The 72089-nt window shown below is 30.0% G+C and overlaps 2 protein-coding genes across 3 annotated transcripts; both read left to right on the forward strand.

Annotated features, from left to right (window-relative positions):
• The first annotated feature begins 37696 nt into the window (after nucleotides 1-37696).
• Nucleotides 37697-40587, forward strand: LOC126851797 (uncharacterized). Its single transcript, XM_050596135.1, has 2 exons — nucleotides 37697-37819; nucleotides 39805-40587. The coding sequence occupies exons 1-2, from the start codon at nucleotides 37817-37819 to the stop codon at nucleotides 40321-40323; spliced, it is 522 nt and encodes a 173-aa protein (XP_050452092.1). The 5' UTR covers nucleotides 37697-37816; the 3' UTR covers nucleotides 40324-40587.
• Nucleotides 40588-42127: 1540 nt separating this feature from the next.
• LOC126851773 (ataxin-7-like protein 1) lies at nucleotides 42128-59446 on the forward strand. 2 transcript variants are annotated; one of them, XM_050596085.1, is made up of 6 exons: nucleotides 42129-44020; nucleotides 44981-45037; nucleotides 45171-45275; nucleotides 46236-47062; nucleotides 52083-52133; nucleotides 52229-59446. In XM_050596085.1, exons 1-6 carry the CDS (start codon nucleotides 43936-43938, stop codon nucleotides 53063-53065), a joined length of 1962 nt encoding a protein of 653 aa, XP_050452042.1. In that variant the 5' UTR covers nucleotides 42129-43935; the 3' UTR covers nucleotides 53066-59446. The 2 variants fall into 2 exon arrangements, with proteins under 2 accessions (XP_050452043.1, XP_050452042.1); XM_050596086.1 differs by lacking the exon at nucleotides 52083-52133 and having other exon boundaries at nucleotides 42128-44020.
• Nucleotides 59447-72089: the final 12643 nt, after the last annotated feature.

The raw sequence follows: 72089 nt of genomic DNA on the forward strand, positions 1-72089 counted from the left end.
GAAAGGAAACTGAGCTACATACATTTTCGCATCCGTCTTATATCCCGAACCTTTCATTAGACTGCTTATTTTTTCCTTAGCTTTCTTCTCTTAAGATTGTCGCGCAATTCTTCAAATCGATGTTTGACAGCCACCTTAAACGGCATATTTTCAACATCGTCGCTTATATTAACGCCGGCACGTAAAGCTTCTTTCCCCACAGCCCGTACGCATCTACTTAAATAGGGTAGTACATGTCTGAACAATCCTTCGAGAATACTGCTGATACCATGACCGCGTTGATGGGACGATCCAACGAAAACTCGCGGAATTCCACCACTTCGACTATCGCCATTTTGTAATTCATCGTGATACATCGAATAATAATCATTAACATTCGAAATTTTTTTCTTCCGTTACCGTGGATATAAAATTTTTTGTAATATCTAGTCGATACGTCTAAAGTGCAACGTCAACATTAACGTTCCGAATTCGAATGGTATACTCTGCCCCAGCTGATCTCTTATATCTATTTCGATTGTACGAAAGCATGTTTGACGCAGGGCTATGTATTGCGCGGGTAAGAAATGCTTTATCTGCGTGGATGCAAACGCGTAATCGTTTCGAGCATCGTGCGTGACTATTCGCAGAAGAGGAGATTGTACATCGCCCGTAATGTAAGGTTCACAAATATCGCAATAGACAAAGAGTTTGTCGGGAATACCGCGCAACAAATTAGTCGGTTCGTCGGCTATTATCATGCGACTGTGCGGGAGTACAAAAAATAGCAAATAATAAACTTCATCATAAACCCACGCAGGTAAAACGTCAGATATAACTTTCTAGTTTAATGAGTTTTTTTGTATTTTCGTGCATATCGATGCCGATTTCGTTGTAAAACCATGTTGGAAATGTTTGTGGAATAGGATCGCTATCAAGCTGAATCAGATGCTTAACATGCTCTATGCTTAACATGCGTGTCAAATCAGAGTATTCGTTGAAGTTTGTCGGAAAAATTTACATAATGAGTTATATCACATTTCTCTTCTCTTCATAGGAAAGTTTCATAACAATTTTACCACCAATAACAACCTCAAATTGCCAAACGATATGCGAGGCCACTGATTCGGCTGTATAATTCACAGCCTCTATAATATCGCGCACAGTCGAGTAAATACCCGAATACTTGCGCTTTCAAAGCGTTAATTGTCTTATCGCGCTCTGTAATATCGATGAATCTCATTAATCTTCTTCTCCGGGTCGTATATGTAAAGAACTACATAGAAATTGAATCTCCGTGAGCGCTACTTCCCAACATCCGTGCAAGTCTACACGCTGAGGTAATTTGGTGGTGAAACAGGTGGTTTTATTCTCCGGAAAGTAGCGCATGCTACTATTGCTCGGAAGAATCATAAAATTCATCCTCCCTCATTTTTATCCAAAATCTTTAAGCTCGCAGCGAGTATCCAAGAATCGAATTTTGAAGGATATCCTTGCCAGCTAACTGATAATTGTTTATTATTTCCACGGCCCCTGCTTTTTATCACACGATCGACGATAAATTCTTCTCTCTGTAAATCTTTAATAACCGATGTTAATTCTTGTTCGTAAAAAATCCCGTCTATAACTTCGCCCGCTAAATCGCTTAATTCGTAAACACGTGGTTTTCTCCACTCGAGAACACGACGAATTTGAAATATTTCTTCGCTCCATTTTGCCTCGTATCCTTTCTCAAAGATTACTTTTGTCCTACTGACTCGCACGAAATCGCCTACACTATATTTAGCTTTTTTTCTACGTCCACAATTTTTTTTCCGAACATTATCAGTGTCACCGTCGCCGTCCCAACGGCGATTCATATTTTTACGCGCGATATATGCATTTTCCAACGTAACGACTGCAGGCTGCATTTTGATGGTGGATTGCATGATATGATTGTAAGCGTGAATGATATCCTGCAAAATATCGATGTAGAGTCGAGTGTTCTTATGAGTAAAATAACGCCACATCCGTTCCTTGAGCGTTCTATTAAATCGCTCCACTATAGCTGCTTTAACATCGGGATTACAAGTTACGCAAAAACGAATGTCTTTTTCTTTTAAAAAATTCTGTACGTGACGAGCAATAAATTCTTCTTCGTTGTCAGTCTGCAGGTATACGGGAAGACAATTATTGTTTCTCGAGAATATATGTTGAATGGCTTTTACTACACAAAAGCTGGTTTTGTCGCGTAAATGTTCTACCCATACAAATTTACTGAGCACGTCAATAACTGTCAGTAGATACGAATATCCGTCGTTATAGATCTTAAGATTGCGAAGATCGATCAAATCAGCCTCCCACAAATCATCGATATTTGTCACGTTATAGTGTAATCGTGGAAATTTTTGTCGAATCGGCCGATGCAGCGTGTACGCGTCTTGCTATTTAAGCCAGTCGACGACTTCGTTACGCGTAAAATTTCGTTTAGCGGCTCGCGATAAATTTTCCGTTGCCGAATAGCCTGCATAGTGCGCGGGATTGTAATATAATTTTTCAAATTCCATCATTTAAGTTTGCTCCAGTCTAGTAAACCTTTTCTCTTTTTTGTCGGAGAATTTACATAGCTCGACAATGTTTCATCGTCCTCGTCGGCGGACACAAATGTCGCATCTCCTTCGGTCTCACTCGTTTCCGCTAGCCTATGTCTGTACGAAGATTTTGAACGGTCGAGTGACGTTTTCGGAGTGGAATTTCCGCGCGGTAACACGGTTTTAATACGTTGAGATCGCGCGAGCGCATGTTATAAATCGCAATTTTCTATGAAATTGAAAGGTGTGCCTACGTCGTGCAGTAGCCGTGCAAACAAAAGTCTTCCGGTTGCTTTTATCGTTTTTCTCTCGCGTATCGCGTCATTTATAAGATCCGCGATATTCGAATCCGCTATGACTGTCCGATGGTACCGTCTATAGTTACGATTCCTCGCCTATCCCAATTAATCTTAGACGGTGTAATATTTATCAAGTATTTCAATAGCGCGCGTGCTTTGTCGCGATAAGTTTTCGGCACCTTATCGAGTATGTCTTTGATCGTTTTAGCCGATTGAGCACGTTTTTTCTCGAAACTTCTACTACTATTGCGGTTACTATTACCGCTACTATATTATTACCGCTATCGCCATGCTCGCTGCTAATTAAAGTTAGCGATTCCATAAGTTCGTCATTATCATCATCGCCGTCGTTCAAATTCGTGTCTTCGTACTGCTCACTGCTTTTATCCTCGTCTTCGTTACCCTATATATTATTAAGCAAAAGTTTTTTCGTTTCCCGAATAAAGTGAAGATAACGTTGGAGTACTTCTTTGTATAATTTCCATTTTTTGTCCTCGTCGATAAGAGACGCGCTGTTGAGAATACGCCACATCTCCGCGTCGAGTCGCGATAAAGACGTTCCCGGTGTCCGTACGGTATTATTATTATTATTACCATTAATACCATTAATACATTTTCCTCATTTGATATTTCCAAATTTTTCCTCGCCAAATTATCGACCGGTGTGATGGGCGATATTACCGGCTGTTGTTGTTGTTGTTGTTGTTGCATACGTTGCATTCTCTCAAGATTTTCCGTAGAAATCAAAACCATTTTTTAGCTCTTTCCATTATTATATTAATGCGGTGCTGCTGCAGTTAATTTTTAATTTAAAACTTATCTATTATTATTATTGTGGTTGTTTTCCCATATATATGGAGAATGTACAAGTATGTGGAGATTGTTTTTATTTATTTCATTCTCCGATAATTCGCGATAACACAGCTCCTAGTGTAGGAGCAATAAGATAAGGCAAGAATCTGCCTCGTTGTATCAAAAGCTTTCTTTTAGCCTTCCAATTACCGTGTTTTGCAGCGACACGACGTAGGATCGTTTTATGTTTGGCTAAGCGCTTTTTATCATTACAGCGGAGCGGCACGTTGTCCTTGAGCGTATTGAAAATACACTCTTGAATACACTTTACAAATTTATCGTCGGCTGTTCGTAAGAACGATGTCCTTTGGTTTTTTTTCAAATAGCACAGAGTTTTTAAAAGGCACGCGTTTCTCTCACCGATAGACCGTCTAGCATTCTCTATCGCTCTATCCGCTGTTGACGACGGCATCGACTTTTTATTACTCTCTACTTCTTTTCTCACCATTACGCCGTAATTGCGCGACTGACGAGTTGCGAGCGTGATATTATCTTTTTATACAAGCCCGCTTCTATTGCTCTATTTGCGCGGTACGTAGGCGTAATGCCGCGTATCATCGGGGAAGATGTTCAAAATCGATATTCATCTGGAGTCGATTGCTTTAAATCGAGCAATAAATACCCGTGAGGTCTCGAGGTAATATCGTAGTACGCTTCTTTCATCAATTTCAGATCGTCGGGATATACTGGACGCGCTAAATGACGAATTTGAGCGCGATCGCGAGGATTTTTGAAAACTATTATATAATTCGCATTGAGAGATATGTCGCGCTGTCCGCATCCTTGATGAAAGAGATTTTGCGAGATGAGTATAACGCTGAAATTCTTATGATGACTTTCTTTAGTAAATAGATCTACGATAGCGTCGCACGACGACGATTCCCTCATAAGATCGTCGATTATCACCAATTTCGGGGAGAGTGGATCGTTGGAATAATCTTCCGAATGCGGTAAACCCTCGTGAAATTCGATTATATTCTTTTTCGATTTTACCATAGTATTATTAGCATATTCGTTCTTATTTTTTCTCTCCTACTTCTTTTTCTTCACTCACAACGCATTGTAAGCACTGATACGCATCTTACCACTGGGCGTAATAAAATAAAATTCTCTCGAATCGAACGTCCGACATGGTGGATAAGTGGCGAAGAAAAGTTTTCACGAAAATTGTTTTTCCGCATCCCGTAGGCCCGCAGACGATCGACGTCCAAGGATGTTTCCAGCGTACATCCATTTTGCGAAATGAACCGTTTGTCATTTGTCATGCGCTTTCATAAATAAAAAAAATTAAGTCTAAGGAATATTTAATAACATTGACGCGAGTAAGAATACGCGCGAGCGTCAATATTTTTAACATTACCAACCCCCGTCGGTATGGCAGGGCTGGTTAGGGCGGGGGATTAAGCTTATCCGCGTTTCGGGGGCCCTACCGCGGCGGCCGCATGCTCGCGCTAGCGTTTGTCTGCGCGCGCACGAGCGGAAAGAACCGCGGCCTATTAGCTGATAAGCAGCCGCGGGTGCGACGCGAGTAAGCGTATCCGCGGGGGTGAGCTCGCGCTAACGTTTTTCGAGCACCGCTGCTTACGAGCTTATAGGCGGTGCTCCGCTGAACCGCTTGAAATAAGATAATTGTTCGAACGCTCTGGCCATCGTTTTAATTTACGCTTCGCTACTATTAAATCATGCCGACGCATATCTTAGACGGGTTCTCGCTATAAAGAAATGAAGGAAATAAATTTAGGTAAAGTAAGGGAGAAAATAATCTGACGCTTTTTTTTTAAACGAAAAAAATTCCATGTTTATTGATAACAATTTTATTTTTTACACAATTAAGATTTATGTTTTTTAGGTTAATTATATATAAGCGGTTTCATCGAATCAACGGAAAATAATTTCACAATTACAATCTTAAAATATACAGCTGAAAATGTTATGATTAACTAAAGATCTAATCGATGACTAATGTCAAATTAAATGACTAATGTCGGTGAACGACTGAAAATTATATTTTACATAGTAATAAAAAGTAATAATAATAATAATAATAATAGAATATTAAATATTCGTCGTAGGATGGAGACTTATAGGCGACTCTCTACGCGGGCATTTATTCTGGAAATAAAATAGTTTCGTCGACAATTGAACATCGAATAATAATAATTTATTTCATAATACATTCTTTTTTTCAACACATTATAAGAACATAATGGGAAAAAGGATAAGGTAAAATAAAAAGTACAGCGTTGTTTTTCTTTTTTTTAGAAAGATAGAAAAAATATTTTGTTTTTATTGAAAAATAAATTTTTGTTTATTCACAGCAACTTTTGTTATTCGTAAAATTAAGAATTGCGTTTTGACAAAATCACCCGGACAATTTCGTTGAATCGAAGCGAAAGCAACTCTTCGAAAACAATATTAAAATATACATCCAAAAATGTTAAATTATTTATTTGCGTCTGTACGTTACGTTCAATTTCTCGGTAGCTACCCTTAATCGTAAGTTTTATAATTTGACAATTTATGTACGATGCGGGAAGTTTCAATTCAATTTCGACGATTAAATATTTGGCACACTCATTGACGCTATCGATGACACAAGTTAGCCGAGACAAATGCGCATTCACACATTTTACAATGTTTTCCAGTCCCTGGAAAGTAGTTTTTTGCATCGCGATGGAAACACCTTAGGTTTTTCGCTTCTTCGTCGGTGGCTGCGCCTGCTCCTCCGTCTCGCCGCTATCCGTGATCTGTTCGGCGTTCTCCTTGTACGTCACTATTATAGACCGCGTTCCATAAGCAGTGGTGAAGCCGACGGAAATGTTATTAATAATAATCGGACTCGGCTTGATTTTTGGATTCTCGTTCAAATACAAGCTCATATGTTCCATATAGGCTTGGAATTGCTCCCACGTGTCGATGTTGAGGCAAATTCCGTCGACGTAATTTCCCGTTAATTTTACAATCGGCGCGAAACAGCTCTCGTTTATCGCCTGCAATCCCACATGTAACTTCTTGGTGTAGGACGCATTCAATCCATACGTTGTCGACAGCAATAAATAACGCTGCTCGTTTCTTCTGTCGTTGCTGCCGCTCTCGACGTTTTGTCGGTATCACAAACGTGGGCAGAATTCACAAAACTGGATACTTCCTTAGGGGCAGCCATTGTTAACACTTGTTGAAAAATAATCATAACGTGATAGTAAACGACAACGAGAAACTTTTCCGACGTATACGAAAGTAAGCCTTCGAACGATTGAACTCGAATGAACACGGATTCCTTATTTTTCGTGGGAAATATCACTCGAAATCTAAAATGAGCAGGAGGGAGAAAAGAAATTTGTATGTATTTCTAAATAATCGTGTATTTTTAGATAAAGTGAAATTAAAAATTCTTATCCGCGCTGTCAGCGGTTAATAATTTCGATTATTTGCTACTTAGGTACTTAATTAATCATTAACAAGTAATATGTTTTCTAATTTCACGGCTTTTTACAATCGTCATCGAAGTAAATCATTAACGATGAATAATAAAATTAATTTTGTACACCTGTAATTAAATAAGCGGAGAAATTTAAAAGTTTTAAATTTGTCAATGGATATTAATTTTAATTATTTAGTTAATTTAATTACTCACCGTGCGACAGGCAATATTCATTCTAATTTTCTCGTTTCCATATAACGCTGACTAAGTAAACGATTAACCGATGAATAACTAAAATGATAAATAATTAAAAATTTATAGTATTTTCGAATTTATCATCTTCCACAGAAACGCTCTCCATACAGTAAAAGCATGTATATTTTGTATTTTATATCAAAAAACGAGAAAGAACTCGTAGCAATAATATCAAGATGTATAGGCTCGAAGATAGGTTCGAGAAAACGTTAAATATCGAGCACAATATTTGTCAGCGTTGTGGAATCATTTTAACAACTGTAACAAATTATTAAATATCATGGTGGAAATATAGTAGACATTTAGACATAACGAGGAGGAGGAAGAGGAGAAAGAGGAAGAGAAGGATGAAAGAGAACATTAGTAAGTAAGTTTTCTATTATGAAGTCATCGAAGAAAATCCGTTAACTAGTAAACTTATTAATTGAGGTGTAAAGTGGGGATACGGGTTTAAATAAATGCTTTGCAGCGAGATAGAAAAAAAGTATTTTCGAGTTTATCGTCGTCCGAGCTAACAACGCGTCCGTAGCGTGCAAGCACGTGTTATATTTTGTAGTAAAATCGTTATCGTAAAATGGCTGAACTTAAAGCAGTAGTGTCAATGTGTGTGTTGATAACTTCAAATTTGTCGTTGCATCGTTTCAGTCGATATTTGCCGGCGCTGTCGGACGAGTCGGAAGAAATTAATTATGAAGTTTTCCGAGCTTTTGCGTGCGCCAGTTCGGATACTTTACTCGCGGTGTTGTATAAATTAGGACATTTCGACGGCTATGATGAGTTACTTCATATCGCGGTTGAAATAATAGAAATGCGTCAAGCATTTGGACACGAGGAAGAGGACGCGGGAGGGCACATAGCCTTTATGCTCTCGAATTATCGAAATGGAAACCGATTAACTGGTAAGGAAATGTTTTATTTTTTATATCGAGCAATAGCGTTTATAAAATAATGCGTGAGAAGAGAATCTGAATTTTCGCATTAATAATAATAATTTGTAGATCCCAGCATCACTACCAGCACCACCACTGCCACCGCCACCGCCATCGGAAATCTCACGCAAGAGTCTCCCGTTCAGAGTCGAAAACGTCCCGCAGAAGAAGAAAAAGAAGAAGAACAGGGATGTGCACATAAGTTTGTAAAAAAGTAAAATATATTAATTTTTATAAAAATTTTATCGATATTAATAAAATATTTAATTTTTATAAAAATTTTATCGATATTAATAAAATATTAAATTTTTAGGAAAAATGCGAATTGAGAACGAAGAAGATATAAATAAAAAAACAACTGCGGATAGTGCGGAGTCGCCAGGTGAGATACAATTTTAAGAATTAGAAACTAATGCGAGCATGTAAATTTTAAACTTATAAATTTTATTTATAATTTATTTATTTTTTCTTTTCAACAATGCAAACAGGCGGGGAACGAATCGCTGACGAGGAAGCGTCGAATCCACGCGTACAAAAAGAAGAAATTAATGAAGAGGAAGCTGATGCTGATCTTCAAAATCCTACATCGGATACGGAAACGGGTGAAAAGGAGGAAGACGAGGTGGAGGAATAACAGCAACATCGTCGATAACAACAGGTCGGAAATATTAATTTTAATCATGTAGAATTATTAACCGAAAATACGCGACAATTTCGAAGATTCGGCGTAATCGGAAGAGAAGCGAGTTTTTGCTATACGTCCACTACAAGAAGACTGCTTAAATCTTTATCGCGCTTTGGAAAACGCATTCCGTGAAATTCACTCGTATGCAGTAAATTCATGCGAGTCGACTGATTATGTAGGCTTATCGTTTCATTCTCCGAATTTAACGCAAGGTCCCGCGGGCTTATCGTTTCGTCCGGCTCGCAACTTAACACACGAAGACATTTGGAGTCTCGTGAGCTCTGTAGCACAAAGTGCGGGTGAGCACGATATCGCGCAACAGTTCAACATACGCGTTTTTAATGTCACGGTTCCTACGGGTCACGGACGTCATAAATTAACGCACGAAGACATTGCGAAATGCTCGATAATAACGATCGATAATTCTGACAATTTATGTTTTCCCAGCTCTCTAGTACTAGCGCGAATTTACTGTGAACGCGGTAACTTGCGTACGGGAGAATTACACAAGAATGCTGTAAGATACCCGCAATCTGTGCTTCAACGAGAGCTCGCATTAGAGTTAACGAGAAATGTCGGTGTTACTATACCGGGGGAAGGACTTCGGGAAATCGAGCGCTTTCAACGATATCTCGCCGTTGATAATATAGCTATTATAGTTTATAATTTTAGTACTTTTGGTCGCGGTAAAAAGCCCCTGTACGATGGAATCGCATTACTCGCTTCTCTCGAACGTGAACCCGCGCTACGGTTGAATATTATGTATTACGAGCGTTCGCGGCATTATAATTCTATCATAAATTTAAACGCCGCTGCGAAATGTAGAAATTATTGCGTGCCGTGTAATATAGGCTATAGAAACGATAAAACCGGTCATCGCTGCCCGAATAAATGTCCGCGATGTTTCGCTTTGCCGTCCTGTAAACGGACCGACGTGAAAATCATAAAATGCACCGTCTGTAATCGAGCATTTTTTGGCACAGAGTGCTTCAAGCGTCATCGTAGTGAAAAATCGTATGACGGTAAATCAAAAAGTATTTGCAAGGTCGTGCGCTTTTGCGACAAGTGTGGGCGCGTCGTTAAATTAGACACGAGGCACGAATGCGGCGTTTCTTATTGTAAAATATACCGTTCGAAAATTCGAAAATCATTTATGCTATATGCAGTCTCTCCGTCGCGATAATGACTCCTCTGTCGAACTAGCGTCTTCATCATCATCATCATCGGCAACGGCGATGGCGACGCTAACACATAGCGCGGAGGATAATATAAAATTTGACGGTAAACGAGCATACGAGTATAAGAAAGAACGTGTAGCATTCGTTTTTTACGAATTTGAAACGCGACAAGACGAGACACTCGAAGGTACGACGACCGTAAAAAGACACATTCCTACGCTTTGCGTCGCGCAACAAATTTGCGAAGAGTGCGCGAAAGAGAACGACATGTCCGTGCGTTGTCGTTGGTGCGGGATATGAGAGTTCATATTCCAACACGATCCGGTAAAACAATTTGTCAATTTTTCAACACGAACGACAAAATGTTTCAAGCAAATCATATGCATAGCGCATAACGCCAAAGCGTTTGACGCTCAATTTATTCTCAAGCATATCGTTGAAAACCGCGATAACTTAAAGCCTAAAGTAATTTTAAACGGAAGAAAAATCATCGTATTAACGGTAGGATATACGAAATTTATCGACAGCGTTAATTACATACCAATGCGCTTATCCGAATTACCAAAGGCTTTCGGCTTACAGGATACGTCGGATAAAGGTATTTTTCCGCATCTATTTAACACTGTGGAAAATCAATCGTATATCGGTCCCGTACTCGATGCACATTATTACTCACCGGAAACTATGAAATTGGAAGAGCGCGAACGTTTTCTCACTTGGCACACCGACATGCAACAAAAAATGCCGTATTCGATTTTCAGCGCGAGATTGTACGTTATTGTCGTACCGACGTTGATATTCTTCGACGAGCATGCATAGCGTTTAGAAAAATTTTTATAGATTACGGTAATGTATGTCCGTTCGAGGAATGCACGACTATCGTTTGAACGTGTATGACCATTTTTCGAAAAAACTTTTTACAGCCGAATACGATCATTCCTGCTGGCGGATATAGAAAAGCGAGCAATTATTCGTGTAAAGCTTTGCAGCGGTTGGTATGGATGGAGCGTGTGTGTGTATGTGTGTGTGCATATGTGCATATATGTTTAAATTATAGTTAAAATTGTACATGCAATTAAATATTTCATGATGACTAATAAAAATAGTAGGATAATAGATAATAGAGTGAACAAATATACAATATGTAAATCACGGATGCCTTGACATTTAGACTTGATGTTTTTTTGCTTTGTTATCGATATTTCATATGTATCATGATAGCGGAATAGAAATAGTACGATTGTCAATCCTTATTTGACATTACATTTTGACCTACATTTTAACAATCCTAATCGCAGTTTCATATACTAATAATTATAAATTATTTTTCTTCAATTATACTGATATTGCATAAGCACATATACTACATGAGTACTGGTAGCATAGCTACCAGTTATATACGAAAGCATATATAAAGCGAAATGCAAGATGTTCAGTCACATAGTAGATTCAAGTTTAATCCTACATCAGACGTTTTAACAAATTTTTTTATATGTTTTATTATATAAACGTTATTATATTTTGTGTGAAAATTATATTTATATTTAAAATATATATATAAATATGTTAATATGTGCAATATATTTAAGATAATCATTAGATTTTCTCTCTAGCTATTATTGATTTATTACAAGATATTATTAATATATACATAAAATAAATTTTTTATACATATATGTACAACATATGTGTATAGTTACCAAATGGCTAACATATTTTCAAAAATTTTAACAATTGTTCTAAATATTCTCACATAAAATATAAAAATATTTGTATAATAAAATATATAAAAAAATTTTGTTGAGATGCTTGTAGAATTGAACTCGAGTCTACTGCGTGATAGATCGAACACTTTTGCACTGAGCCATGTTACATATTTCTTGTAAATGCTTTCATGTTATCAGTATTTATACAGCAAATGTTTTTACACGATAAAATCGATAATCAAAAAGAAATCAAGATAGCATATTTGTTGGTCTATAAATCAATAATTGTTAAAAAATAATGTCAGCCAAGAATTAATAATCATGCTCTCCATATCGCTTTATTATGCTGGCAATACATAAAATATAAATGAAAAAGCAACAAAAAAAAGAAACAATGAATTGACAAGTCTAATAAGTGCCCGTACTTTACATATTGTATATTGTATATTAGTTTACTCTGTGAACTATTATTCTACTGTTATTATTTATCATCATACAATTTTTAATCCTATATATAATTTTTAGATATTATTGGTACATAATACACACATATGTACGTAAGCAAGTATAAAATTCATATAAAATGGGCGCTTGTTAGTTTTGTTGCACTACTGCTTTCTGCCATGAAAGGCTAAAAAGCATTTTCAGGCCGTATCTCGGCCGTAAAACGATACGCTAGAGGAACAAGGATCGCATGATTGTTCTTTTCTATTCTTTCTCTGCGCTGCGTCCGCGCGAGCGATGCAATGGTGCTTGTATGTATATGAACATACACCTATACATCGAGATTAAGAATTTGTTTCTTAGCATTGGTAACTCTGAAAACGGAGTTTCACATTGTTACCGTGTGAGGTCTTCAATATCAATTCGGAGTTCGCCCGTCACTCCTGCCGACTCTTAATTTCTGTTACCAATATGCCATCAAAATGCGTACGCGCAGACTTGCTCGGTTTCTGCCGCCAATCTGCTATAATAATTCTATACAAAGTCTGCTTGGTTTCTGTTACTGATCTGTTGTCAAATTATGTCAGCAGGTTTTGTAATATTTCTGCTAATGTTCTGCTATCATTATTTGATACAATAGATTTTCTATACAGTCTGCAGTCTTTCTGCTGACAAAAATTTATAGCAGACGTTTGACAAAATCTGTTTGAACAGATTTGGCTATCTGGGTTGTTATCTCAAGAATTCATCACAAAATCATCATAAAAAGTGTATCGATTGACGTCATAATGATTTTTTCTAAATTGATTTCTATTTGATGTCATCATGATCTTATTATAATTTTGTGTTCTACTTGGGATTAAAATAATGCAAGTAATCATATAAAAATAAGTAAAAAAAAGAAATTAATAAGTAATAATATTAAATTTTAAATATTAATTATATAAATAATAATTATAAATTATAAATATTATATTATAATTACAATATAATGTATTATTTTAGTATATTTTAGTATTTGTAATTTTAGTATTTGTAATAAACATAATAATATTTATAATTTTTATTTTATTTATAAGCAGATTGGTGTATATTTTGATTATTTACAATTAAAGTTGTAACATTTAAATGATGTTTTTTTCTTTTACTATACCTCGGTTAGAGAGAAGAATAGCCATATATGTTATGTAATACTACTATACAGGGTGTCCTCTTTTTATTATATGATTATCATATAAATTTACAATAACACTGTCATGTCTGTTTTCCTCTTTCCCCTACTCATAGTATATTTTCTTTACAAATAATGCGAGAAAGGCATCTCAAAAATGATTCAAGTAAAAATTTATGACATGTTTCAACTTCAGCTGTCAAAATGGTCGATCAATATTATTATGAAGGTGTCTGCTATCATGTGATATGCGAGGCAAATAAATTGTAATTAGATTTCCCAGCAAACACAGTTATATATCATTTTGTCTAAATATAACGCAATGTAACATGTAATATATCATGCATAATATTCCATGTAACATAAACATTAGTTGTAATTTTCCACTCAAATGACATTACAGTTATATAAAAAAAATATAATGTGTTATTAAAATATCATATAACTGTTACCAAAATAAGTAAAATATTATATAATAGTTATAAAAATTGTGGAAAAATAATATAACAATTTTATAATGTAAAATATTGAATAGTTATATAACGCTATTATTCTATTTATTGTAAAATTGTTATATAACACTATCCGTTTTTTATTATAAATATTTTCATCAAATGCAAATCTTAGAAATTATAAGGAAAATATAAGGAGATATAGATAGATATAGATTTCTTTTGTTTTAGAAATATGTTTATTATTTTCTTATATAAAATATTTTTTTATATAAAACATTTTTTTTATATAAAACATTTCTTTTGTTATAAACAAAAAAGTATTAATAACAATATTGGTATGTAATGAATATCATAATATATGTGTACAATCATATTTGATATTATATCTTTGGCATATAAAAAACAAGTGTGATCAAGAGACACGGTAGTGTCTCGCGCCAAGTATAGTGAAGCACCGTGTATCTATACGCGAGTCGGTCAATTTCAAGTACCTCATAATTACGGTTCTCAGTAACGGCTGGACCGATCGAGTTTTTAATAGGCTTAATGGATAGCTTGAGTCTTAATTATATAAGGAAAATGTCTTTATTTTTGCTGTACTTGAACTATAATCAGAGATAATATGATACAAAGTTCCATATGTGAAAATTTTATTTAAGAAATGTCCACGTCGTCATTATCATCAACAAATATATATATATACATATATATATATATATATATATATATATAATATAATATAATATAAAATGTCCATTTATTGCTTTCGACGAAAGATTGCGCTAGCGTTGTTCTGAATTATATTAGCAACGCTCTGCAATTAGCGATTGATTGATTGAAAAATAACTATGGTAACTGTATCTAAACTAGAGGCCTACATTTGTACAAGGATGAATTGAATCTGACCATAGTGCGTGTTCCTTTTTATTGATGAAACAAAGTTTAGAAAAACATGACAGAACCAATAGAAATTGTTAGGGAAAACAATAATTTAAATAGAAATAAAATAAGAAAATTACATGCAATTTATATTTATTTCAATAAAAAAATTACGATCAGCTTGTACTTTTTTATAAATTTATATATTTATTTAAATAACAAAATTACGAACAACTTGTATTTTTTTTTATAAATTCTTATATTAAAGAATAAAAATGTTAACTGAAATAACAATAATATAACTATAATTAATATAATATTCTAAGATAATAATATACGAATATACGTTTGTCTACATTCCAGATTGCCTACAAGCATTATTGTACACATATAAAAATTAAAAATAGGAACGTACGTTTGTACACATGTCATTATTGTGCACATACACATTGTACACATGATATTATTGTGCACATACACATTGTACACATGACATTATTGTGCACATACACATTGGACATATGACATTATTGTGCACATAATATAAGAAATTCATATTAACATTTTGTACACATGACATTATTGCGCACATATACATTGTACACATTCGTATGATGTTAGCCGACGACTAACACTTTTTTTAAATAATTATGTATGAAATCAATTGTATGAAACTTGCCGACATGTACTATAAAATTACAAAAATAGATGTGAAATCGATTGTATTTTGTTTGCAGATGATTGTAGTGCATTTATTTTTGTTTATTAATTTATAATTAATTTTTAATTAATTATTTAAAGTTTGAAATATACCAAAGTACATGCATGGATAGAAAGCACGCGCGTGCGCGCATACGCATTCAGGCACACACACACACATGGGGGGGGAGGTAGAAGGGGGGCCTTCGGCCCTCCTCCCGCATCCACCCGCCGATAGGCTGGGTGGACCTTGCTTTACATTGTAATACAATTGATTTCACACATAATTATTTAAAAAAAGTGCTGGTCATTGGCCAACATCATACGAATGTGTACAATGTGTATGTGCGCAATAACGTCATGTGTACAAAATGTTAATATGAAATTCTTATATTATGTGCACAATAATGTCATGTGTACAATGTGTATGTACACAGTAATATCATGTGTCCAATGTGTATATGCATAATAATGTCATGTGTACAATGTGTATGTGCATAATAATGTCATGTGTATGTGCACAATAATGACATGTGTACAAACGTACGTTTGTATTTTTAATTTTTATATGTGTACAATAATGCTTGTAGGCAATCGGAAATGTCGGCAATTGAAGCTAACGGCAATCGGGAATGTCGGCAAAACGTTGTAGGCAAACGAAGCTGTAGGCAATCGGGAATGTAGACAAACGGGACCTTCTCTAAACTTTTATTCTTTTGGTGCAATTTTCTGATATCATTATTTTTGTAGGAAATTTAAATAATTATTTTATACAAAACTATTTTTATTTAAAATGTTTTTATTTAAATATAATATTTTTTCACATAGATCGTGTTTGGCGCTTTTTTTTACCTTTTTTTAAAAAAGGTAATTTTTTTAGGGATATAAACATTCCACAACAAAAAGTCTAATATAATGTGCACAAATCTCTTCTAATCATTAAAATAAAACAAAAATTAAAAAACTACAAATAATAATAATTATAAAGTTTACTTAATAAATTGAATTAATAATATATATACTTAATAATAATAACAATATACTTAATAATTTTATTCCGGTTATTTTCCCCTTTTTTCTTCTCTATTTTTTTGCTGTCTAGCGAAACGAAACCATTCTGCGCAATAATATTTTCAAAGTCTATTTCCGTTACACCGGCGTGTCGTGAAGTAATTTATACTAAAAAATATTGTGGAAGTACATGTTTAAAAATAAAGTATTTTTAGTTAATATTAATTTAATATTAAATAAATTTTTCTATAACATACTTTGCATAATTTTTATGAGATATAGATCGGATAGCTTGAAATTATTTCTTATTGCTTTCCGTGAGCAATGTAGTGCGCATTTATTTGTAAATATTTTTTTTAGAAGACTATAAATATTAGCTTGTGGGTTATTTCCGCCTATTTTTATTAAAAATCCTTTCATGTAAAAAAAAAAATATATGCATTAAAAAATTTCTCACAGTAATATTTCATGTATATAAAAATAGTATTATATTTTTAAAGAAAATGATACAATAAATTTTTTTATGTTTTTTAGTTATGTCATAGTTTGTTAAAATTTTTATAACATAAGAGATGTTAGAATATGTTAGAAAATATATTTTGACTATGTAGAGTAATTTCAGTGCTGGTTGGCTACACTGATTAATAGCGAAATAAAAATTAGGCAGCGCCATATGTGTGGAATCATATGTGTGGAATCAACAGCGAGAGAATCCTTGTATCGTCCCTTTTCCGCAGCGACTGTTGAGGTGTGCACACCAGCGCGAGCGAAAGAGCGACCGAAAGACTAATCCGAGCGGTGCGAAAGTGACGGATAGCGTAGTGAATCAATACTTGAGTATTGCCTTGTATTCTAAGATTTTGTTTATTGTTTGTTTATTTTCATTTTGTTTATTTTTCATTCATATTCTATAATCGTTATAATATCTGAGATTTAGAATCGATAAAGATCGGAGGCATGCGACGGCCTCTTGTCTGTAATAAAAGGACTGAAGCATATTAAACGCATAAATATAAAACTTATACGTACTCACGTGTAGAGAAGTGATTTACTTCTTTGTCGTAAAAATTCTAATAGAATATTTTGTACTAACAATGCAGTTTAATAATTTAAAAAAATTTGTCTGAAGAACATTTTTGTACAATGAAACAACTATACATATATATTAACATTTACTTTTACTTACAAATTGCGTGACAGCTTCAGCACATGATTTCAATTTCGACTCCAATTCTATGATCATTTCAATAGAATCAAGTGGCAAGAAATGTACGACGATTAAATTATCGTCTTCTGAAACCATTGGTCTGTTTTAACAAATCTTCTATGTTTGTTATACTTCTATGTTTGTTATTGTTCTATGTTTGTTTCAATTCTTCTAATTTGAGATTGCATTCTTATTAATATATCTATGCTCTCAGCAACATAATGAACAATATATCAAGCATATATAATGATATTTTTTGATTATTTGTATATTTAGTGTAAATAATGTAAACTAATTATTTACCTTGCATTTTCGTGGATGCATTTTCTTGTGAACTCTGAGCTGATGGATTATACTCTAAAATATATTTAAAAAATGTATTATATAATTATATAACTGTTATTATAAATCAAATTTTTATACCTTCCAATATAATAGATACATTTGATAATTGCTGACGGGCTTTGTTCCGGTATCACATTTTCTTTATCTAAAAATATATTATAAAAATTAAAAATTTATAAAAAATTTCTAAAATATATAGTAATTGTAATCAATATATACATAATACAATCAATTATACAATCAATAATACAATTAATAATATAATCTATATATTGTATATGACAATAATATAGCGTACTCTAAGTGCATTTCATTTTGATGTAGATTATTTATACTCGTATTTGAATCTTCATTGGAACGTACAGATTAAGGCAAAATTTTTAGGTGGAACTGGAATAATAGCAGAATATGATTGTTTTTCTGTAAAAACATGGAGAAGTTTAATTATAAAGTCATAATAAATATTAAATAAAATTAATACACAGTAAATATCAGTAAATATCAGATTTAATTATATATAGAGAGAGAAACTTATAATTTTGCTATTTTTACAAAACAGAAATTTTGAAAAGAAAGATAAAACGTTATAGCAAAATTTGTTAAAATTAATTTTTCTTGCTTATCTTATTCTGTTTTAATATTACCATAGAAAAACAATAAATTTTAGACTAATTGTTGAAATTTGAGTAATTACAGAATTACAGAAATTACAGATACAATAAAGAATTATATAAAAGATATCAATACTACCATTTTTTTAAAGATTCATTATTTGATTAATTTGGAGATGATTTTTTTTTCATGAAATTATTAAAGGTTATGGCCTAGTTTACACCGATATATTTTAATACGTATTAAGTATTATACTGGCCAAACATAGCCATTTCTATACAGAATGGAGTGGTTATGATTGGTCGGTATAGTATTTAGTACGTATTAAAGTACATCGGTCTAAACTAGATCTATCTTTTTTGATAACTTCATAATCTTCAATATATCTTTATAAATAAATGTCACTTCACAATTATATTAAGTTTAAAATCTGTCTAATTTAATGAAAAATATAATTTAATTTTCCAATTCGTTTGATATAATTTAATTCATGAAAAATACTTTCTTTATTACTTTTAATTCTCAAAGTATCATTGTTTCAACATTTCCATTGAGCAAAAACTAAATGCAAATGAGTAAAAAAAAACTTTTATTATAAAAATAATAAAATATAATAAATAATATAATAAATATAATAAATAATCAAATAATAAAATATTGCGATATCTTGTATGTAATTTGTCGTAGTCCGACCAATAGATTAAATATAAAAGATTAAGTAAAGATTAAGAAAGATTAAGAAAGAGCAAAGTAAAGCATAATAATTAATATAGCCCAAGGAAAAGTAATCAAGAAAGAATAATGAAATAAAAGATTAACAATAAAATTATGTAAGAGACGCGACTACGGAAAGGAAGCCACGGTCAAGTTTTCGGAAGCTGAGTAAGCAGCTGACGAGACAGACTGACAAGCGGAGCACGAGACGTGCTCCAGCCATCACACTCCTTCCGATCCAACCAATTAATATATATATCGAGACGAGATGAGCAGAGGAGAGAGCAAAATCAGAAGAACGACAGCTCTCACGCTCGCCGAAAGTATAACGTATCGCACCCGATCTTTATAACCGAACAAGTGCAAAGTGTATAAAGTCTTGTAAAATATATCAAGCTATACCAGAAGACCATGAGTATTTTATTCAGAGAGTGGATCCTAATCCTTTGAGCGTGCAAATTCCGAACAATCCCTTCCTTAGCGGCTAGAGGCACAACAAATTAATGTCTATATATAATAAAATAATAAAATATGTTTATATTCTACATACTCGTTATTTTCTTTTTTTTTTGCTCTTCATAAGACTCATCTTCATCACTGCTGTATCAATGGTATGATATATGCTCTTTCCTCGTCCCAATCTTTCTTCGTCTGTTGTATATGTGGCATCTGCTGCACTTTTTCTTGGATTCCAGACATGCTATAATGAAAAATTTCTTATATAATTTCTTATATAAATCATCATTATCGTAATAAAAATGTTCTTCTAAAAAATAAGTATTCTTAAAATAACTAAAAATGTTAGTTTTTAATTACGTCTTATCTATCATTACTTATTCCACTTCCGAGAAATATATAAATAAATATATATATATAAAATTAAAAAATATATATATAATATAAACGTATATATATATATATATATATATATATATATATATATATATAACATATAATAAATATATATAAAAATAATAATACAAATAAAGCACAAACAGAAAGAACAATTATAATTATTAATATTCTAAATTCTTTTATGTAATATATTAAATAATATATAAATTTTATGTAATATAACAAAAATTTTTTAAATATTATAACAAATATATTTATAAATCAGTAGTATATGTTATAAATTATATGGATTACATATGAAACATAAATAGTTACTACAATATTTTATTATCTGGATCTCATAGCGATCCGATATGTCGTAATTTGGAGATACATAATTCGTCATCAATAAAGGAATATTTGCAGTACGAAGTGGCAACCAGCATTCCTGTACATTTCCTTCTTGTATAAACCACAGCGTCGGAATTTCGTACAATCCGATATAAATACTAAGTACTAATAAGTACAATCTATAGGAATTTCACTACAGCGTACTTTTTATTTGTATTTTTTTCTGTCAAACTCCATATTATTCTATAAATCCACTGTACAAAATAAGAATAATTTAATTTAAAAAAAATTTTAAAACTATAAAAATGTTTTAATAGTGTCATGAAAGCAAAAAATCTGCCTGCAAATAAAACAAAATGAAAAATTGAAATGCAACAAAACCAGGTCAATGTGACCAAAGTTACAATATCATGTCTTCATTTACATTGCTTCTCTTTTGTTTTGTTTTTTTAACTACAATTTTTTATTTTAAATTAAATAATAAGCTAATAAGCATGCATCATAAATTAATTTGACGTATGTACCCAATACGTATGTACCCAGATAGCACAGGACATCTTATGGACGTTCATTTTATGTCGATTTTATGTCCTCATGTCCATGGACATGAAATGTACGTTCATCGTATATCCGATTTGGGACATCCATCAATAGCCAATGTTTGAACGTCCATAGGATGTCCGTCATAGGAGGTCTTGGACATCAAAATTTCAAGCAATATTTTGTTTGTTTTGGCAGTGGCTAATACCTAGATAGCACACGGAATTCCTATGGACATCCACTGGACGTTCGAGTTCGGACATTGAGACGTCCATAAGGTGTCAGAATAAAGTCCGACAGACATCCATAAGACGTCCGATATTCACAATTTCAGATTTCGGATGTCCGTCTAATATCCGAAGAAGGACCTAAAATGGACATCATTTCTGATACGCTATTATTCATAATTACTGTTGAAATAAATATTTAGAAATTCATAAAGGAGAAATTTATAAACAAAAACAAATTTTAAATGCAGAATTTTAATTTATATATATATATATATATATATATATATATATACATAAATTAAAATTCTACATTTAAAATTTGTTTTTGCTTATAAATTTCTACTTATTATATATATATATATATATATATATATATATATATATATATTTGTTACAAAATATCAATATTTTAAATTAAAATTTAATTGTAATTACAGTTTGGACTTATGCATTATATTTATTTAAATAAATATTATTATATATTTTATTAAATATTTATTAAATATAATAATATTTAATATTTAATAAATATTATATATTTCATAAATATAATTAATTGTAAATAATTTAATATAAAAAATTAAACATTTTATTTATATAGAAGTTAATTTCTCTTTTATTCTTAAGAAGATAATAAATGATTTTCACTCTTTCGGATAGAAGTCCGAATAAAAAGAAAGTCGGACATTTATCTGCTATCTTCCCGATTTTTAAAAGATCAGTTTAATATCTTGAATTTCTCTGTATGGGAATCGTATTAGAAATTAAACTGATAGAAATAATTACAATTAAATGTTATTAGCCGCATTTTGCAGACTTTATATACGCTCATGACAAAAACTTGAATGCGGATATAGATAGTGAATAGCGCGCCGCATAACGTTAAACGATTAAATTATAATCCAAATACAAGTTCCAAAAGAATATACAATCGCACAAATGAAGTAGTCATTTGTGCGATTATAAGGCATGTCCAAAATAACGTCTTTGGCTGGTCTAAGAAAAGATATCTCTTAAAAGTTATATCAATTATCCAGATAGTATAGAACATCTTATAGACATTCATTTTATGTCCATTTTATGTCCGCACGTCCATGAACATGAAATGTACGTCCATCGTATATCCGATTTGCGACATCCGTAGCCAATTTAAACGTCCATAGGATGTTCGGTCTTGGACGTCAAAATTTCAATCAATTTTTTGTTTGTTTTGGCAGTAGCTAATAATTGGTATAACTTTTAAGAGACATCTTTTCTTAGACCAGCCAAAAACGTTATTTTGAACATGTCATATATAATCGCACAACTGAAGTCCTTTTGGAACTTGTATTTGGATTATAATTTATTCGCTTATCGTTATGCGGCGCGCTACTCACTATCTATATCCGCATTCAAGTTTTTATCATGAACGTATATATAGTCTGCAAAATGCAGCTAATAACACTTATTTGTAATTATTTCTATTAGTTTAATTTCTAATACGATTCCCATACAGAGGAATTCAAGATATTAAACTGATCTTTTAAAAATCAAGAAGATAGCAGATAAATATCCGACTTTCATCTTATTCGGACTTCTGTCCGAAAGAGTGAAAATCATTTATTATCTTCTTAAGAAAAAAAGAGAAATTAATTTCTATATAAATAAAATGTTTAATTTTTTATATTAAATTATTTAATTATATTTATGAAATATGTAATATTTATTAAATATTAAATATTATTATATTTAATAAATATTTAATAAAATATATAATATTTATTTAAATAAATATAATGCATAAGTCCAAACTGTTATTACAATTAAATTTTAATTTAAAATATTGATATTTTGTAACAAATATATACATATATATAAATTAGAATTCTGCATATAAAATTTGTTTTGCTTATAAATTTCTCCTTTATGAATTTCTAAATATTTATTTCAGCAGTAATTATGAATAATAGCGTATTAGAAATGATGTCCATTTTAGGTCCTTCTTCGGATATTATACGGACATCCGAAGTTGTAAATACCGGACGTGGACGTCCAGTGGATGTCCGTCGGACTTAATTCAGACATCTTATAAACGTCCCAATGTCCGAACTCGAACGTCCAGTGGATGTCCATAGGAATTTCATGTGCTATCTGGGTATATTATAATAATTTATATTATAATAATTTATATATAAAATTTAGAATCATCAATCATACCAATCTTGCTATATTTATTAACAGTAATTTCTAAATTTAATTATTAATTATGTTAAAATATATACAATTAATTGTGTATAAAACATTGCTATTTTTTAAATATTATACTTACCTTTTTAACATTTATTCTTTGGTTTTTTAAATTCCATTAGCATTTTTAAAGTATTTATCTTATAAAAACTAAGATTCAGACAAAATACATATATTATTTAATCATTTTTTATATAACTTTTATTTCAACATTAAAAAGGTAAAAAAACAATGTGTCCCTATTTAGGTATCTATCAATTTAATTATTGGCGTGTAAAAGCGGTATCACGACGAAAGAATCTTCGTCGTATTGTTTTAATTTTAAACATTTTCGTTTTATTCGCATCGCTTTTATAATATCTGAAGGAGTACTAGTTACCAAAAATATACATAATTTTTTTGAATCACATGGAACTGTAAAAAAAGACTGTGGATTTAAAAGACGTTGTGCACGTATAAATAATACGCGATTAATATATCTAAAACATAAATAACAGAATTGTCATCAAGTAACACACAATTATCGAATTTCTTTCTTAAAATTCTAAAACTATCAAACTGTATAAAAAATTTCATTTTTTTATAAATAGCAATTGAATATTGCATTATGTGTCATTTTTGAATTGGAAGCTGTAGTTCTTCAGCTATACGATTAGACAATTCCTGCAAAAGTTTTTCCACATTTATGTAGTTATTTTTTTATTTTTTGCATATAATTTTCATAATTGAAACAACTAAAATTATCTAAGGAACTGAAAGTTTGTACATCATTAGCAAGATGAAGAATATTATGGACGTTGTATGAAAGATATTTCTCAGTATAAAGTTCTTCATATTGAGAAACAAACCATAATAATAAAGAATTAGCATAAGAATTGAATTTCATACATAGATACGAATCTATTAAAATCCTTATAGCGACACTAAGGCAAATAAAGTGATTGTATAACATTGGAGATAATATTAATTTCATAATGACAATTCCAGTATAAAAGTAAAAATTGACGAAATTCAGTAGCCTTCCATTTATCGACATCATATAAACTTCTAGGTTTTCCTGCAAATTCAATTGGAATATAAGCCTTCATTGATATTAAATGATTGGAAACTTTAGGTACATCGTCTATTAATCGTACATTTTTCCTTCCTTCCTTTTAACCATATTTGTAATAATTTTCATAACACCAAATTAAACAAGATGCATAGTCAAGTGATATTTGAGATACCATGTTAATAGAAAAGTTTTCTAAAATAGAATCACCTGTGTAATGCTCAATATGTGCTCGTTTTCTATGTATCATTCGTACGTAAAGTGTTATGGATTTCTGTATAAATTACTCGATTATGTACAAAATCGCCTTTTTGAACACATCCTGAACATGCAAAGTATCCTGTATGGCTTTTAGTACATGTTATAAAGGCTCTAGCCATCACACAGGATTGCATTGAGAAAAACATATTTTTTATTGAAAATAGTTATACCATTTCGATTAAAAAGGAGAAATTCATTGACAAAATCCTTAAGAAATTCATTAAGATTACTTGGTTTACGCATACCGTGATATATACCAATTATAAATGGTGATGTATAAACATTTATTCCTTCAATAGATGTCATGATGGGCCAAAATTGACTACCTTTTAGAGATAGGTAAACCATCAATATTGATATTTAAATTTATTTTATCTTCTTTTATGAATTCAGAATATATTTTTACAGACTGCTCGAGAAAATATCGAGAGTACATAAAATGTGCATAGTGACCATCATCCATTATTTTAATTTTTAGAAACATGTTTCGTGATGTGTTAACTAAACACCTTACATTAATAGGTAAATGTTTGTTACTGTGTTTTCTAAGTATTTTCAATAATTCGTTAGCAGTACAATGTGAAATATTATGTTTCATAATTAATGTTTGTACATCCTGCCACAAAGTATTAGTATTAATAGAATGATCTGTTAATGTATCTGTATTTATATTTGTATCTGTTAATGTATCTGTATCTGTATTTGTATCTGTATCTGTTAATGTAAGAATATTGCATTGTAATGCATTGTCGACAATGCATTACAATGCAATATTCCTACATTAACAGATACAGATACAAATACAGATATAGATACAGATACATTAACAGATACAAATACAGATATAGATACAGATACATTAACAGATACAAATACAGATATAGATACAGATACATTAACAGATACAAATACAGATATAGATACAGATACATTAACAGATCATTCTATTAATACTAATACTTTGTGGCAGGATTTACAAACATTAATTGTAAAACATAATATTTCACATTTATACTGCTAACAAATTATTGAAAATACTTAACACGGTAACAAACATTTACCTATTAATATTATGAGACATTGTGTCAATACTAAGAGTATTATTAAATATTTCTGTATTGTCAGAAGTAATGGTTTTTTTAACCGCATTAGTTGAAATATTTTTAATGTATTCTAATTCTAATGTATTAGAATAACTGTAACTATACATATACTTCACAATTTATCAATTAATTTTTTCATCTTTTTGATGAGAATATTTTAAACAAACAATTTCTAAAAAAAATTGAAAAATTAAAAATAATCAAGAACTTGCAAATTTATAATATTTTTTAAGACTTACGATCTATCACTGCGGCCATATTGAATTAAACGTTAAGAAAAAAAAACATTTAATATTTTGAATAAATGTTTAAAAAATTCCTTTTTTAGGTGTTTAGATTTTCCTTGTTTAAGTTTTCATTTTTTAATAAATGACAATATAATTGAATTTTAATGTGATTAATGTTTCCAATTAAAATAGATCTTATGATAATTAATAACAATTTGCATTACTAAGAAAGATAAAAAAAAATCTTATCATGTACTTCACCAGCTTATTTAATCAAAAATAAATATTAGAATATAAAGATTTAGACCATTTTTCGCTTTTTAAGTTATAATAAAATTTCATAATAGATTCGCAATAACAATTCACAATAAATCACCTTAAAATATTGCATCCTTTTATTAAAAATAAGTATAAAAGTATTGTTTCATTATTTTTGCTTACGAAAAGAAGCGGCACAATTGTGGAGAAATATTAAGTCGAACCTCTAATCAGAATTACGACTCTATGAAGAAATGATAATACTGCTTCCACATATGCTTTAGATAAATTACCAGTGATTTTTCTTGTATTCTTTTCTTATATAAGTAAATTGCAACTTCTGTAAATACAGATAACAGAGTTGAAAGAAATTAATTACATCATAATTCAAAAAATACTGCAAGAGGCAGAATACGAAAAAAGAAGAATACATTTTACAACTGTGTTAAAATAAGTTTTAATAACTTTTGCTAAATAATTTGACTATGTTATTTAAAAATCTTTTTTTAACTTTTACTTCAACATTCTATAATTGTTTCATCTTATATCTAAATAGCATATTAAGAAATATATACATTAAATATATATTTATTAATATATTGTTTAGACATAAGATACATACATATATACATATACATACATACATATATACATATACATACATACATATATACATATACACATACATATATACATATACATACATACATATATGCATATATTAATACATATGTCAATATATGTTGGATGTGTGTGTGTGTGTGTGTGGTGTGATGGTGTGTGCGTGGCGTGGCAGGTGGTGGTGTGCGTGTGTGCGTGCGTGGCGTGTGTGGCAGTGTGTGTGTGTGGTGGTGGCGTGTGTGTGTAGTGTGTGTGTGGTGTGGTGGATGCATGGACGCGGTAGCGTCGCGATGCCAAGTTCATAGAAAGAACGCCAATTATAAAAGAAATCTGTCTGGCTTGTCAAGAGTTTTGCCTATGTACAAGGACCGCGGCGCTACCAAGTAGCTTATCCGGAGTTTTATGTCTATAATACTTTCGATTAAAATATCTCAGGAGCTAGAGCCGTAATCAAAAATCTAACTGCACTTTTATGATATAATGTGAATGCAAGCTTTCGATTGCGACCAGTTTGAATAAGATTGGTGCTGTCAATCCTGAGAAATAATATTCGTATATAGCAAACGTGAGACTTTTTTTCCCGGATAAGTTTTAGACTCACGTACGTATGCTCGCACGCACGCAAAGCAATTTTGTCCATCAAAAGGCATTCACACTATTTATGTTTCATTATTCTTTTGTGTACACTCTTTTATGTATGATAAATGAGAGAGAGAAAGAGAGAGAGAGAGAGAGAGAGAGAGAGAGAGAGAGAGAGAGAAAAGAGAGAGAGAGAGAGTGGGAGAGAGAAGAGAGCAGAAGAGAGAGCAGGAGAGAGAGAGAGAGAGAGAGAGAGAGAGAGAGATGAGAGAGAGAGAGATGGGGGGAGAGAGAGAGAAAGAGCAGGAGAAAGAGAGAGAGAGAGAGAGAGAGAGAGTATGGTATGTATACCCACTATCGCATGGACATAAATATATACATAAAGTCATACGTCACTATGTGGCGATATGTATATTGATGTTCAAATCTAATTTGCAAAGTATGTTCTACAAGAGGTATAATTTGAAAGACAACTTTTCGTAAACACTAAGTCGCATAAAACACTCATGCCGAAGCAAAGTATAAATATTTGACGTGCTCAGATTGCATTAAAATATACTAGTAAAAAAAATAGGAACACTTTTTATACCTTAAAAATTGAGCTATTTTCAAATCGTTGAAACTCGACGAAAAATCAAAGTAAACAAAATTAAAAAAGCATTTTAAAGTTTGAAGTTTCAACTTTAACGCCCTATCGATGGTTTTAAAAATTTTTTTTATTTTTCTTGTTCTGTACTTTAAAAAAGAATACATTGTTTTGTTTCTTAAAATTACGTATATTTAAAACTTTGCAACTCGATAAAAAAATTTATCTCATGTTCCATAAACTACAACATTTCTATTTTGCCTACAAAATGCTTTTTAAAAAAAATTTTTTTTAATAAGTTACACGATTTTGAAACTAAACTGTATTTGTTAGAAATAATGTCGATACTCCGCCAAAAATCATCGTAGACAAAAAATTAAGAAAGCATTTTATAAAGCTTGAAACTTTAACGCTATTGGTGTTTTTTAAAAAATTTTTATCATTTTTGTATTTTTAAAAAATACAGATTTTAAACTCGTGTTACTCGGTCAAAAAAAATTGTAGAAAAATTTAAAAAAAAGCATTTTGTAGACAAAATATTGTAGATTATGGAACTTAAGTTGAATTTTTCGAGTTTTTTTATCGAGCTATAGAGTGTCAAAATTATGTAATTTTAAAGAACAAAACAATGTGTTCTTTTTTAAAGTACAAACAAACAAGATAAAAAAATATTAAAAATTACTGAGAGTGCGTTAAAGTTAAAACTACTTTAAAATGGTTTTTTAATTTTGTGTACAATGATTTTTCGTCGAGTTTCAACTTTGTTTGAAATTAGCCCAATTTTTAGGTATGAAAAATGTTCATTATTTTTTTTAATAGTTTATATGGATGCAGACTTGTCCATACAATATTCCACGTTATATGAAAATTATTGTTATGCTATATAATAAAAGTATTATTATATTAAATATTTGTATTTTATACAAAATTTTATAAAGTTTTATATAAAAAAAGTAAAAAAGATATAATAATAATTAACTAGTCTACTAAAATTTCAATTTATTAGTATATATTCATTTATAAATTAAAAAAAATCATATACTTTACAAGAATTAATATAATATAATTTTTCACATTGGAATAATGTTCAAAAAATATATACCAATTGTGATGCTGTCTCAGTATTTGAAAAGACTGATATAATAATAACAAGAAGTATATCATCTTACAGTTATTGTTATTTAAAATTAGTGATACAAAAATTATTAAAGTAACAGATTTTAAAATTAAAGCTGTACCTACGGAAAGGATAAGTATTGGTACGAATATGTATAAAGTCATTGTGGAATTTTTCATCAAGATAAAAGTATAACTGATGGACATTATACAAGCATAGTACGTGCTAAAGGTACCGAGTGGCAATTAATAAATAATTTAAAAGTACAAAAGTGCAGTTGGCCTCGAAATGCTAAAAACGCATATATATTCTTTGCAGAAAAAATATAAATTTTTACAAAAAGCAATGAGATCACAATAAAAAAACCTCACAAAGGTAAAGAAAAGTACGCCAAGTACATAAAAAATATTTCTTGTACACAACAGAAAGTTGAAATGATACTTATCTCTGAAAAATAACTAATAAAAAAATTTTTCTTTAAAAAATAAAAAACTAAATAAAATCAATAATTAACTAGCCAAGTATTTACAAGTAATTCAGTTTTTAAAGATTTGTAATTTGAAATAGTAGATATCATTAATTAATAAAATTAATTTTTATAGAAGTGTTTTAGACAGATTTTCTCCTTAAAATTAAATTTTTTATTAAATTTAATTTTTATTTACAGAATGACTTCCGAAATAAGTTCAATTTTGAATAGTATATCACAAATTACATTACTTTAGAGTTTATTAAAGATATTATATACTATAATATCAAATCATATTGTTAATATTAAGTGCAATTAGAATTCTTTTGCTTTACAAAGTATATTTTACAGGATGTATAATTTGAAAGAAAATTTTTCGTAAACTCTAAGTCGGAGCGCGCATATAAAACAAATTTGCAAAGCAAAATATAAAAACTTGGCGTGCCCGTCGTAAACATGGAACTAGATTTGTGTTGTCTATACAATATTGCATGTGATATGAAAATTATTTGCATATTATATCATATATTTATTTATGTAATTATATATATTTTATAAAATATATTTTGCAAATCGAAAGAATTCTAATATAATTATTATATATATTTTATAAGATATATATTTTGCAAATCAAAGAAATTCTAATATTATTATATATATATTTTATAAGATATATTTTGCAAATCAAAGAAATCCTAATATAATTATATATATTTTATTAGCTATATTTTGCAAATCAAAGGAATCCTAATTGCACTAATAATGATAAATGATGCAAGTAATTTTTACATAATATGAAATATTGTACAACACGAATTCATTGTATATGTTTATGACTTGGGCACACCAAGCTTTTATATTTTGCTTTATAAGTTTGTTTTATACGCGCATCCCGACTTAGAGTTTACAAAAAATTTTCTTTCAAATTATACATCCTGTAAGATATACTTTGTAAATCAAAAGAATTTTAATTGCACTTAACATTAACAATATGATTTGATATTATAGTATATAATACCTTTAATAAACTCTAAAGTAATGTAATTTGTGATATACTATTCAAAATTGAACTTATTTCGGAAATCATTCTGTTAATAAAAATTAAATGTGTTTTTTATTTTTAAGGAGAAAATCTGTCTAAAACAGTTCTATAAAAATTGATTTTATGATATCTACTATTTCAAATTACAAATTACAAATCTTTACAAACTGAATTACTTGTAAATACTTGGCCAGTTAATTATTGATTTCATTTAGTTTTTTTATTTTTTAGAGAAAAATTTTTTTATTAGTTATTTTTTAGAGATAAGTATCTTTTCAACTTTCTGTTGTGTACAAGGAATATTTTTTATGTACTTGGCGTATTTTTTTTTACTTTTGTGAGGTTTTTTTATTGTGATCTCATTGCTTTTTGTAAAAATTTATATTTTTTCTGCAAAGAACTTTCTGTTGTGTACAAGAAATATTTTTTATGTACTTGGCGTACCTTTTTTTATCTTTGTGAGGTTTTTTTATTGTGATATATGTATACATGGAATATAACCCGAACGAAAGTTATATATATTTATTCATGGAAAATGACCCGAACAAAAGTTGTAGGGATCATGAAGGACTATCACTTGGTGACCTTAACCTTGAGGGTTAATTGAAGGTTAACTTTGATTTTTTAAATGAAAATCCTTTTTTTGACCCCGGATTTAAAAAGGGCGGAAAATTTAACGTTCAGATACGTTGTCACATCAGTGGTCAAAGTGATCCCTACCTATCATTTGAAGGTTAAATTATTTGACAGATAATCATACAATATGCAACAGAGAGTGGAATTGAGTGAAATGATCCGAACAAATCATATCCAATCAAGTTCAAATTCAAGGTCAACAAAAGATAGTCCTTCATGATCCCTACTTTTATTCGGATCCTTTCACTTGATACCACCTTTCGCTGATCTTTAGGCGGACGCACGTCAGTGAGCCGCGCGCCTGGTAGTGGTGCGCCACTGTAACAACTGAGCGCTCTCGTACACTACCAGGCGCACGACTTACCAACGTGCGTCCGGTTAAAGATGATAGGCTATACTTCACTCAATATGCAGGTCTGATAATAATCGCTCCACTTTTAATATACACAATAGAATGGATTAAACCAAGCACGAAAGTTCTTTACTTTTTTATATAACACTAAATAAAGAAATTATTATTGAGTAAAATCTAGCCACTCATCGTCGATCTTTAGCGCACTTGGGTGAGCCGCGCACTTGGTAGTGCGAGAGCGCTCCATCGCTATACTACAACCAGGCATGCGGCTCATCGACTTGCGGCTGGCTAAGATTAGCGATGATCGGCCAGAATACTCAATAATAATTCTTTTATTAAGCGTAATACAAAAAAATGGTAAAGGATTTTCCTGCTTGGTTTAATCCGCTCTATCTACATATTATGGGTTGAGCGATTATTATCAAACACCCTATATATATATATATATATATATATATATATATATATATATATGCGCGCGTGTGTGTGTACATATATATACATATATATATATATATATATATATATATATATATATATATATATATACTAAATAATTATTCATATATATTTTAATTGCGTAATTAAAATTAATTATAAATATGATTAATATTAGTATTTCTATAATTATTATATTTATATATTTACATAATTTTGATATTTTCTTGCTTATCTTAAAAACATTAAAATTTCCGATCATTATATAGATATATATAGCGCGGAATTTACATCATTATTTACTTCACACTAATCTACATATCAAGGATCAACATTTTTCATTTGGATAAGTGGACAATTCAGTATCTAACGCGCAGTTATTATTCCAATGACGTAAGCGATTTGAAACTTTATGCGCCGATTGCTTATATTATAAATGAGAAGAATGAATTTCTCAATCAAACATTACTCATATTCAAAGCCATTACAAATCATTATAGTTACAGGAGAAAAGTAATATTTACATTCTTTTAGCATCATTCACATCCCGACACAACAATCTTGTGCAATTCGACAAATCTGAATGCAATTATTTCAATTTTATTATTATGACTAAACTGTATCTATATACGATAATTATTAATTACAATTAATTACATATACAATATTTATAATCTTTAATTGATATTAAGAATCCAATTTTTATTCTCTAGATATACAAAAATATTTAATTAGTCACATAATAAATTTAAAAAACTGCTTGCATTCTCCATCTTTTTTTAAAGCAATTGTCTAAGAGAAAATATATTATTATATTTGTTTGTATGCTTTATTCAATAATCAATTCAATTATAAACGGTGGACATATTTTTCTTTATTTTACTTATTTAAACATGTATATTTAACACATATATAAAAATAATCATTTTAAGATCATGTCTTAAAAATAATTAAATATAAAAATTATGTAAGCAAATTTTTCGTAATATTTGTTTCTGTAGAAAAAATATTTTGCAATATTATTTTTTTTTTGTAAAATAATTTTAGAAAAAATGCGATATATATGTATATATATATTGCATATGCAGAAAAATAACGAAATTTAATAATAAAATTCATAATGAAAGGATGAAACATATATATGTATATATATATATATATATATATATATATATATATATATAATGAAAATATATATATAATGAAAAAATATATATATACATAATGAAAGACTGAAACATATATATATATATATATATATATATATATATATATATATATATAGACAGCTGTAATTCTCGTTAACATGATAAAGCGGAATCTTTTAACATATTTTTGTTGTCATCATTGTTAGATTTCTATAAATGATAAAATCACTTAATTATGACAAAATTAGTATGAACTTTCAAGAAGATCGTTTCTTGATGAAAAATGTAAATCGCCAGAAAGAATGAGTTTTGAGATTGTATTATAATCCTCAGTAAGAGAATGCAGTAGATTTAGAACTGTATATAATTTTTATTTTGATTTATGATTTCTTAATAATCAAACTAATACATATTTATTATTCTTAAATAAATATATAAATCTTAAATAAATATGCAGAAAAATAACAAAATCTAAATAGTAAAATCCATAATGAAAGACTGAAACATATATATATATATATATATATATATATATATATATATATAATAAATATGCAGAAAAATAACAAAATCTAAATAGTAAAATCCATAATGAAAGACTGAAACATATATATATATATATATATATATATATATATATATATATATATATGTTTCAGTCTTTCATTATGGATTTTACTATTTAGATTTTGTTATTTTCTGCATATTTATTTAAGATTTATATATTTATTTAAGAATAATAAATATGTATTAGTTTGATTATTAAGAAATCATAAATCAAAATAAAAAATTATATACAGTTCTAAATCTACTGCATTCTCTTACTGAGGATTACAATACAATCTCAAAACTCATTCTTTCTGGCGATTTACATTTTTCATCAAGAAACGATCTTCTTGAAAGTTCATACTAATTTTGTCATAATTAAGTGATTTTATCATTTATAGAAATCTAACAATGATGACAACAAAAATATGTTAAAAGATTCCGCTTTATTATGTTAACGGGAATTACAGCTGTCTACTGATAATATGCTGTAAAATTTATCATGCTTGATGGTTTTAAATGAGGTGGGAAAAACCCGATTTAACAGTATTTCCATAAGCCTGTATAGCATCAACAGTTAATCTCTACCTACATTTGGCAAAACCAATCTCGCGTCATAGCCAATCGAAAAAAGTAAATATTTCACTCCAACTATATTTTGCGAAATTAGAAAATTGTCAAAACTTTCGCGCGATTATAGAGATGCGCAAACACGAAGATCATATATATATATATATAGGTAATTCGCAAGAAAAGATAGACTTATCTAATCATTTGAAAAGATTTTATCGGCAGAATTTAGAATAATTCAAAATATGACTGAAGATACGTTTTGTTCTCAGATTTAATTATAATATAAACACTAATATATAAATAATAATATAAATTATAATAGGAATATTATAATTTACATCAAATATAAAGTGGGATGAATATGTTAAATCCACTTTTCATCTTTTCAAGGTTGCAATATTCTAACTGTAATAAAGCATAATAGTTTTAGATAACTTTATCATAGGGAAGAATCTTTTAAAGTCAAAGAAAAAAGTAGAAAGAATGTGTAGAGAAAAAATATGTTCAGTTACATCAATATAGGACAATTATTTTTGATTTTTTCAAAATAAACATTAAGTTATTAAATAAAAGTATATATCACATAAGTTATATTAATGTGATAAAGATTATTTTATGCCTTAGAAGAATAATATCATTATCAGAACTTATTTAAAAGAGTATACAAACTTTAAAAATGCTCTACTATAAAATAAATACAAAGTGCTTTTTGTTAACATATTCTTGATCTTTGTATAAACTCTTTATATTTATAGATGTTTTTTATATATTATGTATTACATGCATTAAATGTCCATAATAATATGTACAATATACACAACATATACATTCGCGCGTATATATACACATATATATGTATGCATGTGTGTGTATGTGTATATGTGTTTGTATGATATGTTGTGTGCATGCATGCATGTTTTGTATTATAATCAAATAAAGTTTTTAATATATGCATTATAAAAATGATTATGTTATTATATAAACGACAAAGCGCATGTTTGATTTATACAAATTTATTCTTGCTTGCTTTCAAATATTAATGAATTGATAAAGAAACAGCGCAATATTGAAAATGCACATTTGGAAAAACGATGATTCCCAAAGGTCTTCATGAGGTTATGACATCTTTTAATAGAGATTAAGATAACACTTTTAATTAATATTTCTCACTTAAATGATCGTTTCTGAGTTACGGATTTTATGAGTATTCTTATTTTTATGAGTATCATCATTTCGTAAAGCTCATAAATGTAAAATAAAAACTCGTATTTCTTTCCTTTCGAACAATATCGATGGATTCACATTGAGCGTGAGTATTTATCGACTTAATTAAAAGTCTTAATTATATAATCTGTTCTTAAGGAATTGTATGTGTGGGAATGGATAAGCTATGTCAAAAGTTAATAATTCTAATATATATCGAGATTCATAAATTTGACATTGGGCACAAACAAAGCATTTTTAGCTTTTAAAATATAAAATTAATAACTAATTTATGAGTTAAAGTAATTAATTGCTAATAATTATTTGCTCTGTAAAATATAATTTAATCTCAAAATCGTAAATAATATCTGATATCGAATTAACTTTTTTAGTAATCGTACAAAAACTTTTGTAGTAACTTTTATACAAGAATACATACACAAAGATTTATAAAAATAAAAGTTTCAATTATATATCTTTATTTTAACTCATAAATTAATTATTAATTTTATATTCGAAAAGGCTAAAAGTGCTTTATATACACGTAATATTAAACTCATAAATCTCGAAATATATTAGATTTATTAACTTTTGATGTAACTGATCTGTCCAGTCCATCTGTTCCTCCTTAAAACCACAATGAAAAACACTGCGATAAATATAAGCGCAGACGTAATACGTTGGTGAAATCGAGAAAGCATGATATTCATCGACTGACCTTGCAATTTCACATAATCGCTTGTTACTATAATATGCATACATATATATTTGAAAATCGTAATAATAATTTTTCGAATTTACATCCAAGAAATGGCATTAGTATTTTTATTTCATTATTATTAAATTAACAATTAGCGGAAAAATAACACGTCCCGCGGTAAGATAACTTAAACTTCTTTAATGAAAATAATCTTTATATATTTAGCAATCTTTACATGTATATTTATATCCATGCTGAAAATGGATCAAAAAATGGCCAAGAAGTATATTTTTAAAAATTTATTACTAAAATATAACAAAATACATTTGCGCAATCTGACCTATCATCGCCGATCTTCAATACCTACGCCTTTGCTTTTATTTATCTATTTTCACGCTTAATATTTCATTTTGCTTAAATTTCCATTAATTTATATTTAAGATAAATCTTTATATAATATTTTCTTTTAATTATATATGCAATATAATAGCATTAATAATACATATAATTATTATTAATGTTATCATTTTTAATAAAAATGTTTTTTACATACAATTGCGTAAATTATCGCATAATTATTTATTGCATAAATTATCAGCATTTTTAAATTATCTATAAATAATATATGTAGAAATAATTTAATAGTTATTTTAAAATATTACACTATATCATTATATTTATACATATATACTTATGTTTGTGTAAAACTTAAATTTATAAAATAGATTTTTTATCCTTTAAAATTTTTTATCTTCTCTTTTTCTATGTTTAATATATCACATAGTAAAATTAATTAGTTCCGTGAAAATAAATTTAGCAAATTCTCTTATTCTCAATCTTACATATGTAAATGAAGCGAGTTCCCAAAGATGAGATATAGATAATATTAATCGAATTATTAAGTTGCGTCAAATTGCAATTGTCAAATTGCGGCAAATTGCAAGTTCATCTTCCCAAAGAAATTTTTATTCCCAAACGCTTTAGGGGAATGCTGTTCTATCTAGTGTTGAGATTTGTTACCTCAGAAGGACTTTTGCATCCTACAAAATATCGCGAATTTGATGGCGGGAAGTTGCAACCAATGATGCGGAGTTTCCCAACAGACGTATGACTCGGCAACTTCGTAGGAAATGTGGGGATCGCAGTGTGGCCGGGCGATTTATATAGAAGAAATGCTTGCCACGCTAGCATTTCAAGTTCGAACGGTGAAACCATACAATCGTTGAGTTTTCTGATCAAAGGTTAGATATCATTGGTGAAATTACTCTACATTTATCAACTTTATTAAATACCTCCACACATTCAACAATCATGGTAAATAGATTTTTCTATCTTATATTCTGTGTAATATCTTTTTATTAATTTAATAATTTTAACAACTTTAGATAATAGTTAATAGTAAAATATTTTTATAAACAAATATTTTAAATAAAAATTTATTTTTATTATAATTAAAAACACGTTATTGTTTTAATATTCACTCCAATATTTACTACAAATTTAATCTGCATTATATTATATCCTATTGAATATACAGAATGTAAAAAAAATCATATATTTTGACAATATTAAGATAATATTAATCATAACCAAAAAGAAAAAGTCTAGTAAATATGTGTCCTAAATCTTTCAAAATATAAGATATCTTTCTCTTTTTCTATTTAAAATGAGGTAGAGTCACGCAATCACCTCTTGCTTAGATAATGCTTTCATTACTAAGAGACGTACACAAATAATCCGTCGTACATGCCTGCCGATCTATCGCTTTCCAATGTACTCATTAGCTCACATATTTTAATTAATGACGCAATAACTATTCCGAATTTTGCAAAATGGTACAGGACTTTTCGACTTTGGCCAAATCTACCTTCACACTTCGGGTGTGTCAAAAGTTTCGGGACACCCTGTATATACATATACATACCCTGTATGTATATACAGGGTGTCCCCAATAGAAAAGTCATGTACCATTTTTTTCTATAACGCTTAATAAAAGTTATTAGTGAAGTCTGGTCTATCATCGCCGATCTTCAGTCGGGCGCACATCGGTGAGCCGTCATAACATCTGAGCGCTCACGCACACATGCTAGGCGCGCGGCTCATTGACGTGTGTCCAGCTAAAGGTCGGCGCTGAATTGCCAGACTTCACTCAATAATAACTCTTTTATTAAGCATTATCGAAAAAAATGGAACAGGACTTTTCTTCTCAGCTTTGCCTGCTCTACCTGCACACGACCGGTGATGCGATTGATGCCGGACACCCTGTATATATGTATAAGCATAACTAGTAATTTGTTATTAGCTATTTTATAGATATTAATATAGATATTAATTTTATAGAAATTAATAATAAAATTATATTGAAATATATTGAATAAAGAGCAGTAAAATGTTTAGATAGAGTGTGCAGTTTTAATCAGTAAACATACAGGATGACTCAGAACGAATTGTAAAAATACTTTGAGATTGTTTGGAAAATTGTCATTCAGACAGTCTGAATAAAAAATAAAATCTATCTTTAATATTTATTTAGTGCAAAAAATGTGCTTAGAGAGCATTAAGCATTTATTATAAAATTAAACTATAAATAAATGATGTTTACATCTTCTTCTTTTTGTTTTATTTTTCCGTTTTAATTTGATTTCTCAAAATCACTTCCTACGAATCATATGTAATTTTACTATGATAGCAGCAAAATTTTAAAATTTCTTATGTTCATGTAACATTTTTACTCAGAATAACCTCCCAAATAATGTGTCAAAGTTTTTACTACTTTTCGTTCCTGCATAATGGAAATGTATTTTTCCATACGAGAAATGACAGATATGATTTTCTGTTATGGTTTAACCAATGAAACAACCGGGAAATCCGGTTTAGCAAGCACTTTCTATAAATATAGGTATTTCTTTCAGAATCCATGTTTGCGAGACTTTTTTTTTGTTTTGATCAATGTTACTTACTTCCAAGATATACAACTCTTTTTTTAACATCCTGTATAAATAATTTAATTTTTTCAATAAATATAAATATTTTTATTTAGAGAATAATTTCAACAATTTCAGGCAATATTTTAATTAAATATTGTTAAAAATATAAATTTTTTATACTTAAGAAGATTATTAACATATATAATTAGAATCAATTTAGAATATTATTATTTGCTAGTATTGATTCTAATGTAATATTTTACATTGATTTTATAAGTCGATTTGTTTAAATTTACATTTCTTAAGTAACAATTGAGTCATTCATGATTTTTATTTTTTATTCTTCTAAATTACAATTGTTCTCTGTTGTAGTTGAAACACATCGTCCTTTTCAGCATCGTGTTTTGCTTGGTGCAGTCGCAACGACCATGGCATGCTGGTAGTAGTAACAATCGTTTACCTCAGGTTCTGCCTCAATATCTTGACGAACGAATAGCCACGGAACAGCAAACGGCTCAGGCGAGTCTAGCAAATCAAGCAACTTCAGATTCAATGAATCAAGCAGGCCAAGGGACTCAAACAATTGGCGCTCTTGGAACAAATTTTCTCGGAAATCGAATCGGCGATAATACTCCGAGCACGACTATCACGATAATCCCGTTCGATTTACCCGTGGATGCTCATGGTGACGTTGATTTGGTAAATCGAATCAAGACATGGCCGAGAGACAAACAACCCTTTTGGTATATCAACTGGCAGGCGATCCAGGCTCATCGCGGTGATGCGAATAACGATGCCCAACCGGCCCAAATGCAACCGAATCCGATGTCGTTTTTGCGGGTTAAGAGAACGGATCATAAATTCAATTTAACATATCAAACAAGACTGTAAAATTAAGCATTCGTTTTAGCACTAGAACGCAATTGATATTTATGACCGCTGGCGATAGCGGTTATTCCTAGTCAAAGCAAACTCTTCGGAGAGATAAACGAATTCATGGTTTTCGAGAGAAATGTCATAATTTCAAATTATTGTGTTATATTAATCTGGTTTCTCGATGATGAAGGCGTCATATGCAGTCGAAACAAAACGTGATTGTATAAGTTTATATAATTATAAAGTATTTTTATAATAAAATTAATTGATAAATTTTTATACGCACAGAGAACACAGAAAATGGGATTTACTTATACATGTAATATATATAAGCATATACATAATTACATACACATATACATATATGTGTGCCTATGTATGTATGTATATATATATATATATATATATATATATATATATATATATATATAACTTTACAGAATAAAATGTATAATATTACAAAAGAAGATTATTAAGATCTTATTTTAAAATATATATATATATATATATATATATATATATATTTAAAAAGTTTGGTCTCTCGCGTATCTTTCTCGTCGCGAGGCCAAACTTTTCGTTGCCGTGCGACACTATGAAGCTCGGCGCTGTCACGCCTAAAGCGTACATCTAGCCGCGCGATAGCCGCGCGAAACGCGTGCTCATTTGCCAATACTTTTTAATTAATATTTTAATAATTATTGCGAGAATTGCAAAATGGTAAAGGACTTTCCTGTTCAGTTTACTGTCCTCTACCCGCTCACGAGCGTTGGCACAATCTTTGCAGGACACCCTGTATATATATATGTATATATATATATATATATATATATATATATATGTATATAGGTCGACATCCATCATCCGTCGTATGCAAGTAGAGCAGATAAAACTGAGGAGAAAAGTCCTGCACCATTTTTTTCTATAATGCTTAATAAGAAAGTTATTATTGAGTAAAGTTTGGCTAATCATCGCTGATCTTTAGCCAGACGCATGTCAGTGAGGCGCTGTACAGCTGAGCGCTCACGCACACATGCCAGGCGCGTGGCTCATTGACATGCGTCCAGCTAAAAGTCGGCGCTGAATTGCCAGACTTCACTCAATAATAACTCTTTTATTAAGCGTTATCGAAAAAAATGGTACAGGATTTTTCTTCTCAGTTTTGCTTGCTCTACCTGCACACGACGGGTGATGCGATTGACGCACACACATATACATATATATATATATATATATATATATATATATATATATATATATATATATATATATAGGTGTCCGATAATTCGCGGATTACCCTTTAAGGGAAGGTAGAGGGTGTTATTCTGAATAGAACAGTCCTGTACCATTTTGTGATTTTCTCAATATTTAAGAAAATATTAATTTTAAAGATCAGCCAACGAAGTGCCGCGAAAGCTCGTTGCGCGAAATGCCTCCCACTGTCAATTGATACTCGGTCCGCGGCGAAGCAATGGGAGGAGCAGTTTGCGAGCATGCTTCGCTATGGCAACCAAAGAAATACACACATAATGCGCGCTCCGTTTTATGTATGTGATCTTTTCATTATGTGTGTATTTTTTTCAGTTGCCATAGCGAAGCATGCTCGCAAACTGCTCCTCCCATTGCTTCGCCGCGGACCGAGTATCAATTGACAGTGGGAAGCATTTTCGCGCCACGAGCTTTTCGCGGCACTTCGTTGGCTGATCTTTTAAAATTAATATTTTCTTAAATATTGAGAAAATCACAAAATGGTACAGGACTTTTCTATTCAGAATAACATCCTCTACCTTCCCTTAAAGGGTAATCCGCGAATTATCGGACACCCTATATATATATATATATATATATATATATATATATATATATATATATATATATGGAAGAACAATTAAGTTTCGAGACTTTCGTATAAAAAATTTATTTTTAATCATACAAATCTTAGTTAAAAAGTTTCAATCTAATTACCATCTAATACGATACACTTATCGTTAGTTGAACGTTTTCACTATTGCTCAATATAGCGACTCTGATAGTCTTTTAAAAAGAATTTCAAACTTTGATTTACGTTTCATCTGTATTTTTATAACATTACACTTATGCATAATTGCTTCTCCGAAGGCTTGTTAAATGTTTCTGTTAGCGCCTTTTCTGATTTAACGTAAAATTTAATGTTGACGCATTGTTCAAGCGTTCCTTCTATTCCATTGGTCTTAAAAAAAAATTTGTAACACAATTTCGCGATTGTATCTCATTAATTATTGAATAATTTAAAATAATTTAAACTTATATGTTTAATACTGAATTATAGATAAGCTCCTAAAATAGTGACACAAACTAAACTTTTGGAAATGCGAAGCGAATCTCGAAATTTAATTATTCGTATATATATATGTGCGTCAATCGCATCACCTGTCGTGTGCAGGTAGAACAGGCAAAACTGAGAAGAAAAGTCCTATATCATTTTTTTCGATAACGCTTAATAAAAAAGTTATTGTCGAGTGAAATCTGACAATTCAGCGCCGACCTTTAGTTGGACGCACGTCAATGAACCGCGCGCCCAGCATGTGTGAGTGAGCGTTCAGCTGTACAGCGTCTCACTGACGTGCATCTGGTTAAAAATCGGCGATGATTTGCCAAACTTTAATCAATAATAATTTTCTTATTAAGAGTTATAAGAAAAAGTGGTATAGGACTTTTCTCCTCAATTTTATCTGCTGCATACGACGGGTGATGCGATTGCGCCGGACACCTATATATTCACTCGACAAATTTATCAATGAAATTATGCATGTGTGAATGACAGCGGAATAAAGAGCTGGAGAGATAAGCGGGGAGCACACACTTTTGCATAAGCGCATAACCATAAACATAAAGAAATTGATTGGTCCACAAATGTATGCATAAGAAAATGAACCAATCAATTTCCTTATGTTTATTGTTATGCGCTTATGCAAAAGTGTGTGCTCCCGCTATACACAACGCGATTCACTATGCAAAACAGTCAGCACACCAATGAACTGCGCGCAGCGCTATGCTCTTTGCGCTATATACATACCTCTCATGATTGGCTGACGTTCGCACACTTAACTGTATTTGTGACGTCAGGCCGCGATCAGCCAATGCTACAGCGTCCATCCTAGTACTCGCCGCCATGCGTGCGTGATGCGCGCGCAGAGTAGAAGTGTATATGTGTATTCAGTGCTCGAGTCTGAAGGTTTCTTGATCGCGTGATGCGTAATAGTATTATGCATAATATATTAGTCGAAATTTAAGAATTGGAAAAATCGCATATCTCTCTCTCTCTCTCTTTCTCTCGCCACGTGTACGACTCACGTATTCAGTCGACTCTCTTGCGAACAGCTGGCGTAGCAGAGAGGGAAGAAGGGAGAAGCAAGGAGGCGAGAGGAGAGAGAGGCAAATGCGTCTGGCCGTGGCGCGGCACGCGCACGAGGTCAAGGGAAGAAGAGGGAACGAGAGAAAATAGTAGATATAGCGCGCGGGTTGTATCGCAGGCAGCACCACAACTGACAGTCCACGCGACTCCCAAAAAAAGAACATTCTCACTCACGCTACGTATACTACACGCGTGGACCGCGCCGTGTTTCACTCGGAACGCGAGCGCCATTGGCAATGTCGGGAAGTGACAGCCCAACATTCTTTCACGGCCAGCCCTGGTCCAGCTGGATCGAAAGAATCGGACGGGACAAGCCGCTGAGTAAGTGCGCTCAATCTGTCCATCCTCCGATGTCGCACCCGTACGCCCGCGGCCGTGCGGCTTTGACGGCGACGGGCGTCGGAGGCGTGCGTATCCTAACCTCACTTCGACGCTCCTTTGTCAATTGCATCGGGGGGTGAGCATATATATCGACGGGCACGTCGTTTTCTCGCGTGTTGCGCCCCCCGTTGCTCGCGTGAATTTACGCGAACGATTTTTCAGGACTGACAATTATGTAAATATAATTTATGAGAGCGAGCACATATATACACAATCTTGACGGAAAGAGAAAGAAAGAAAATAAAAGATGCGGCATTTTCTTCTCGCGGGTTTTATGAATTCTGTATAGCAGCCGCAATTGTGCATGTATGCGAGATGTATATATATAAATAAGAAAAAATAAAACTTACTTACTACAAAGTTGTGTTCTTTATTTCACATTTCTATTCAAATGTTGGGTTAGAATTATTCTCAAGAAAAATATCAAATATAATTAAATATATAATCTTATCTCATATATGGATGTATATATATGATATGTATATATATATATATGTATGTATGTATGTATGTATTATATATTATACACATACATATAATTAGAAAATATGGAACATATATGATTTCTTAATACATATTTTATATACAGATAATATGATTAATTAGCGTATGAATAATATTTTGAATTAATATATTAAAGTATAAATCTCTCTCTACGCAACAGTTTTCTCACGTTGCAACATGATTATGATACATAAAGAAATATAATCTCTAATTTTTATTATGTAATAAAACATATATTTTATATTATATTATATTATATTATATTATATAACTAAATTATTTATATTATATTAAATATTTACATATTAACATCACATAATTTTTTTTTATATATATAGACAAAAAGTTCATGTTAGCTAATATTTAATGCTATCAAAAATATATTGCATATTTTAGGTGATGAAGAAACAGAAGTCCAACCATCAAGCTCAGTCACACGTCTATCTGTAGAAGGTAATTATTGAGTTATCCTTATTATTGTTGTATGTTCTAAAAATATTATACTTATATTATGCATAATAATAGTGTAGCTTGTTATCTCAATCTTATACATATTGTAATATTAAATTAAAGATATGTTTTTCAGATATTGACTTATATGGCTTCTGCCCTGAGAGGGATGATTTTTACGGAGTGGTATGTGAAATATGCAATGCAATAGTAAAACCGCAAGCCTTTATTCAACATATGGGTACGTATTTTTATTTTTATTGATTGTTATATTAGTTCAATACAAGCTCACTTGGTAGAGTGATGGATATTAGTTTAATACAATTTAATTGTGTGAATTTATATTTATAATTATGTTATGTCTACAAAAAAAAATATAAAATGTAGAAATATAGATGTCTCTTAATAACTATATAAGATATATTACAAAATAATCCTAATTATATAATGAAATAAATATTAAATAGTTTTACTTCTAATTTTAACAATTTCTAATTATAATATAAAGTATTTTATATATAGGATATCCCAGACTTATCTGTTAATTGCAGATTTTTGAGATCATTTGGAGATGATTTTTCCTCATTGAAAATATCGAGAGAGAGAGATCATTATTTTTTGCAAATTTCCAATTTTTTTATTATATATTTTTCTAATTAAGTTTTAAATTATAATTTTCTCTTTAATTAAATTGTATCTGAAATTAAATAAAAAAATGTAGTTTTAACTGTCTATAAAAAGTTTAGTTTACAAAAGTATTTCTTTTTTAATCTTATAACATAGAAATTATTAATGCCTCGATATTTTTGTTGATGAAAAATTATCTAAAATGTACTTAAGAATCTGGCATTAGCAGATGCGGTAGATCTGAGACACTGTATATATACAAATAATTAATAGTAATGTAATAAAATACAAAGTTGCAAAATGTAGTTTAGAATGAAAAAAGTATATTCTCGTTTATTTTTATTAAACTTTTAAAACTTAATTTAATGTGAAGTCAAAATTTAAATTAAAATAAAAATAATTATTAAAGTTGTATTGTTTGAAATATACATACAATAATTTTATTTATTCTTATATATAGATAGTTTATTAAATTACACAAAATTACACAAAAATTCTTAGCTCGCAACTCATTAGCGACTTGTATATGTATTTGCAAGTATAAGAATTGTAAACATTTTCTATTTTGTCACAGAATGTCGCCATCCTTCTGGCACAGCGAATTTTTCGCCTCCTCCGAATCCGGTTGTGAAACCGTCTGTGAAAACCCCCTTCTGTAAGGTGTCCAAGCTGAAGAAGACTATCCAGCCATCAACTCCTTCATCTTCTTCGATTCCCACCGCTGGCGGCGCAAAGCTGAACCATACGATCGTCAAACGTACTACGGATCAGGCGAATCTATGTGCGAGTGGCTCGCTATCGGTCTCCTCATCGCCCCGATCGCCCCTCGAATCGATCCCAGTGCAAACTACCTCTCCTAACATAGTCGGCCCATCGAACTTCGTCGGCGTGTCAACAAATAGTGGTAGCAGTCCAGGCAAAAGCCCCGGTACCGGCGGCAGCAGCAGTGGCGGTGGCAGTGGTGGTGGTCAGCCTCGTCGGAAGAGACTCAAAACCGATCGCTCGCTGCTCAAAGATCGCGAATATGATCCCGATCGGCATTGCGGTGTCTGGAACGAGGAAACTGGCAAGCCCTGCACTAGGTCGCTTACATGCAAGGCGCACACCGTCTCGCTACGCCGAACGGTCGTTGGTCGCAGTAAGACTTTCGACAAGCTTCTCGCAGAACACCGAGCTGCAAAGGAACAACCCAACAGCGGCAGCAGTCGACAGACAACGAAGATGACGATCTCCGGCACTGTCACCATATCTTCGGCCGCTACCGTCGCTGCCGCTGCCGCTGTAGCATCCAGCTTAAACACTCCTCTTACTCCCAATGCCCCAGTATCTATTGCTGAGCCGGAAGCGCCGAGCTCGCCGCCCGTACTATCGCTGCCAGACACATATCCACTGCCACCAAAGGTGAACATTTGCATTTTTTTCTTTCTTCGCAATATTTTGTACTTAAGATTTTCTCTTATACATACTTCTTTCCCTATGATTATTTTATCTCTGTAGTGTCCTCGGTGTGACTCTTCTTCATTCGCCACGCCATGTTACTATAATCAATTTCCTCTGCGTGAGCAATCTTTGCTAATAATGAGATTGCTGGCGTAGTCGACGAAATGAAAGTTTTAATTTGATCAGTATGGTTGAGACGAATCTAACTTGAACATATATAAGTAAAGTTTCTCTCTCTTGTGTTGGATATATTACTTTCAACGCATTTAGAGAAGATGTGAGCAATAAAAAATATGTGGCTTTTTTACTTTTCTGTCAAAATTATTGTACAGCTTTCGATAAGTTTAAGACGTTGTGCATGATGTTGTCTTTTATTTTGTACGCTTTCAAAACTTTCATTTCTGCATACTCTTATGTTAGACATTGAAAGACACTTTTAAGGAAAGCAATGTAGAAATATCTTTTTTTTTTAAAGTAGATTACTTAAAAAATCGAATTACCTGTATCCTAAATTATTTAATCAATATCTATAAAAAATAACACTTCACAGATTTTTATTTTGAGATATATTTGACGAGCTAAAATATTAAGTTTTAAGATTTGCACTGTGACTGTATAGAAAAGTTTCTGATTTTCTGAGATATCACTTTTAATCACTTTTCTGTTTTTTTTACATCTAATTTGAATTTTTGAAAAGAAGAAAATGAGATATGATAAACAATACATACATTTGATTTTGTTCAATTTATATATATATATATATATATATATATATATATATTTTTTTTTTAATGGAGAGGACGATTTGCCACGATAAAAAGTATCATAAGTTGCTTAATAACTGCCAAAAGTAAAGCACATTTATTACCAGTTAATTAAAACTATTTTTTGAGAAACCAAATAAAAAAAGACTTCTATACAAAAGATAATAAACATATTTGTATTGAATTACATTAAGTTTATGTTTTGATTTCAATGAGATTTAGTATTTGTTCATTATTGCAAAGTTGACGATAGATGTATGAGAGGCGAAAACTTTTTTCTGTAAATTCAATGTTGGATTGTTTCAACATAATCTAAAGTTAGATTGGATTAAAAAGTTTTTTAATAGTGAATTAGGTTGAATTAAAAAGTTTTTGGGTGCTTCTCTCCCACTCATTATTCTTATAAGTATTTAATGATATTTTTTGTCAAAATTTCTGCACAGAAACCATATTCTTTATTTAATTAAAACATATGCGCACAAATTATCGCGCTAACATTTAATTGTCTCCTTTATATGATATATTTATAAGAGATTTGATTAATTTATTTTGATCTTTAAGTTTTTATAAGTGTTTATTATTTATAAAAGTTTACAAAAGTTATATAAATAATGAACATGACGGCTAAACTCCATTGAAAGTTACTGAGAGCTTTGATTATATGACTATGTTTATATGAAAATCTTTGAGTCCCATAAACGAAGACAAATAAATAAAAAGAAAAAAAAGACTAAATGGTGCATCTCAGTAACCAGAAGCCTTCATGCTGATTAAAGTATATCACTTAGGACACTATAAAATATATTTCAGATAAAAAATGATTATGAGATAGATATTATCTTTTATTAACTATTTCTTTTTTCAAGAATTTTAGAAATTTTAATGATTATCAAGAAATTAGAATTAAGAGAAGGCATGTCTGAAATTGAATAATATATTAGAAGAATATCATATTTCTATATACTTTCTAATAAAAATGAATCCAATATTTGATCATTTTCTTTAACTGCATTATACAACTTTGATATTGTGTTTTCAATTTTATATTTTACAGATTATTTAAAATATTTATATAAATTTCTGATAATACATGTACGCGCGCGCGCATATTCTTTTATGATAAAAGATAATATTTTTAGACCTTAGCGCTACTAAATAATACATGATATATTTTTCTTTTAAATTGTACTAAAGATTATACAACAAACGTTTTTTAATTTTAAAGTTCGTCAGTTTTTTAAAATAAATAATAACAGAAAATCAAAACCGTTTTAAAAGATAAATTAAAATTATATTTTAATTTTGACAGGTTGTCCCAAAGCACCTGTAACAACGTTCGTGAGCAGGTAGAGCATAGTAAACTGAACAGAAAAGTCTTATATTCATTTTTTCCTATAATACTTAATAAAGTAGTTATTGAGTAAATTCTGTCAAATCAGCGCCGACTTTTAGTAGAACACACGTTAGTGAGTCGTCTGGTAATTTCGTGCCGCCGTAACAGCAGAACGCTCACACATACTATTAAACGCGTATCTTACTGACATTTTCCCGGCTAAAAGTCGGCGCTGATTGACCAGATTTTATTCAAGAATAACTTTATTAAGCATTATAAAAAAAATGGTAAAGGACTTTTTTCTGTTCAGTTTACTACCGTTCTACCCGTTCACAAGCATTGTCACAGGTGCTTTGGGACATTCTGTATATATATACACACACACACACACACACACACACACACACACACACACACACACACACACACACACACACACACACATACATACATACATACATATATAGACTGTCTCAGATCATTTGGGACACTATCGCGTGCAGATAGAGCGGACCAAACTGAGTCGAAAAGTACTCTATCATTTTTTTGTATAACGCTTAATAAAAAAATTATTATTGAATAAAGTTTGGTCAATCATCGCCGATCTTTAGCCGGGAGCACATCGGTGAGCCATAGTGTAACAGCTGAGCGCTCACGCATACTACTAGACGCATGGCTCACCAACGTATGCCTGGCTAAAGATCAGTGATTGGCTAAAATTTACTCAATAATAATTCTTTTATTAAACGTTATACAAAAAAATGATACAGAACTTTTTGACTCACTTTGGTCCGCTCTATCTGCACACGAGTTGTCCCAAATGATCTGAGACATTCTGTATATATACAGTGTATATACACTGTATATGTATGTGTATATGTACGGGTGGTCTAGGACCATTGTATATATACCCTATATATATACAGTAGTCCTAGACCACCCGTACACCTCTTTTCTTTAAAAAACTAAGCATTTTAGAGAAAAACGTTTTGAACAAAAATTGTATGGTTTTGAGAGGAACATAAAATGGTGTCATTGGTTTGACCTTGGATGACATCGTTAAGGTAAAGTCAAGGACACCTTTAATTTCTTAAATGGAAACCCCCATTTTTTTGCATATTCTTGTAGCTTATCTCGAGAGCTTTTCAAAACACTATAATAAAGTATTTTTTCATTAAGAATTTTTTGAGTTATTTTGTATCTTAATCTGACATATTTTAATATAAAATATAAAACATCTCGAAAATTATTTAGTTTTTGATAATTGTATCGTAATACTTTTATGTGCAGAATAATAAGGTGACTCAAATGGTGTACAGAAAATAATTGTTTTTAAAAAAAGTATGCAATTATTTGCAATATATTTTTTTATAACAATTATTTATTTTTTCTTTACACCATTTGATTCATCTTATTACTTTGTACATAAAATTATTACGATACAATTATCGAACACTAAATAATTTTCGAAATATTTTATATTTTATACTAAAATATGTCAAATTAAGATACGAAATAACTCAAAAAATTCTTAATGGAAAAATACTTTATTGTAGTGTTTTGGAAAGCTCTCGACATAAGCTACAAGAATATGCAATAAAAAATAGGGGATTCCATTTAAGATATTAAAGGTGTTTTTGACTTGACCTTAATGATGCCCTCCAAGGTCAAACCAATGATACCATCTTATATTCCCCTCAAAACCATACAATTTTTGTTTAAAATATTTTTTTCTAAAATGCTTAGTTTTTGAAGGAAAAGGGGTGTACGGGTAGTCTAGGACACTCTGTATATACCACCTAAAATCCCTCCAAAAGTGGCCACGTTTATCTTTTAAACTAACAGAGATAGACCATAACAAATATTAAATATATTTGAAATTAAATGGTTCAAACTGAACTTTATTGTGAGCATAATGGTTGTTTCGAAAAGCAATCTGTATTAAGCGGTTAGGAAGAGGTTACGAAGAGGTATGCATAATTTTTTTATAATAATGAATTTTTTACATGAAAAAAATTGTAAAGCTATTTGAAATGAATATAACGATGTGTAATATAATGTAAATATTTTACATATTATACGAGTTTTATTGACTTCAAATATCACGAGCGATGTCTATCTTTTCATTTTCAGTGGCCAACTTTGGATTGAGTATTATGATCAAATGACAACATGATATGTCAATCTTTAATATATCAGTTTTATATGTAAATTATATATCATACATTGTTGTATTTATTTCAAATAGTGCTACAACTTCTATCATATCGCAGTATTCATATTTTTATAATAAAATTATACATATCTCTCCGTTTGTTATCACAGATAGCTTTTCAAAGCAACCATGATGCTTACAATAGAGTTCAGTTTAAACCATTTAATTTGATATATATTTGTTATAATCTATCTCTTTCAATTTAAAAGATAAAAGAAGATGGCCACTTTTGGTGGAACTTTGTGTATGTGTATATATATATATATATATATATATATATATATATATATAATATATATATATACAAAGTTCTAGCAAAAGTGGCCATCTTCTTTTATCTTTTAAATTAAAAGAGATAGATTATAACAAATATATATCAAATTAAATGGTCACTTTTGGTGAAATTTTCTATATATATAAATCTCTTCATTTTTGTTGCATGGTGAAAAAATAATCGTCATCAAACTTAGTAAATTTATTTTTAGATACGAAAAATATTTTGTATTTAAAGTAGAAACAAAAAATGAAAAAAGAAATTGATTCTGCTAACAAACACGGATCGATCGACCCAATTGAATTAGCGTCGAGACGCAACACTGAGCTACTTCGCGTTAAAGGCAAAGACAGAGGGTGTCGGTTGATACTTGTTTTCTGTTTTTGTTATTGCAGGCTGTTGATTTGCTTTATCGGTGTCTGGCCCCGCATGGCTCCACTAAACCTGTAAGGCATGGTTTCTTTTGGGCATTTAAACGCCACCTTCTTCTATGGGATCTACGATTCTTACTCTACGAGTCGCCAACCCTTCTCTTTTTTAGACCAAACTCGAAGAAGACTTCGCCAACGAGGAATTGCGGAGTCTAAAGTCCACAATGGTAATCAACTCTACCATCGCAACCGACAACAGCAACAGCAGTAGCGGAGGTGGAGGCGGCAGTAGCGGTGACAGCACGTTGCAACAACAATCGGGCTCAATGATGGGACCGATATCTGTGATGCTGCCGTCGCTGTCCCCGCTATCGGGTGTGAACAATGAGGAATCGTCAGGAGTGGCCACTCTGATACCGAGCACTACGTCAGCTGCGATGCCGATCATATCGATGCCACTACCAACCACTTGCATGCAACCGCCCACGGTAGTCGCGACAGTACTTGAGGGCGAGACACCGGTGGACATCGATACTGAAAACATGTCTGTGTATTCCCCTATTTATACTGCAACCAAGGATGCCAAATCGCAGCTAGTAATGCAAATACAATCACGGCCGAATAGTCATTCATCACAGTCACCTATCTCGGTCAGGAACTATCAGCAGATACAGGCTTCTATGCCAAGCCTGAATTTGTTTGAGCCGGTAGAACAGCTGGAGCAACAGCATGCAAGCCAGATCAACGGCAAGAGACTGAATCATGCGAACTCGATGTCGCGACAGCAAAAAAGGCACAGCAAATTGCACCATGAGCAGTTGTCATGCCAATCATCGCAGGATTATTCGACGTCCGCATCAATCCAGGTCGAGGCGACGACTACATCGTCGCCATATCCGCATTTCGGCGACATTTCCTGGTCGAATTGTCATCCGGAACCATTGGCAGTCAGCCGGTGGCTTCGTATTTCATCAAGCCGTAAACAATACAATTTCAATATTCACTGACACAAGACCCCACCCACCCCGGGCTGAGGACCGTGCGCCGCCGGCGTCGTTTGTCTACCTCCTTTCTTTTACGACACCATTTTCTCTTTTTTCATCCTCTATATCGTCGTCATCCTAGTCGTTGCTGCCACAGTTGATATCGCGTCCACAGCCTATCGAAAGGGGAGGGGAGGGGGTTGGGAGAGAGAAGGGCTCATGTTTTCGTCATTCATCGCTATAGATGAGTATTTTGCACAATCGAACGCAAAAAATCGGTCCACGATGGATAATGCTCTCGCACGAGTCTCTAATATACGATGTAATCTTCCGTTTTCGTGCATGATATTGCACGATAGTCTAAATTTCAGCATCAGATCATGAGTGCGTCGCTGTATAATATCGAGAAAGAATTTCCAATCGATGGTCCATGAGGATCGCGTATCTATACTCTTAATACGAAACTCCATTAAGAAAAAAAAAAAACGGGTGTCGATGTATGTATTCCATTCTCGTTTACTCGCTGAATTTTTAATGTAAGATAGAGAAAAAGACATAGGTAGGAGATAGAGATAAAGACATAGAGAACGAGAATGTGTGTCTTGAATGAATGGTTAATAATATTGCGATATCGTAAAATTTCTGCACATAATTCTCTACACAAAGTACCGTGTATTTTTTTATTTGTTATATGGCTTGTAATGTCGCAAAACATTACGTCAATTCTCTTTTCCTAATTATGCACGTTACGACTATCTCGCAATGATCATGAAGCGATTACTTTTATTAACTAAGATTCTAGATACTTTTCAAGATAAGTAAAAGTAAGAGAGAGATATAAGAGTATGCGTTTTGTATCAGGAATATTTTAGTGAGATATAAATCAAGCAACATTGCGATTTAAATGTTAAATTTTCTTGCCAAAAACAATCGATGATGATCATGATGACAGCGTTCGTTTCAGATTTTACTCAAATAGTTTAAGTTGGAATTATCAAGCCACATATCACAAATTATTTTTATTATTCTGGTCATGCTGTTGATTTTTTCAAATCTCGAAATTATTTAAGAATTTTTCTTTGGTGTATCATGATTTATTAAAAATACTTTATTTTTACATATTGAAATCTAATTCCAACGTATTTGTTCCTAGCAAATTATTTAATATGTCGCTGAGATTTTTTTCATTTAATTAGAAATTAATAATTGCATATAGCATTTTATTGATGGATAAAATTATGAGCATGCAGTTATTTTTTGTGGTATAAAATGCCATCATATTTCGTACATTTTTTAGCAAATTGTGCAGAAATTTTGTAAATAAATCGCAAATTATTCTTGTCTTATATTGTACATAGGAAGATGTTTAGCGCCAGCTAAACACACACACATACATAGTTTTTGCATAGATAAAAAGAATTTTACTTTATTTCCTCTTATAAGATGAATGGCGTGTAGAGTGTACATATAATGTATATATACACACACACGCATATATATATGTGCGTGCGTGCGTGCGTGCGTGCGTGCGTGCGTGCGTGTGTGTGTGTGTGTGTGTGTGTGTGTATTTTTTATCGATCACGATAAAATCTTCTCTCTTGCATATAAGCGAACATAAAAAGAGCGCCATTATTTAAGTTATAAAGAATGTCTCAAATCTGTATGTTCAAACTGAAGAGATGGACTCAGCATGCTAAAATAAGACACTTCTGCACTTTGGGCAAATCTCAAAAATAGTCAAAATCAAAATTTGATAAGAGTGGAGTCCCAAGTAATAAAGTGATGTCATTTGACATAATTTTGCTACTTGGAGTATTGCTGTTCTTCTCAAATTTAAGTATTAAAGGCATAAAAGTCATTATTCAAATAATAAGAACTATATTTTGGAATGTAATTCTTAATTTAAATAATGATTTTTATGCTTTCAATATCCGAATTTGATAAAAATGGCAATATTCCATATTTGTTAAATTTTAATGTGGGTAGGTTTTGAGATTTGACCAAAATACCAAGTAGAAAAGTTTCTTATTTTAGCATACTGGACCCGTTCAATTTGGACATAGATCAAAAGCACTCTTTATGTACACACACTCTGGTTTCTTTTTACCATTTTTTGCCATAAGGTTATAATAGAAAAATCGTAGCTCCGAGTGATTCTTTTTTAATTTGATTTCATTCTGCATTACTGAATTTCATGACAAGATGAGATCAGTTTGCGATAAATATTATAATAAAGAACAAATCGAGTGATATTTTTTTCTTTTGAATGAATTGCGAATATATACATACAATATAAAATAGAAGAGGCCAGTGGATAAAAATTTAAAGTTTTGTCTATATACATTGATTCATTACATTGACGTTAAATACATTGATATATACAATAATATCACAAATAATGATTTCTATAATCTGAGGCAATAACATTTATTTGTCACAAATGATAATTTATTTTTAAATGAATCTTCGTAATAAAAATCTACTTCGTCTGTTTGCCCTTTCACAAATAGCGTTTGCATTCATTTATGAATATGAATTTATCTGTAAAAATCCGCGCAATCTGTATAATACGGAAGATTGGACGACGTAATCGATTAGCGCAATAATTAAAATATTGATAATGTTACGTAACAAAATTTAATTAATATAACTACGGGATCGCTAACTACTTTAATTAAATATACATTGCTCAAAAAATTGATATCATTTTTCTCATGTAGAACTAGATATTTTAATATTTTAGAACAATAGTTTTATAGTATTCAAATATACTATAACTATATTACTTCATGTATAACATATTTTAATGGATCAATAGATATAAATTGTTTAAATACAATATAATACAAATGTAATACAAACTATTAAAAATTTTTCAAATTTCTTTTTGCTATTCTACAAAAATCTCATCTTTATGACGTACATATGTTTGATACTGTTCGCGTAAATAGCTGATCAAATAAATCGTAAGTCACTGAATATTTGTCCATGGACAAAGTGAGTTATATGATCCCGCTGTATTTTTACCTAAGATAATTATTTATTTTTGTACGTATTCGTTATAATTTGCATTCTTGCGCACTGCAGTTTTCTGTTTAGTAAACACAACAAGTAATAATAACATAATGTCAATGTTATAATTTTTTACTCAACAATATAACTGTTGTACAAGCTATGTTACATTGTTGAGTGGAAAATTATAACATTCTAACATAACATTGATATTATGTTACTGTTACTTTGTGTTTATTGAGTGACAACTCAATAAACAGTGTTCTTTATTATAACTTAATAATTGAGTGACAACTCAGTAACAGGATGAAATGCGCGCAAAGTTATCCCAGATATCCCTAAAAGACGACTTAAAGACGTTTTAGCATTCTTTAAACATTCTCAAAATATCTTTTGGCCTTCTTGTGCTATCTGGGTAATCAATAATGCAGCAGTATGCAAGATATGCATACATCTTATCATAGATTGTGATATTTGATTTTATTAATGATTAATAGGATAATTGTACATGCACGTGTCTGTATATTGTATTCGACGGCAGAAATGTAGCACGTCTTGTTTTTTTTCTCTGTAAGAGGTGCTTTTCGCGTGCTATATTCGTCATTATTTTCTTGCTTTATCGTTTAAAGAAGAACAAAGGAATACTAATCGCGCATTGTTTTTTAGTGGCGCGCTTTCGTTAATAAATAGAATCCTTTAGCTTAATGGACGTAAACGAAAAATTTAGGAAATGATAAAGATTAGGCCAATTTGCGATTAGCACGAAGAAAAAGAGGATTATTGTATGTTTGTGTGCGCGTGTTAAGTTATATAAAAAAATGATTAATTCTTCAATATACCGCACAGTATAAAGCGATGCCTCACATCATCGCCACACTGATCCTCTCGGCTACCTGAAACCGTGATAACTTGTACATAAATCGTGTAAGCAATTAATTATTCACGTACCTATGGACATCAATTAGCCGTATAGTTGTGTAAGAAACGGTATATACATATATATACAGGGTATCCCACCAAAAGTGGCCAACCCCTTTTATTTTTTAAACTAAAAGAGATAGACCATGATAAATATATATCGAATTAAATGGTTCAAACTGAATTCTATTGTGGGTATAGTGATTCTTCTAAAAGTTATCTGTGTTAGCGAACGGAGAGGTATACATAATTTTTTTATAATGTGAATTTTTCGATAGGAAAAAAGTTGTAGTGCTGTTTAAAATGAATACAACGATATATGATATAATGTAAATATTTTACATATTATACGAGTTTTATTGAATTGAAATATTGCGAGCGTTGTCTATCTTTTCATTTTTAATTCTGTGGTATGGCCAACTTTGGATTGAGTATTATGATCAAATGACAATATGACATGTGTCAATTTCTAATATACGAGTCTGAAGTTGGCCACAACGCAGGGCAGAAAGTGTAGAAGTTTTAGAAGCAATCACTATGCTCACAATAAAGTCAATTTGAACCATTTAATTTGATATATATTTGTTATGGTCTATCTCTTTTAGTTTAAAAGATAAAAGGTGACTACTTTTGGTGAGACAACCTTTATACAAAACATGTATACATGTATGTATATCTATGCAAACACGTTAAAAAAAAGGAGAGGGAGAAAGGGAGAGGTGATCTCGCAGACATAACTTCGATTGCTCTGATAAGCATCTCGTAACCTACGTAACCTCGTGCGCATAAGTATGCGAATATTTTGCATATATGTATACATATAATGATATTAAATATAGTTCTCTCGATCTCTTAGCTTCATATATATGATATGAAAATTGCGTCAACGATGAAAATTGCATAACAATGTTTAATACTGTTTTCTTGATTCGGAACTTTATTTTCTCTAAGTTAATGCGAGATGACGAATAGACAGCTTTATATGCGCAAACAATCGGTTTCTCGTTTCCCTGAAAAAAAAAACTACCCCGTGTATGTACCACATTTAGTGTTCATTGCTCGGCGCAAAACGATTGTACCGATAAATCTCGAGCGATCTTGAGAAATGATGCGACACCGATAACGAGCGCCGTTATAAAAAATCCGCTTTTCCTAATTAAAAATCAGCTCAACTAATAAAGCTATAGATTTTTTTACATCTTTATCCACAAATGTCCCGAGAGCAATAATATAGTACGGTCCACGACTACGCGAGTTGGTAGCAATAATCATTTCATTAACTGTAAGACATTAACAAGACGCATTTTCCGGTGGCTTTCACGCTCTTATCGTCGATAAAGCACAGAATTGATTGTGATGCTGCAATTTTTTTAAATCGATTTTGTAAAAAAAAAAGTCAATTTGAAAGGTATCCGTAAAAATTTTTATTTTGCGAGATAGAAACATCCGAATTTCGAAAGGATTAAAAGTTGTTAAAGAAATTGTTAAATTTTTCTCATATATTTTGTATTCCATTATTAAAATATATCCGCGCATATATTTTTTTAATCAAAATTAGAATACTAAAACTTTCTACTTTATATACAGGATTTCTCATATAAAATCTTACAAGATATTTTCTCCAAAACCTTATTTAAAAAAATATAGAATGGTTTTATATAAAAAAAAAGGTTGATCTTCATATGATCTTGAAAAATGACCTTAATTAAGGTTCAAGATTATCAACTTTTCTCCTATAAAATCTTATAAATTTTGTCTGAAACATTTTTTTGTATTATATTAAGTTTCTAAAAAAAAACATCTTTTAACACTTTATGTGAAACACCCTGCATATTGATAACCTAATAAGAAAATAGAAATGAAAATTTTAAATAATTTTTTTTTTTTCTTTGAGTATTTGAAAGATTTTTATGAATTTTTTAAAACTCATTTATTCTTACAGACGAAACAATATATTTGGGAGCAAAATAAACCGCTTTATTATATAAAAAAGTTTTATTTTGTTTTAAGAAAAAAGAGCGAGGAGATATAAAAGAGAAAGAAAAGAGCGAAAATTATATTTTTTGATTCAATTTCTTCTTGCCTTATTAGTGCGCATGCGCGCCAACTAATATTTTAATTAATTATGTCAGCACATAAAACACATACACTGTGATGCGGTAGAATGATATGTACGATAGATTGATAAATTGATTAAGACTGAATATATCAATGAGACGGGGAAGGACTCGTCCAACGAATTAGATTAGAATGTCGATGAATTTTAGCGAATTTTTTTTTCTTTTTTTGTATAGATTCTTTTTTTAAATAGCGTATCGGTGGTATATATTGCTTTATATCATGTCGAAACGTGTGCATGAGTTACACTTAGAATGGATAGTTGATTTTGTCTCTTTGGTATTATAATTTGTGGTAACGTGGTAGAGTTGAAAAAGAGAACAATTTCCAGCTTCAGATTTATTACAAAGCGCAAGATATTTTGTGGCATTTAATTTAAATATATATTTTATATTTATTTGTGTAAATCGATATTTTTATTTTATCCATTTACCTTACATCCATTTTTTTCTTTTCTACCTATACATACATATGTGCAAATAAATAAGCAAATTTTTGTGTGAGAATTAGAAAGATACATATATTAATTGAAGAAGAAGATACAAGAAATTTGCTTATACTTCTTTTTTTGCTATTGCATATCACTGATCGTAAATATTATGATATATTTCGATTATATCGTATTATCGTATAACAATCGTTTAAAAATTAATGCGGAAAATTAATGTACATTATTAACAAATGTTTGAAAAGTTATAAGATTTTACAATTCTATCTATTATTATTCTATATATTATTTTACTATCTATTATTGATATGAGTTTTATTTAAATGTAATGTATTAAAAATATCGGTAGTTGACTATATGATATCAAACATTTAATACATACCTTTTTTCTAAAAGAAATTATTGGAATTTTATTCGTATATACATAAATTATGAACAAGTTTTACAAATGTTCTTTAACAGATTCCAATAAATATGTGTATCAATAGCAACAATTTATTCCTCATTATTAAATTCTCACAATATCTTATTTCTTCGTTATTTAAAATTTTTTCTTATTCAAAAGTTTACTATGAAATCTAATTAAATTTTTTATTAGACATCAAAGTTAAAATCTATGAATGACGTAATTTTGGTTAAGTAAAGATTAATTATAAACTCTCGAAAGTGAGGACAGAACATTACTATTGGCATACATTATTTTTGGGACATTATTATAGTATTATCTTGCCATTGATTAAAATATGTATATTTTTATTACTCCATTTATTTGTTGTAGTAAAATTAACGTAATGAAATTGTGTAGATTCGCAGAAATTGTGTAGATTCACAGACCGCACACTAAATATAATATATACAGAATGGGGCATTTGTTATTAGCAAAATGTTACTAGCTATTATCTCTGAAAGTACATATTATAGCAAAAAATATTTCAGACAAAAATTATTTGACTCGAAGGAGGACATAAGAAGGTGCCATTGGTTTGATCTTGAATAGTCTTTTGAAGGTCACGTGAATATTTAATTTCCTTAATAGAAACCTCCATTTTCCATTACGTATTCTTATAGCTTAGCTCGAGAGCTTTTCAAAATACTATAATAAAGTATTTTTTTCGAGTTATTCTATATTTTATTCTGACATATTTTAATATAATATAAAATATCTTGTAACATATTTAATTTTCGATAATCTTATCCTAATACTTTTATATACAGAATAATAAGATGAATCAATTAATGTAAAAAAAAATAATAGCAAAAAAGATACATTAATACAGTAAATGAGTACATACTTACTTTTCTTAAAAATTATTTTCTTAAAAACAATATTTTTTCTTAAAAACAGTTATTTTCTTTATATGAATTGATTTGTTTGTCATTATTTTATACATAAAAATATTACAGTAAAATCATCAAAAACTAAATATTTTATATTTTATATCAAAATATGTCAGAATGAAGAAGATGTAGAATAACTTGAAAAATACTTATTGTTAATGAAAAAATATTTTATTATAGTATTTTGTACACCTCTTGAAATAAACTATAAAAATATGCAATGAAAAATAAAGGTTTTCATTTAAGAAATTAAAAGTAAAATTCACATAACCTAACCTAACCTAATTGTTTAAACTTAAACCAATGGCACCTTCTTATGTAAGATATAGAATAACTCGAAATGTACTTAATGAAAAAATACTTCATTATAGTATTTTTAAAACCTCTTGAGATAAACTATAGGAATATACAATGAAAAATAGAGGTTTCCATTTATATAAGAAATTAAAAGTGACCTTCACACAACTCTCTAAGGTTAAACCAATGCACCTTCTTATGTTCCCCTTCGAATCAAATAACTTTTGTCTAAAAAAATAATTTTTTGCTATAATGTATATTTTCAAAGATAATAGTTTGTAATCCTTTAAATGTCCTATCTGCCTGTATATAAAACATCAAGTTAAAAAATATGAAAAAATCATTTTAAAGATCAAATATTTTATTATATAAGCAAATATAAAAATAAATAAAACAGCTCCAAGATAAAAAACAATATTCTGTGATAGGACTAAAAGGAGCAATTATCTTGTGTTTTAATAATAAAATTTACATTAACAATTATGCGAACATTTAATTTGAAATAAATAAGATAAATAAGAATATATTAAACATATATATCATAATATAAATAATATAATGTTACAAAAACAAAATATCAGAAAAATAAAAAGCGCAACTATATAATACTTTAAACAAACGTTTTTGTCCCAATTTTGATTTTCTTCAGTGTAAAAAATAATAAGTAATGGTCAGGAAAAATTTAAGAACACGGTCCAAAAATAAGAATACTACAAAAGGTTGTTAAAATATTTGAATCTCTCCAATGGCCTCCTAAGGAAATTAAAAATGCATTTTCCACCATATAGTTGTTCCAAAAAGCAACCAAGAACACAGAAGATTGTAAGCATGGATTTTCTAGAAATCATTTAATATAATGGTGAAAAATTACAGATAACAAAAAAGACATGAGATTTATCGATGAAGGGTGAACGCTTTACAACATAAAACTGTTATGTAGTCTGTAATTGTAAGACTGCCGCGCGAATGGAAGATACATAAAGATCCACTCTCACAATCATATTCTAACAACATAATTTACACAATTAATTATTGTGATTGCATTGTACGTTGGTCAAATGAAGAGATTTATAAAACATGAATTGCAGAACATCATAATCATATCTCTAGATCTTGTATTTAGAGTTCTGTAATCACAGATTACAGAATTAATAAAACTATGATTGATTGGGATAATATACAGATTGTAGATAATGAGTCTTATTATCACTATAGATTGACATCAAAGATGCTATATATAAAAAAACAAAAGACATTAAATTGATCGCTCAAGATGGTATTTGTTTCTTTATTATGTACTTATATGCTTCGTTTATTTCTACTTTACATATTGTTCACATCTTCCGTTCGCGCGGCAGTCTTAGACAAATCACATGATTTGATGATAGTTTATGTTGTAAAGTATTTTGATTCTCCCTCCATCAGTAAGTTTCATGTCTTTCTTGATATCCACTGCATTTTTCCATAACTATATTAAACAATTTCTAGAAGATCCATGACTTACAATCGTGTTCTCGGCCGCAAGTTTTTGGAACAACTATGTGATAGAATGCATTTGTAATTTTCTTGACAGGTCGTTGGAGGGATTCAAATATTTTAACAATCGACTTTTATTCGTATTTTATTTTTGGATCGTGTTTCTAAATTTTTCCTGACTGCTACTTATTATATATACATATACTATTATATGGCACTATTATACTATTATTTTTTATACTAAAGAGAATCTAGATTGGGATAGAAATATTTATTTAAACTATTATAATTGCGCTTTTCATTTTTCTGACATTTTGTTTCTGTAACCTTATGCTATTTATATTATGCAATATGTTTAATATATTTTTATTTATTTCAAATTAAATGTTCGTGTAATTGTTTATGCAAAATTTATTATAAAAACACAAGATAATTACTCTTTTTAATCCTGTTAGAATATTAATAAATAAAAATTATTCTATAACATTATTATGTTGTACTGTTTATAAGTTTGCATGAACGTCATTAATATTTATGCAATATAATTATTACAGACCTATATTATAAGAGAAGCGCCAACTCTACCCTCACTCTTGCCGCCCCCATCTTAGATAACAAATGTCATATATATGTACGCACGCACGCACGCACGCATATATACATACATATATATATATATACATATATACATATATATATATATACACATATATATATATATATATATATATATATATATATATATATATATATACATATACACAGGGTGGCCCTGAACGTTCCAGCCAGACTTTGAGACCTTATAGGAAATTCAATTGTAAACAAAAATTTCCTATTAACATGGGTCGAAAAATGCTTCCTTAAGAATTTATCGCTTAAAAATCTTTGATAAAGGAAGAGCAAAAGGTGAAAAAAAATGAAATAAAAAGAAAATAAAATTTAAAAAAGTGCAAAAAGTGAAAAAAAATGAAATGAAAAGAAAATAAAACTTAATAAATTTCTTAAATATATATATAAACGATAAAAATCATTTTCTTTTATAAAAATAAAATAAATTTTTTTAAACTTAAATAGCACGTAATATTTCTATTATGGAACGCAACAATCATTTTCTCATTTAAAAGATAATTTAATTTTCTACAACTTTTGTTTCAGTACTTTTTGTTTAAAGATGCACATTTTCCAAGATATTTGTGCATTGTGTAAAATAATCACGATTTCAGAGTTTTTTGAGCAATAACTTCTAAGAAAGCATTTTTCGACCAATGTTTACAGGAAATTTTTTATTCAAAATTAAATTTCCTATGAAATCTCAAAGTCTGGCTGGAATGTTCGGGGCTACCCTGTATATATATGTGCGTGTGCGTGTGCGTGTGCGTGTTCGTGTGCGTGTGCGTGTGCGTGCGCGTGCGCGTGTGCGTGCGCGTGTGCGTGTGCGTGTGTGTGTGCGTGTATGTGTGTGTGTGTGTGTGTGCGCGGGTGGAAATGCAGGTGTGGGTGTGGGTGGGTGTAGATGTGGGTGTGGTTGTGGATGTGGGTGGATATAGATGTAGGTGTGGTTATGAGTGTGGGTGGGTGTGAGTGTGTGTAGATATGGATGAGAGTGTGGGTGTGTGTGTGTATGTGGGGGGTTGGGTGTGTGTATGTGTATAGCATTTGTTTTTTTTAAGAACTTTTTAAAGGAAAAAGGTGCACGTGAAAAGGATAAACTTTGTTTCATACTCCTTGCGTTCTCTCTCATGTACATAGAAACAGAGGAACGAAAAACTGCATGAAAGAGAGAGAACGCAAGGAGCACGAAACAGAGTTTATTCTTTTCCATGCACTTTTATCTTCATTCCTCAACACTCGGCCTAGATATACTGTGTATTAATTAATTTTTATTATTTGTATACATATATGTACATATATTATATATAATTTATACTATACCTGTGAAAACTAAGTGCATATACTAAATAAATGCATATTATTATTTCTTGTGTCCACGATAAGTAGAAATGTTTTATATATACGTTTTAAATGTATATAATATATATATATATATATATATATATATATATATATATATACAGGGTGTTCTAGATCACTCGTACATCTCTTTTCTTTCAAAAACTAAACATTTTAGAGAAAAACGTTCTGAACAAAAATTGTATAATTTTGAGGGGAACATAAGATGGTGTCTTTGGTGTGACCTTGGATGGCATCGTTAAGGTTAAGTCAAGGACACCTTTAATATCTTAAATGAAACCCCCTATTTTTTATTGCATATTCTTGTAGCTTATGTCGAGAGTTTTCCAAAACACTACAATAAAGTATTTTTTTATTAAGAATTTTTCGAGTCATTTTGTATCTTAATCTGACATATTTTAGTATAAAATATAAAATATCTCGAAAATTATTTAGTGTTCGATAATTGTATCGTAATACTTTTATGTACAAAATAATAAAATGTATCAAATGGTCTAAAGAAAAAATTATTGTAAAAATTATTGTATAATAAATAATTGTTATAAAAAAATATATTGCAAATAATTGCATACTTTTTTTTAAAAACCATTATTTTCTGTATACCATTTGATTCATCTTATTATTCTGTACATAAAAGTATTACGATACAATTATCGAAAATTAAATAATTTTCGAGATATTTTATATTTTATATTAAAATATGTCAGATTAAGATACAAAATAACTTGAAAAATTCTTAATGAAAAAATACTTTGTTATAGTGTTTTGAAAAGCTCTCAAGATAAGCTACAACAATATGCAATAAAAAATGGGATTTTCCATTTAAGAAATTAAAGGTGTTCTTGACTTGTCTTTAACGATGCCATCCAAGGTTATACTAATGGCACCATTTTATGTTCCCCTCAAAACCATACAATTTTTGTTCAAAACGTTTTTCTCTAAAATACTTAGTTTTTGAAAGAAAATGGGTGTACGGATGGTCTAGAACACCCTGCATATACACACACACACACATATATATATATATATATATATATATATATATATATTATATACATTTAAAATGTATATATAAAACATTTCTACTTATCATGAACACAAAAAATAATAATATGCACTTATTTAAAATTAATACAACATATTTAAATAATAGCTCTATGCTATACATTTGACATTTGTGATTTAACATGGCGACTATTAGAATCGACCAATCAAGAGATGGAACAAATTCTCTTATAATATAAGACTCTAAAAATTACTACTGACAAAATCACTGAACTATATACCATTCTGGAACGACCATGCTCCCACCACTACTACCGCGGTCACTAAAAGGTAGCTGCAGCTTTTCAGATCTGTCTCTTTTTATCCGTGAACTATCATGACTGAAAACATCGTCCTATAATCACACGCGATTTTTGATGCCACCGTGAACGTGACTATTTATTCCTATGGTTGAAAACATTAAGAAGCAGAGAATTAAAATAAATATGTAAAATAGTAAAGTGTGTTTTAAAAAATTGCACATCAAACTATGATAAAAATATAGGACTTAGTTTTTCATAGGTAAAGAATAAATAGTACATCTGTTCTCATAGTCGACGTAATTAGATAGACAAGAACAATTCTGAAAAGAGAGAACCCTCGCAATCCCACATTTCCGACCGCCAATCAGCAAAGCCGTGCACGTTCCAGTATGATATATAATTCAGTGGACAAATTACATGACCGAAATAGAAATAAAATCAATGAGAAGATAGATATCGCAATGTGTGCAATTTGGCTACTGTCACACACATACAAGAAGATAAATTATTCCAAAACACACTAATACACACACACATATACACACCAACACACACACACACACACACACCAATTAGGCTCTGCAAGCGTCTTTTTCTTTTGGGATAAAAGAACATAAAATTAGAAAAACACTAAAATAGCGTCGGTCGCCTTTTGAAATCAGATGTACGTATTTCTCGATGTTTTTCAACACGCACACACACACACACACACACACACACACACACTCTCTTTCTCCCTCTCTCTCTTTCTTTCTCTTTTTCCATAAAGAAGAAACAATCCCACCAGCCCACTAGACAACCATATGAATTTCTTATGATAGTTTTTCTATGATTTATATATGTATACGATAATGCAATATAAACAGAACTGTAAAATGTATAACTACTATAATATATTAAAATCAGTCTTATTAGGAATTAAACAAACTGAGAGAGAGAAAGAGAGAGAGAGAGAGAAAGAGACCTCATCTAATAAGAAGAATTTTATACGTTTCCATATTTTTAGAAATGCGCAGGATTCCTACATGCATGCATTTTATTAAATAATTTATTAAAAATATAAATTTAAAAAAATAAAAAATATACATAAGAGAAGAAAAGAAAAAATCTATTTTACTAAACATTTTACTAAATGATTATTTCGCGCTTTCTCTCTCTTTCTTTCTCTCTCTCTCGCTCTCTCTCTTTCTCTCTCTCTCTCTTGGTTATTTTTTCTCGCCAAATAAATATACCGTTACTATTTGCTTGATATAGTTTTAAATCCGCCGGCAAACATTGTAATATATTGATGCAATATACTCTTATAAAACTTTTTCGACATTTAAACGATCCCATTTGTGCTAGTACGGTTCGGAAATCATTTTTTAATGATATGCGATTCTTTGCTATGGCTTCTTACACGCACATTTTGACGATATTTCTGAAATGCTGAGCGATTATGTGAGATAATAATTTTTTGGAGAAATTGTGACTTATAGCGAGAGAGAGAGAGAAATGTATCAACGTAAACTTTTACTTTTTTTTTACACGAATGCTTTTTTGTCGCTTGTCTTCAACGTAACTGGTCCGTAAAGATTTTCGATTTTTATAGATATAAACGTACGTTTCAATTACATTTAACGACAGAGGTAGAATCATTGTAAATAAAAAGATACACGAACGATATAATAAGGCAATGCACGATTTGCAGGGCACTCTCGTGATCACGTTCTTCTCAGGTATTTAACATGTTTGTAAATTGTCATGTGACTCCTTCCTGTAATCATTACTATTGAGATTAGATTAATCGCCATTATAAAAGAGCTTGTATAATAAACCTAGTGTCTATTCTAATATGACTATCACGTAGTCAATGATCGATTTTTCTCACAAATAGTCAAAAAGTTCACATTCATATACGTGTGTACTTCAATATTTATTATCTATTATGCGTATTACGTACTATACGTAGATATTTTAGATAAACCTTTGTTTTATTACAATTTTGTTTATAAGTTTTTTTAATATTTCTTATATTCGGATAGTATAACATTATGCAAAACAGTTAATTTTAAAAATATAATCTAAAATATTTTTAAGGGAAATATTGTTATCTTACAGAAATTTTTTTTATATTTATATAAATCACTAAAGTGCAGTTTTGATTTTTATATAGATATCAAATATAAATCCTTGCTATCCACTGTAAAAATTAAAAATGAATCTTTCACATAAAAAAAATAGGTATACGAATGTGGGAAGGAAAAGAAATGTTTCCAAACATTATACACTTATATACAATATTCTAAGAATGAAAATTTCTATTATATAAAAATATTCGCGTGTATTTCGTAAAGTGCGGTCTCGTTCACTATTCATGAAAATCTTTATGTAACATTATAATATTTAAGAGACGAGAAGAGAAGATATTCATTAAGAAAGAAATTTCTAATAATTGACCTCGAAATATTGCCAAGATAGTCGGCTATAATATATAAGCTAGAGAAAGGAATGATTTTTATCAGATACTCCACATCGTGGCACGAACTAATCTTATATAAATGTTACAAACGTATTCTTAAGTCTTTTTTCGTCCAGAATATTCGTGGATGTAATCATAATGTGCGTTTCGATGTAAAGTTTCACGATCGCATTCTTGATATATTTATTTATTTAGAGCAATATTACGACGAGTTAACACGTGAACGATTTTCACGCGTGAGTTCGCCGTCTGATTACAAAGAGAAACGTAAGAGATGTAACAAAACATAGATATATTCTCTATATAATGCATAACAGATAGTCATTTAATTCTCGACTACTTTATATCGCGACAGATGAAAAAGAAAGGAATTATGATTGTAAAAGTAAAAGCAAATTAAATATATCGCGAAGAAGTACAGAGAAAAAAAACATCCTTTATGATCGCCAGGAACAGTATCGCTACACAGATGATAGTAGCATAATAATTAATTATGTGCGCATGAAAACTTTAAAAATAAAGCGACTTATAATTCATAGAATTCTTCGTTATTAACTCCTCGACAGTATTTTATATCCCATTGTATCGTTTCAAAAAGCAGAATAATCATGATGTATTAAAAACATAATAGAGAAATTAATAGAAAAATTATCAAATAATAAAAATTATTATTCTTAAAAATTATGAATTTTAGATTAAAAACCACAGTCTTTTTTTTAATAGCTTTTAATATTTTTATATAGATATGTAAACAAATTGTAAAGCGACATGTATATAAAAGTAAAATTAATGTATAAAAAAATTCGAAAAATAAAAAAAAAATATTGGATTTGCAGATAATACTCTTCGTAAAACTTGTAAGAAACGATACATCCACCGTGAAAGGGTATGACAGTCGTGCAGAGATCTTCAAAGACGGAGAACTGGTCCACCCACCGGGAATTTCAAATTTTTTTACTCATTGCCAGTGACTATCAACTAAAGTACGTATTGGATTCATAATTTGCATCCATTAAAAGAGAGTTTAGATAATTTAATAGCCTCATTATGAACATATAATAATAATAATAATAACTATATTATTTTAAAAAAGATAGCTATTTAGTGTAACAATGAATTAAAATATTAAGTTTATTTCTAAAAATTCAAATAAAACTTAAAAATAAATTTTTTCTTTATTTTCTTTATAAAATAAGTATTATTCAGAAATGACGATTTATTTTTTATTTTAATAAAAAGATGTAGAATAAGTTTTTATTTTAATAAAAACTCATTCAATAAAACTTTTTATCGCATTAAGAATTGCCTTTAAACTTATGAAATAAATGAGAAGAGAAGATAAATATTCTTCATAAATAATTAATAAAATTTCTGATTAAATAAATAATTTTTAACAAAGTTTTATGTTCTCAATTTCTCAGTGTTTTTATAATTACATCAGTTATTTATTTTTCAATAAATATTTGTTAAGTATATACAGGGTGATACATCTAAAACAGGCCACCCAAATAACTCCCACAATTTTAGAGATAAAAAAAAATGTTTGAAATAAAAATTGTATCGAAGGGGAAATCTTGTAGAGGTGAGCATTTTTTTTAGGTGAAGGTGCTTAGGAGATTTGAAAGTCATCTTTATTTTTTTAAATGGAATTACCCTAATTTTTTATACAAATCGATCCTTCGCAATATTTGGCAGAAAAAGTTATAAGAGTAAGATGGTCAAAAAGTGAATAGTTTACGAAATATTTTATAGTTTATAGTTTAAAATTATATCAAAATAAAGTATGAAATATTTCGTAAACTTTTTGGTATACATAAAAAATATTTATTTAAAAAAATTATATTTTCGTAACATGCTGAAATATTATCTATAATGCTAATTATCTACAAAATTTCGATAATCGATCATTCCAAAAAATAATTTTCTTAAAATTGAAAGTTTGATAATTCGATATCTATTCAGAGTTCACATAAAATTACATTGTCTTAAAAAAGTAAAAAATAAAAATAATTTTACTTAAAAAAATTTCCTTATAATTATAAATAAAACTTATTTTTGATTAAGGGAGCATACTTCTTCGAAAAATGAGTACATTTTTTAGATTTTTTGCAGCGCAACAACGTCATAAAAATTTTTAATTTTTTTACGATATTAATATAATATTATTAACTATCCAAATAAAAATTTTTAGCTTATAAAAATTTTTTTTTAAAAAGTTGCAAATATTTTTATATAGTTATGCAAATATTTGCAGAGCTCCTTCAAATTTACAGTATGTATAAAAACATTCGTTTATCATATCTGAAATAAAAATTAGAAGTTTCTTTTTATTAAACATATTAATGGCGATCTACTATCTATTTTTTTCAAAATTTTGAAAAATGGAAAAATAGCGACGTATTAAAAAAATGGTTATTGAACTTATTGAAAATAAGTTTCTTGGAAAAAATCTATCTTTCTTTTTTTATAACAAAAAATGGGGAATCGGATTAAAAAACGACTTTGTTAGCATATGCGGTATTTTATTAGAAATTCGTATATAAAATGTGAAGTCAATCCGTCGAATATGTACGCTGTGCATGGAAATATAAATTTGCAAATATTCGCATAACTTTCCAAATAAAAAATTTTTTTTAAGCTGGACATTTTTATTTACGTACTTAATAATATTGTATATGTTAATATTGTAAAAAAATAAAAAAATTTTATCAAGTTGTTGCGCTACAAATAAATCTAGAAAATGTACTTATTTTTCGAGAGTTCATACAGATATGCCTCCTTAACAAATCAATTTGTTTTCAAATAAAAACTTATTTATTTATTATTTACAAATAAATTATTTAATCTTATTTATTATTTTTAATTTGTTATTTGAAATAAAAAATTGCCCAACTCTAGTATTAACTAATATTGTATTACAGAAATAAAAGTACAAATATATAATTTGTATATAAATTTTACTGGACTTGTAAAAATTCTAATAAATATTTTATAAAAAATTAAGGAAGTAATAATTTATATATAATAATCTATATATAATTATTTGGGTGTCATATGATGTCTGAATATTTAGCACAGGTACTTGACCTGTGCTCTTTAAATACAGAATAGCGATTCAACGCACGAAGATAGCAACATCATGAGGTATGAGCATAAGATCTATTTGTTGCATGCGGAATGCTCCAGCTGGACCTAATCGAATTACTGCGGCCAAATGGCAAGACAATAGAAAAAACAATATTTTGCATGTATAAAATGATTTAACAATATAATATAAATATCCATTACCATATATAACAAATCTTATTAATAATCTATGTAACAATTATGATATTAAAATGATGACTCTTATTAGCATTTTTAATTTAATTTTTTCCACATTGATTATCGCCAAAAATTCTATTATGTTTATGTGTGTATGTATATGTGTAAGTTTTTTATTTATTTATTAATATTATTATTATACATATATATATATATATATATATATATATATATATATATATAGTTTATAGATTATTGTATACAGATGATTAATGTTATATATATCGATTAATGAAATAAAAATAAAATGTAGCATGTATTTAATTCAGATGTGTTGCAAAATACGAATGAAGATAGTATTCAATAGTAATTTGAGATGTAAGGGCGAAATCCATTTGTTGCCTATTTAAGTGTACCAGCTGAGGCCGATCGGGTTGC

The sequence above is a fragment of the Cataglyphis hispanica genome, chromosome 8, assembly GCF_021464435.1.
Source record: "Cataglyphis hispanica isolate Lineage 1 chromosome 8, ULB_Chis1_1.0, whole genome shotgun sequence".
Lineage (NCBI taxonomy): Eukaryota > Metazoa > Arthropoda > Insecta > Hymenoptera > Formicidae > Cataglyphis > Cataglyphis hispanica.

Coding starts and splice junctions, on each gene's coding strand:
- LOC126851773 (XM_050596085.1), top strand. CDS start 43,936: ATGTCGGGAAGTGACAGCCCAACATTCTTTCACGGCCAGCCCTGGTCC. Junction 47,063..52,082: donor CATATCCACTGCCACCAAAG/GTGAACATTTGC, acceptor TTGTTATTGCAG/GCTGTTGATTTGCTTTATCG. Junction 52,134..52,228: donor CGCATGGCTCCACTAAACCT/GTAAGGCATGGT, acceptor TCTCTTTTTTAG/ACCAAACTCGAAGAAGACTT.